This window comes from Triticum aestivum, chromosome 3B (assembly GCF_018294505.1).
Source record: "Triticum aestivum cultivar Chinese Spring chromosome 3B, IWGSC CS RefSeq v2.1, whole genome shotgun sequence".
Classification (NCBI taxonomy): Eukaryota; Viridiplantae; Streptophyta; class Magnoliopsida; order Poales; family Poaceae; genus Triticum; species Triticum aestivum.
The window spans coordinates 728173408-728245496 of NC_057801.1; the positions used below are offsets into that span (position 1 = coordinate 728173408).

The following is a 72089-nucleotide window of genomic DNA, read 5'->3' on the forward strand; positions in this document are numbered from 1 at the left end:
ACTAGGAAAAGGCCTACTAATGGCGCGCCGTTTTTGCCTACTAATGGCGCACCACCAGTGCGCCATTAGTACCACGCCACTAGTATTTTTTACTAATGGCGCAGCCATTGTATCTGGTATACTAATGGCGCACCAAGCAGTGCGCCATTAGTATGTAACACCATGCGCCATTAGTGTGCCTCCCGGGGGCCATACGTAACCATGTGCTTTGTCATACTAATGGCGCACTCTGTGATGATGCGCCATTAGTATCCTTTGGCATACTAATGGCGCACCTGGAGGTGATGCGCCATTAGTATGAATATTTGTTTTTTTTACTTTTCTGATTTTTGCACAAGTTACAAAATATATTATTGGACAGAATATAGACAGCAGCACACAGCAACATCAGATTCATCGAATACAATAGAAGATTAGTCTCCGAATACAATTCATCATATTAGTCTCCGAATTCAAAAGACCGAACAAAGATAAAACATTACAAGTCTCAAGACCGCGAGTATCGAGTTTTTCTTCACATTACAGGTCGATATCAACTACCATCACATAGAAGAGAGCTGCGGTCATCATGATGAGCATCATCGCGATCAAACTGGTCTTCATCCGGTTCCTCCAACGCTCCCTCCTCTCTCCATCTAGATAGCGGGCGTATCTAGATTCGGCCTCCGCCCTAGTGGTGTACCCTTTGTAACTGTTACCGCTGAAATGGTGAACCTGTCTCCGACACTCCTCCCAGTCGTCGTAGACTCCGGGAACCTTACCCTTGTACACGACATACGATAGCATCTCTATGCACAAGCCAAACAACACACAATACATAAGCAATATGTAAGTATGCAACAAAAGGATCGGAAGAGAAAAACAAGACATTAATAGCACGATTCATGGTCCTACTAATAAATAGCATCGATTACATCTAAGTTGAACGACTGTCCAAACCAAAGAGACATACGAATTCGTTAAAGTTTAATTACAACATGAGCCAATCAATATTTCAGGACTACACATCACTACTTTCGACTCGACTCATCGGACAGGAGCGTGGATGAAGCCGCCGTCTGTCGTGATGGTCATGAAATCGCGGTCATTGTCACCCTGCATTTGTAGCGTTCCATCTATCTCACTGTTGGACGGTTGATATCTGCGGAAGAACTGCCCCGAGGTATGAAGGACATCTTGATGGATGATGTCCGCAAACTCCGACTGGATGCGAAAGAATTCTTGTCTGAGGTCCACGTCCTGGGTTGCCGACAAGGTCGCGGCCCAATCTTTGAGACTATCTGGTAGCAGAAGGTGATGATGGCCCCTTACGATCGCCCGCATGTGATGGAGGGCGTAGTAGGCATCCTTCAGACCGCCAGGCGGCTGCTTGACGCAGCAGAACTTCGTATTGTGTGAGAAGGTGTGCTTGCCGTACTTACGAACTGCCCTGGTGAAGGTGCCTTCAGATTTGGCGTAGCCGGGGAGAACATCATCAAGAACTTTCTTGACATTTGTGTAGTCTATCTTGGAGTTAAGGTTCGGGTCGAAATACGTGGCCATGGAATATTTCGGGCTTAAGAGGATGAGTGTGCAATGTGTGTCACTGCACAGAACACGGAATGTTAGAAAAAAAGAATGATCGAAATCTAAGAAATCATATGTTACGGGGCGGTTAAGGGATGACTTACTCGGGAAAGTAAGCCACAAGGAAGTTATCCTTATCTGGGTTTGCCAGAATGACGCCTTCGATGTGTGAACTCACAACTTGGCGGTCCCCAGCGTTGCTCAAGTGCTTGGCACGCATGTAGAAGGGGTCGACTATCACGATGTCCGGGGTCTTGTCTCTAATGATCCGCATCTCCATACTCAGCGAAAACAGCCGAACGAAGGTGTAGTGCAGCAGATGAAGGTTAAACATAGCAAAGATGTCATCAAACCGCAGGACGATTGTACCCCCGATGTCGCCATCCACAAAGCCCTTGCCCTCTAGCACCTTGGCCACGAAAACCGGGTATGCCACATCATTCTCTCTGAGACGCTGCTTCTCCAAAGAAAGTACACTGTCGTGCAGACTCCGCATAGCACCGATTGCAGCATTGAGCATATTTGGCGGTAGCATCGCCCTACCCGCCACATGCACCCTCCTCGAATTATCCTTAGGTGAAGGTGGCCCATCCTGAGCACGGATCGAACTCGGGTGCCGGCTGGCTCGCACCGGCGCCCTTGTTAGTCTTTCGTTTCTGTCCCTTCTTCTTGATCTCCTGTAATGGGACCGAGTTCTGCTCACAAACCGCCTTCTTGAGCGTGTTGGGGCTGATAATATTTCGCACCTCAGCTATCTGAGGCTCGGTGAAGGCGGGAGATGGAGGCGTCTCCTGAGAACTGAATGCCAGACGACGCCTGTTGCAATTGGATTTCTCCGTCGTACCAGCTAGATCGCGGTCGTCTTGGTTGGGTTCTTGAGAAAGAGGCCCGCGAACTCGTCAGCGTACCCATGTTCGGCAAAGTACTTATCGACGTTGGTAAATGTACCATCGTCATTGTCGTTGTTGTCCGGATCCTGTGCCATAGGGATGTCCGGATCCTATGCCATAGGGATGTCCGGCATAGGGATGTCCGGCAGGTCCAGTAGCGTTGCGGCGTTCTTGCCATGGCTTGGCGCCGGCACGACTGGCGGTCTTGTCTGTGGGGTGGTGTCCCCCGCCCCCAAACGAATCTGGCTCTTCGGCCAAAGCAGGGGCCAGTTTACGCAGGAGCTGAGGGTCATCTCATATTCTTTATCGGCCCCAGCGGGTCGAATCGGAGGTAACAGCTCGTCGCAGCCTGGCAGCACCCAAACCACTTCAACCCTATACACTATGGGTGGCATCGGATTACCGTGGAACATGGGGTTGCCCGGTTGAATGATTCTGCCCTTGGCGACGTCGACCAACTCGCCGCCCACGAAGTGCAGAAGAGTGCAAGGAACATCGGCGGCGCCCTGCGAAAACATGTAGGGTGTCAGGGATGCCCAGTCAAAGGCAAGGAGATGAAGTCATCGGCCGAGAGGCTTAGTTACCGTGATGCCGTCGAGCTCGGCTAATGTCGAGGCACCGCCAACGGCGGGCGTGCAACTAACGGAGGGGGCACTTGCTGGCGAGGTGCCGGCCGGCATACACCCGGGTGCATTAAGCTCCAATGCCCGTGCCGACGCCGGAGACACGAATACCGCCTCCGCCGGAGACACCAATGGTGCCGTCGAAGACACCAATGGCGCTGCCTGCGCGCTGTGCGAGTTGCTGGCCGTGAAGCTGGGAACCAGGGGAGGCCCCTATTGGCCGCCCGCAATCCATGTCGTCAGCCCATGTATCAATGTAGGCGCCATGGCGTTGAGCTTCGTCCCCAGTTGTTGTTCCACTTGCGCTTGGACAAGCTCCGGAATCCGCGCCACTTGTGCCTTGAGTGCTTCAACCTCGCGCGTCTGGCTTTCCGAGCTGGTCTTTTTCTCCTTCCACCCACCAGCGGTATAGTATGACGACCATTTTGTGGACAAGTCTTTGTCGGCCACACGACCAGCTGACGTCGGCTTACTGAGCTTATCCTTGTTTTTCATTACGTTCAACGCCCTATTTAAAGGTGTGTCGAAAGGGGAGCTCTGAGATGACCCCGCACTACTGCTTCCAGTGTCCTGCGGAAGGAACGTGAACCATTTAGAAATATTGGGGATTAATTAGAGTGCAACCATATGGAGCTAATTACGCGGGGGTGTATTCCTTACCAGAACAAGCTCAAGCGCCCTGGTCTTCGGATCCGTGGTAAGCTCCTTTGTTATCGGGTCCTCCTTGTACCGGGCCCTGACAAAGTTTCTGGTCTGCTTGTCACCGTTGTATTTCTCGAAGCGGGGCGGTAGGCCTTGCTCGGCACGCTTCGCGTCCTCCTTGTCCCATATAGGCTCCGCCACTCTGTAACCGCCGGGACCGAGTTTGTTTTCCCCTAAGTTCAACTCCCACATTTCTTTCCCCCACTGACTTGATTCGGAGGTTGCGCTGCTCTCGCACTTGATCTTGAACTCCTTGTAGTCATCTTCGCTGATCGAAGGATTTTTCGCCTTGATCTTCTCATAACTATCACCTTTATCAATCATTCTCTTCACTGCGCTTCTCCAAGTAGACAGGGCCGTGCTCATCCTCGTGAGGGCGGCACTGTTCACTTTATTCCCTGAGAGGCGTGTGTTTTCAAATTCGGCGGGCAACTTGTATTGTTCGTGCAGCTTCGTGAAGAGGAGGTTGCGCAAATTCCCGTGGTCCTTATGCCTAAGGTTCTCGGTGTTGATTGAGACGGTGCTCCGGAGAATGCACCCGAGCTGAAGCGAGTACCCCTTGACTATATGTTTGGGCTCCGTTGGATGCATGTCGGAGTCCACCTGAGTAAATTCCTCCTTGAGGGTGCGGAGCGCATTCGGGCGCCGGTCCTTCCTTTGCTTCTTCGGTTGGCTGTCATCTGTGTGTGCGCCGCCATCATCAGTGGTGGCATCCTCGGCGGCACCATCAGTGGTGTCATCCCCGACGCCACTAGGGGTTGTGTAGTCAGGATCGGTGTCTTCCGCGGCGTCCTCATAGCGGTGAGGTTGTTCCTCCATCTCCTGGGCTCCCAGAATTGCTTGCCGCCTAAACCACCAGCCTCATCGTGGTAGGAAAACAGTTTGGTCAAAAAGTTGGTTATTGTCAAGGAACAAGATCATGGTCTCATCATTTAGGGTTTGTCGACACCGAGGCATCCTAAAAGCTAAGCTTTTATCATTTATGGTTTGTTGACGCCGAGGCACCCTAAAAGCCTAAGCGTACATCATTTAGGTTCTCATCGACACCGAGGCATCCGGGGCAGCCAAGTTAAGTTTTCATCATTTAGGGTTTATCGATGCCGAGCCACCCTAGGTTGGGCCTAATCACTTGGCTCTATTGCCACCTATGTTGGGTTTATTATCTAGGGTTTATCGATGCTAAGGAGAATTCTAAGTTGAGCCTAATCACTTGGCTCTATTGCCACCTATGGTTTAATGCAGCAAGAATGGCGGGGCAGTTGATCCTACTTAACTAAGTACTAAGATACCCCGGCCCATGCGTTAGTCGCAAGTACCCCATATGTCCTATTTTTAGCAAAGCCATGCTAAAATTCACGGAAAATTTCAGCATGACCTTTTCTGAAAATAGGACATATGCAGTACCCGAATTTGCCGGAACGGAAGTTAATCGACATTCCGGCAAACTCAACGGCCTCTCGGGGTACCTGCAAATTCATCACGACACAATGGTCGGAGACAAAACCCAGCAAACTAGCAAGATGATCATCATCTTTGCAAGACAGTAGCTCAAGTTTTTGACAGTAGCCTCTGAAGAAAAGAACATTGCAACATTCAAGTTCAGACATACACACTGAACATTTGACCAGTTACAGTTCTAAGGAAAGGGAGTTACAGTTTAACATCATCAAGTAGTGTTACATAATATAGGTGCAAATTACAAAGGCTGACAGAGCGACAGATCATAGGATTAACAAAACTCAGAGACTACCAAATTTACGCCGACCTAAAAAGCAAAAATACAAGTCCTCAGTAAGTGTAAGAGAAGTGTACTAGAGCTGTAAACAGACTTAAAACCCCCAACTACTGGACACAGTAAATCATGGTCATTTTAACTATAAAAAGAGTTCCACATGACTGTAGATGATGGAAAGAGCTCAAATACTAGTACAAAGATAAACTTGAAAGATGATCAACAACAGCCGCTGAGATACTATTGTGAAGCAAAATTTGACGAAAAGAGGAAATTCAGAACATGAGAGATAAAACTTAATTTTCATGACAGAACATGCTGAGGGCTTCAATTTGAAATACTACTGGAAGATAACTAACTAGAAATATGTGGAAGTGGAGCATTACTACTCTACATTTTTAGTAACAACAATACATATATAGCAATTGGAAGAAAACAGATGTACACATAAGATAAAAATGTAGTGCTGAAAGTTTAATGCTTACAAAAGACTTGCTGAAATAGTGAAAAATATGGAGTCACCAAGCTGGCTAAGAAACTCCCAAAGTCCACTAGCAAATCCAAGATATAATCCTGTTACACACATCATAACAATTTAAGATAATTAGGATAAGGATAGTAGGAAATGAAAAAGAAAGAGCTCAAAAAACAATCACAACGGAAAAATAATAAAAACCTAGTCCTAGAAGAAAATAAATCCTAAAGAAAAGAAATCCTAAAATCTGGAGCAAGTCCTAGCAGTAGTAGTCCAACTAGATGGCCACCACTACTACTCCTATCACTAGAGTAATTTAGGTACACCCAACAGACCTTAAACTACTACTTCATCAATGATGACTCACATGGTACAAAAGAAGTTGAGTGGACCAAGTTACAAATCCAACAAGATTCTAGGATGTGAACCAAATGATTTGCCAATAAAAGGTAACAATGATATTGCAGGAATAGACCTTCCTAAAATAGGAATGATAATCTACTGTCAATAACCATTGAATAAAACAGATTTACCAACAAAATCTAAAAGGACACCTGCCTATCAGATTCAAACAGTTTATCATTTTCTAAAGCCATAAGCACAACAATCATGATCAGAACTAACACTACTTCAGACAAATAACCAATTAAGTGCCAAAAAAAGCAAATAAACACTAATCAGCGGGCACTCTCCTGCTACAGCTAACCAAAATCTGCTAGCCAATGACACAAGACAAGATATTCACAAAATAAAGGTTGTGATGACCAAGTTGTAACTACTTGAACAATCAGTGGACAAGATATTCACAACATAAAGGTTGTGCACCTCAAATATATAAATCACATGGTATACAAATAATGCATAAAAGAAAGCTAACAATGGCATAGCATGGTTAATAAGGCCACCGATTTACCTACCAGCATCCTTTGAAGCAAGGATAAGGACCCAAATAATCAGTACTAATACATAGGACAGTAGTTCAACAATTCTATCAAGAAATCATAATAGAGCACTAATTCCTTAGTTCCTCCAGGAACACTACTGAACAATTTATAAGGACCAAAAACAATATGCAGGAGCACCAATTTGTATGACCAAATGGTAGCTACATGTATGGCAATTATGAATTTCTTGACCGGTTTTGATAGCAACATGTAGGACCAGGCAAAATAATTTTCCTAGACTTGTCTTAACAACATGTGATTTGCACGCATCTATCTATAATGGCAATTACTTATATCTCTATCTGATAAACCTTAGGAACCCTATGGTTAATTGAAGATAAGCATGGCAGGAATTGAAGGTATGGCATCAAACTGACAACAAGAAGCAGCAGCCGCGTGACGGTGGCGGCGGCAACACACGAGCACGTGGGGCCCAGCGTCCGCGCACGAGCGCACGGGAAAGGCGGCTGCAAGAAGCAGCAGCAGCGACACGATGGGGCGGCGGCGGCAAGCTCCTGCTCCTAACCCTAGGTCGCCGCCCCGTGGGGGCATGGGGATGAGCAGGGGAGAGAGGGAGGGAGGGACAGAGACTAACCGTCATCGATGAGCAGCAGCCGCGCAGGGAGGATTGCGCCACCGTCGAGGAGCGCGTCCGACGAGGCTAGCCGTTGTCGAGGGGCAGCTCCGACGCGAGAGATTTGGTGGTGGCGGGGAGGTCGCGGGCTCGAGGGGGAGGAAGGGGAGAGGGAGGCGGCGGGGGCGCGTGGGCAGCTGCGGTGCAGTGGGTCGGGGCAGCGGCGGCGGCGGCGCGGTGGAGGGAGGGATGAGGGAAGGAGCGGCACGGTGGATCGAGGGAGAGGGATCTGGCGAGGGAGAGGGAAGGGGGGATCAGGCGAAGGGGTATCCAGCTAGACACTATAGCAATGGCGCACCACCCTCTGGTGCGCCATTAGTAGTTTTTTTCTGATAGGAATGGCGCACCCTCCTCTGGTGCGCCCTTAGTAACTTTTTTTTTCTGATAGCAATGGCGCACCCACCTAGGGTGCGCCATTAGTAACTTTTTTTCATTATTTCTTGTTGCATCTAATAATTTGTTTTTTTATCAAATTTGTTATTTTCATGAGGACTAGAACAGAAGATATCATCAAATATCATCAATTTTTTTTGAAAATATCATCAAATTTTTTTAATTAAAAATATCATCAAATTTGTTATTTGAAAATATCATCAAATTTCTTATTTGAAAATATCATCAAAATTGTTATTTAAAAATATCATCAAAAAGTGGGGGAGGGTGCGGGGTGTCGGCGGCGGCGGTGGAGCAGGGGAGGGTGCGGGGTGTCAGTGGTGGCGGTGGAGCGGGGGAGGGTGCGGGGGGTCGTCGGCGGTGGTGGAGCGAGGGAGGGTGCGGGGGGTGCTCGGCGGCGAGGGGGATCTGGCGAGGGGGGTAGCTATTGAGAGGGAGGGGGATCAAGATCGAGTGTCCTCATGAATATTCAATATTTTTTCATATTGAATATGAAAAAATATCATCAAATTTGAAAAAATATTCATGAATTCAAAATGTTCCCATGAAATTTAAAAATATTCATGATATGAAAAAGTGCCCGAGAAATGAAGACTACGATTTAAATACAATCGATCTTAGTTAGCTATCTGTTCACAATCTTCTTGCCCTTCTTTTTCGCAAATAGAGTTCTTCTGTGGAACGGACGTCCTTTAGGTAGGGTGGTCCTGCTTCTTCTTGTGGTGTGTGCTGCTACTTCATCGTCGTCGTCATGTTCGATCTTCAGGTCGCCGTACTTGTCGAAGTCTTGCTCATTGGCTACTCCATCCATTCCGATGATCTTCCTTTTGCCTCTCCTCACGACAGCACGACTGGGCTTTGGCGGGTCGGTAATGAAGAAGCATTGGTCCACTTGGGAAGCCAGTACCCATGGCTCATTTTTCGCAGTGACGTTTGCGCCCGTGGTCTTGGATTTGGCTTCGGGTATAACCATGGTGGTGAAATACCGGTCTTCTTTTAGGACGCTCTTGGCCCATCTGACACGGAACATCGGGACCTTCTCTCAAGTGTAGCTCAGCTCCCAGATCTCCTCGATCCTTCCGTAGTATCTGTCCTTGTCGTTACCGGTGTAGGATTCCATCGTTACCCTGGAGTTCTGATAACCATCGCTCTTCATCTCCTTGTTCTCGGTGTAGAATGTGTAGGCGTTGATATCGTACGCCTCATAGGTCATCAGGTTGTGCTCGGCGCCCTGTGACAAGGCGAATATGAGTTGTTCTTCCGCGGAAGAATCCTCATGTAAAGGGTACGACAGAAGCTTCTGCTTGAACCAACGCGTGAAACATGAGTTGTGCTCTTTGATTATATCTCCGTCCGTCCTCTATTGGCCTCGGTCATTGTACATCTTCTCAATAAAGGTTTTGTGCTCTACCACCCAAGGATCGACCACGTCTATGTGTTGTAGCGCGACTAGGTTTGCTCTTTCAAAGTCGGCGAGTCGACCCTCAAAGTCGACATGCATTTCGCGGCGACCCTCACGGTGACCCCATCCAGCGAGCCTGCCGAGGTGCCTGTTGACGGGCAGACCAACGGGGTTCTCGATGCCTAGATAATTCGTGCAGTAGGAGATGCACTCTTCGGTCAGAAAGCCCCTGGCTATACTTCCCTCTGGACGTGACATGTTGCGAACGTATCCTTTGATGACACCATTCATCCTTTCGAACGGCATCATGCTGTGCAGGAACGTCGGCCCGAGTTGGATGATATCCTCCACGATATGGACCAGTAGATGCACCATAACGTCTAAGAATGCGAGCGGGAAGTACATCTCAAGCTCGCATAGTATCACTACGATCTCTTCCTGTAGCCTTCTGAGTTGCCTCACGCCAATCGACTTCCGAGAGATGATGTCGAAAAAGTTGCATAGTCCAAATAGCGTTTCACGGACGTGCGCGTCCATGATCCCACGGATTGCAACTGGAAGTATCTGCGTCATCAGCACGTGACAGTCGTGAGACTTCATCCCGCTGAACTTCTGCTTCGCTGGGTCTAGGTATCTGCTTATCTTCCCCGCGTAACCGTAAGGAAGTTTTACTCCTACGAGGCAGGTGAAAAACTGCTCGATCTCCTCCTGACTTAGAGTGAAGCACGCGGGAGGGTAGTCATTTCCGGTCTTCTTGGCCTTTTTGCCTTTGCCACGACTTTCTGTGTCCTGCTTCGCCTCATCATCATCATCATCATCATTAGCGTGAAGCTCCTGCCTGATGCCCATTGATTTCAAGTCTGCCCTTTCTTTTGGCCCATCTTTGGTCCTCTCTGGCATGTTGAGCAGGGTACCAAGCAGACTCTCGCACACGTTCTTCGTGATATGCATGGCATCAAGGCTGTGAGGCACACGGTGGATCTTCCAGTACGGCAAGTCCCAGAAAACAGACCTCGTTTTCCATACATTCAGCAGCTGCTCTGGCGCCTTTCGCTTCTTTCCCGGCTCTGGCGCCTTTTGCTTCTTTCCCGGCAGTGGGCAATCTTTCCAATTTTTCAACAACTCGTCTATTTCCTCGCCGCTCCTCGTACGCGGGCGTTTTCGGGGTTCGGTTTCACCATCGAACAGATCCTTGCGTTTCCTCCACGGGTCATCATCGCGAAGCCACCTTTGATGTCCCATGAACACGGTTTTCGAAGACCCGGGATCTCTATCTAGCTGGCGATATGTTGTGTCATCCATGCACCTTACGCATCCAGAAAATCTGTGGACTACCTGCCCCGCGAGATATCCGTAACCGAGATAGTCATGCACCGTCGTGAGCAGTGCGGCTCTCATAGGGAAATATTCTTTCTCTGCGGCGTCCCACGTATTGGCTGGCGTTTTCCACAGCGTGTCTAGATCCTCCTTCAGCAGCCCCAGATACAGATTGATGTCGTTCCCTGGTTGTTTCGGCCCTTCAATTAGCATACTCATGTGAATGTACTTCCTCTTCATGCACAACCAGGGGGGAAGGTTGTACATCCGCACAAACACAGGCCAGGTGCTATGTGTGCTTCTCTGGCTGCCAAACGGATTGACTCCATCGGTGCTCGCGCCCAGCACGATGTTCCTTGGATCCTTCCCAAATTCTGGGTATTCGAAGTTCAACGCTTGCCACTGGCTCGCATCCTTAGGGTGACTCAACATCTTGTCTTTTTTATTTATCTCTAGATCATTTCCGTCATCTTCCCGCTTCTTCTCCTCCCTATCCGCGTGCCAACGCAGGAGCTTTGCTACCTTAGGGTCCGCGAAATACCGTTGCAGACGAGGAGTGATCGGAAAGTACCACACCGATTTTCGAGGAGCTTTCTTCCTCTTCTTGTATCGAGTGAGGCCGCACACCGGACATATGGTAGACTCCGCGTGCTCGTCCTGATAAATGATGCAATTGTTCATGCACACATGGTATTTCACGTGCGGTAAATCCAGAGGACACACGATTTTCTTCGCCTCCTCGAAACTGGTCGGGCACTTGTTCCCCTTGGGAAGACGTTTGTGCCAGAATGACATGTTCTCGTCAAAGCATGCGTCGGTCATTTTGTGTTTTACCTTCATCTCCAGAGCCATGAGCGTTACTTTCAGGCGGGTATCCTCGGGCCTTTATCCTTCATACAATGGAGTAACCGCGTCTATCTCCAGTTGATCCAGCTTGGCTTTCTCTCGAGCGGCAGCTCTTGCGTTATCCGTCTGCTTGAGAAGCAGCTCTTGAATATGAGGGTCCTGCACCCAGCCTCCATCATCGTCTGCTCCAACATCTTCATCTTCGTGATCATGCCCTTCGTCTTGACCTTCCTCATCATCATGTACGACATCTTCTACATGATGATTGTGTACAGCATCACCGTCGTGATCATGTCCTGGAGATTCTTCGTCTTCTCGCCCGCCCTCGTCGCGGTGGTTGTCTTGTTGCCCTTCCTCATTTCTTTCCCGGCCCCCATGGACGACTTCATAGTCATCTTCATCACCTTGCCACCGATAGCCATCCATGAAACCACGCAAGAGCAGGTGGTCCTGCACCTGCCCGGAATCCAGGTCCGCAATAAGGCTCTTCAGCTTGCATCTTCGACACGGACATCTTATCTCCGTCTCGTTCTTTTGAAGCATCTCGGCCTTCGCGGAGCTCAAAAACCTATTCATGATGCCTTCGGTCATGTGCGGACCATGGTCGCCTGCGGGGTAGAGCAAAACTATATTTTAGAACCAAGAAAAAATTTGGCATGACCTTCCCTAAAAATAGGACCAAAAAAAATGCATAGTGCCAAAATTCTCGCCGAAACGGAAATGAATCAACATTCCGGCAAAATATTGGCAACTATCGCATTTCAAATACCGGTACCTGCAAACACAAACATATATGCAACACCACAAACATATGCAACACCACAAACATACATAGATCTAGCTAGGCTACAAAAAGTGCATGTGCATGTTGTTGGAGCGAGCTAGGGAGAAAAAAAGTAGATCTACAACATGAAGATAGCTTTCCCCTTACTTACCTATCAAAAAAAGGTAATTTCACCACTTAATTTTGATGAATCTATGGTGCAAATGAGGTGAGGAGGAGGAGGCAGCCGAAAGCTTGGAGAAGGAGGTGGAGGGAATGAAGTGGGGAAAGTGAGTGGGTAGGTGTGGCTGTCTAAAATATCATGTTGGGGTCCCAGGTTACTAATGGCGCACCACCTGCAAATGCGCCATTAGTAACTGATGAAGTCATGTACCTAGGGTAGGGTCATGGGCCTGTCCAGAGGACCCTTCCCAAGGACATCTTCAGAAGAAACAGCGTTCCAGTCGACCAAGAGAGATTCCACTCGACGGACTCGAAGGCATTCGACCATGAAGACTCACTCGACCACCAGGAGATTAAGAGTCACTCTATATCCAAATGGTCTGTAATTAAGTAGTCTTTATTACCATGATGACACTTTATGTAGGGCGTTACCAGTAACGCCAGTCCTTTATGTACTTTAAACCCCGCATAACTGAGGGCCGGATGGGTCTGGCAGACACTATATAAGCCACCCCCCTCCTCAGTGTAGGGGGTTCGCACCCCTGTAACTCATACGCACATAATCCAGTCGACCGCCTCTGGGCTCCGAGATGTAGGGCTGTTACTTCCTCTGAGAAAACTCGTAAATCCCTTGTGTATACAACTACTTCATAGCTAGGATCTTGCCTCTCCATACCTACCCCCCATTCTACTGTTAGACTTAGAACCACGACAGTTGGCGCCCACCGTGGGGCAGGTGTCTTAGCGACTTTTTGGAGAAGTTGCAGTTTCTCCGATTGCCTTCATCATGGTTTCTGGCGGAGTTCTGGTCGAGGGCCGCGAGATCCGTCTTGGTGCGCTCACTTTCATTGCCGACGACTCCGCTTGGCTCCAAGAGGCTCCACTCGACATCGACGCGTTCCCCGTCCGTGGTGCGACGCATTTTCGGGCGTGTGTCCGCGGCGTCCTGCTGCGGCAACCGTCGACTCCATATCGATCGACTCCTGTGCCGTCCTCCCTCCCTGTCTCCCGCCAGCGCAAGCACTCTGGTCGTTCGAGGCTTCAGCGGTGGGTGAGACACGCAGTAGCTCGCCAATCGGCCACCACCCAAGTCGCGGCAATTGAGCCCGACGAATCTCTCTATGGCCTGTTCGATCTGTCGACTGGCTCCGTAGAAACTGCATCCGAGTGCGACAACAGTGATCCAGCGGTGGAGGTCCTAATGGTCAATGGGCCTTGTAGCACTCCCGGCTTCCCCCGCACCGACTGGATAGATGGTGGAGGCGACCCCGCTCAGGCCCACGAGGAATATCAACCCGAGCCACTCACCTCTCTGCAAAGGGAAGATCTTTGCTGCCGGAACATGGATGCCCTGCATACTCCCATCGCAGGAGAAACTCCCGAGGCTCGTGCCTTGGAAGAGGCGCGTTTGGCCAACTTGGCTGAACGCACTCGACTGGAGAACCTCCAGCGAGCACTCGACGAGCGTGCGCGGCAACGAGTACCCAACTCTAGTCGACGTCAGCTCTTTCCGCAACCAACTCAGGTATATCGAACCCCGATTCAGAATTTAGTAGCTGCAGCCCGTATAGCAGAGTCAATTCAGCCCTCTCAGTCGGAGGCTGGCAGAGGCTTGATGCAGATCAGGGATTTGCTCCGAGCCGCAGGAGATCAGAATTCAGCTGTGTCACAGTCGCGCAACAGGATACAGTTGATCCGTCGCTGCGAATATAGTTCAGTCGGCTCATAGCCCAAGATTGCCTCCGCGGCGCGAGGGACGTGAAGGTCGGCGTGACCAGTATGATGACCGATTTGATCGTGATGATAGGCGTCGAGTGCCCACTCCTCCCCCAAGGGGTGGGTCTTACGCCCATCGACAGCAAGATGACAGGCGCCAGCTCTGTGTTGGGCGAAGAGCTCCGGTCGACCCCAGGGAACCAGGCTTTGATGCGAGATCCATCATCATGCAAGGTTTGGTCGATCGTAACAGAGCTCATCGAGGTGGCCATGATAGAGATGCGCCCACTAGCAGCCGAGTCCATGTTTCAGGTCCAGAATGTTTTAGCAGAGCCATCAGAGCCGCAGTGATACCCCCCAACTTCAGGTTGGCGACTGGGGTAAGTAAGTTCACCGGTGAGTCCAAGCCTGAAACCTGGCTTGAAGACTACCGAGTAGCGGTACAGATTGGCGGCGGTAATGATGAGGTGGACATGAAGCATTTACCACTCATGTTGGAGGGTTCGGTCAGGGCTTGGTTGAATCAGTTAGCTCCTAGCAGCATTTACACTTGGGAAGATCTTTCCCGAGTGTTCGTCAGGACGTTCGAGGGAACTTGCAAGCGACCGGCCGGATTGACAGAACTGCAAGTCTGCGTGCAAAAGTCGAATGAAACCCTGAGAGATTACATCCAGAGATGGAGCACTTTGCATCATACCGTGGAGAATGTGTCTGATCATCAAGCGGTATGTGCCTTCAAGGATGGTGTCAAGAACAGAGAGTTAAGTCTGAAGTTTGGTCGAACCGGGGATATGACCCTGAGTTGAATGATGGAGATTTCCACCAAATACGCTAACGGTGAAGAAGAGGACAGACTCCGGAGTGGCAAGTATAAGCCGAGTCAGTCGGAAAAAGGAAACTCCAATCGGAAGCAGAAGCGGAAAGCCGAGCCAGCTGCTCCTGGAGAGGCTCTGGCCGTGACTCAGGGCAAATTCAAAGGGAAGCCCAAAGGATCTTGGAACCCGAAGAAGATGAAGGATAAGGAAGGAAATGACGTGATGGATCTGCCGTGTCACATCCACACGAAGAAGGACGAAGATGGTAACTACATCTACCCGAAACATACCATTCGCCAGTGCAGGCTCTTAATCCAGTAGTTTCAAGGAAAACAGCCCAAGGACAAAGAAAAGGAGTCGGACAAGGCTGAGGACAAGGAGGACAGTGATGGAGGATATCCTCATGTCAATTCCACCCTGATGATTTTTGCTGATGTGGAGAGCAAAAGTCGATTGAAAGTTATCAACCGTGAGGTGAATATGGTTGCTCCTGCAACGCCCAGTTATCTGAAATGGTCTCAGACTGCCATCACATTCGACCAGTCCGATCATCCAACGCACATAGCCACCCCTGGGAGGCAAGCTTTGGTGGTCGACCCCGTCGTCGAAGGCACTCGACTGACTAAGGTACTGATGGATGGTGGCAGTGGGTTGAATATACTGTATGCGGAGACGCTAAAGGGAATGGGCATTCCGATGTCCAGACTCAGCTCCAGCAACATGAGTTTCCATGGAGTCATACCTGGGAAGAAAGCTGAGTCACTCGGCCAAATAGCCCTTGATGTGGTCTTCGGCGATTCGAAGCATTTCCGCAAAGAACGGTTAACATTTGAAGTCGTGGATTTCCAGAGCGCTTATCACGCCATTTTAGGCAGACCAGCCTACGCTCGATTCATGGCTCGACCATGTTACGTATACCTCAAGTTGAAGATGCCTGGTCCCAAAGGGGTGATCACTATCACTGGCAACCGGAAGAAGGCAGAAGAGTGTTTTCAGAAAGGCTCGAAGATTGCGGATGCCCAGATAACAGTGGTAGAGCTGGAGGGATACAAGAAAAATGCAGATCCGAGTGATTTGTTGCGGGCCAAGAAGCCCGCCACAGAGTCAGCGTTCCAATCGTCTGGTGAGACGAAGCCCGTTCATATTCACCCGACTGACCCTAGCGCAGCTCCGACCCATATTCCCACAACACTCGACTCTAAATAGGAAGAAGCGCTCATCCAGTTCCTCCGTGAGAACTGGGACATCTTTGCATGGAAGCCTGCTGACATGCCGGGTGTTCCCAGGGGGCTGGCTGAGCATCGCCTTAGAGTCGACTCAAAAGCAAAACCTGTCAAAGAACATCTTCGACGGTCCGCCGTTCAGAAGAGAAAAGCCATTGGCGAGGAGGTGGCTCGACTCCTTGCAGCAGAGTTTATCCGAGAGATATACCACTCCGAGTGGCTCGCCAATGTCGTCATGGTCCCCAAGAAGGACAAGTCACTTCGCATGTGCATCGATTTCAAACATATCAATCGGGCCTGCCCGAAAGATCATTTTCCTCTCCCTCGCATCGACCAAATTGTCGACTCGACTGCGGGATGCGAGAGATTGTCTTTTTTAGACGCCTATTCCGGGTACCATCAGATCCGTCTGTATGGACCCGACGAGATCAAAACAGCTTTCATCACTCCATTCGGGTGCTTCTGCTATGTCACCATGCCATTCGGTCTCAAGAATGCCGGAGCCACGTTCATGAGGATGATTCAGAAGTGTTTACTCACTCAAATCAGTCGGAATGTGGAAGCGTACATGGATGATATCGTGGTCAAGTCACGAAAGGGTTCCGACCTGTTGACTGACCTTGCTGAAACATTTGCCAATCTCAGGAGGTATGATATCAAGCTTAATCCATCAAAGTGCACATTCGGAGTTCCTGGCGAAAGTTACTCGGTTTTCTCGTTTCAGAACGAGGAATCGACGCTAACCCAGAGAAAGTTGGCACCATACTCCGAATGAAACGCCCTGTGCGTGTGCACGATGTCCAGAAGCTTACTGGATGCTTGGCCGCGTTAAGTCGATTCATCTCTCGCCTCGGTGAAAAGGCATTGCCTCTTTACCGACTGATGAAGAAGGCAGACAAGTTCGAGTGGACTCCAGAAGCTGATGCAGCGTTTGCCGAGCTAAAAGCTCTGCTCTCCACCCAGCCGGTGCTTGCTGCTCCAATCAGCAAAGAGCCTCTGTTGCTTTACATTGCAGCCACATGACAAGTCGTCAGTACAGTACTTACGGTCGAGCGGGAAGAAGAAGGGAAAGCCTTCAAAGTTCAGCGCCCAGTGTATTATCTCTCTGAAGTTTTGACTCCATCGAAGCAAAGATATCCTCATTATCAGAAGCTTGTATATGGGATCTACATGACCATGAAGAAGGTTGCTCATTATTTCTCTGATCATTCCATTACAGTCGTCAGCGACGCACCACTGTCAGAGATTCTGCACAACAGAGATGCAACTGGTCGAGTGGCTAAATGGGCGATTGAACTCCTTCCCCTTGATATCAAATTTGAGGCAAAGAAAGCCATTAAGTCCCAGGCGATAGCAGATTTCCTTGCCGAGTGGATTGAACAACAGCAGCCGACTCAAGTTCACTCGGAGCATTGGACCATGTTCTTTGATGGCTCTAAGATGTTAAATGGTTCCGGTGCTGGGGTGGTTTTGGTTTCCCCCCGAGGAGATAAGCTCAGATATGTGCTCCAGATCCACTTTGATTCCTCCAATAATGAAGCAGAATATGAAGCACTTTTGTATGGGTTGCGCATGGCCATTTCACTCGGCGTCCGTCGCCTTATGGTTTATGGCGACTCAGATTTGGTGGTCAATCAGGTGATGAAGGAGTGGGACGTTAGAAGCCCAGCCATGACTGGATACTGCAATGCAGTGAGGAAGCTTGAAAAGAAATTCGAAGGGTTAGAGCTCCACCATATACCCCGACTGAAGAATCAAGCGGCTGATGATTTGGCGAAGATAGGTTCCAAGAGAGAAGCCATTCCCAGTGATGTGTTCTTGGAGCATATCCATACTCCATCAGTCAAAGAAGATCCTTTTACCGAAGAAGCTCCGCAGCCTAAGAGTATCACAGATCCGACTGAAGTTGAAGTTCCAGCGGTGGTCGACCTGATCATGGAAGCATTGGTGATCACTCCTGATTGGACAGTACCGTATATCGCGTATATCTTAAGGAAAGAGCTCCCGGAGGACGAAGAAGAGGCTTGACAGATCGTCCACCGATCCAAAGCCTTTACCGTGATAAGGGGACAACTGTACAGAGAAAGCGCGACTGGAGTTGGTCAGAAATGCATAACGCCAGAAGAAGGTCGAATAATCCTTGACGACATCCACTCGGGGACCTGTGGCCATCATGCGTCCTCTCGGACCATCGTGGCCAAAGCATACCGAGCCGGATTTTACTGGCCAAGAGCGAATGAAATGGCAAAGGAGATAGTCGACAAGTGTGAGGGATGTCAATTTTACTCCAATATGTCACACAAGCCCGCCTCAGCTTTAAAGACCATACCACTCGTCTGGCCCTTCGCAGTATGGGGGTTGGATATGGTTGGCCCCTTGAGAACAGGCAGAAGCGGTTTCACCCATGTGCTGGTAGCAGTCGACAAGTTCACCAAGTGGATTGAGGCTAAACCCATCAAGAACCTTGATGCCGGTACTGCTGTCAGCTTCATCAGAGAATTAATATTCAGATATGGAGTCCTGCACAGCATCATCACTGACAACGGGTCAAACTTCGATTCCGAGAAATTCAGAGCATTATGCACATCTCAAGGCACACGAGTCGACTATGCTTCAGTCGCTCATCCTCAGTCGAATGGACAGGCAGAACGAGCCAACGGCTTGATTCTCAAAGGGTTGAAACCCCGATTAATGCGTGATCTCAAGCATGCAGCTGGTGCATGGGTTGACAAACTTCCGTCAGTACTTTGGGGGTTAAGGACCACGCCTAACCGGTCGACTGGGAGAACTCCGTTCTTCTTAGTCTACGGAGCTGAAGCGGTCTTGCCGAGTGACCTGCTTCACAACGCTCCCCGAGTCGAGCTCTACACCGAAGCTGAAGCAGAACAAGCCCGGCAGGACGCAGTCGACCTTCTAGAGGAAGAAAGGGAGATGGCTTTGATCCGATCGACCATTTACCAGCAGGACTTGCGTCGCTTCCACGCCAAAAACGTAAGGAGTCGAGCCTTCCAGGAAGGAGATCTGGTTCTCCGAGTGGATCAGCAGAAACCACACAAGCTCGCTCCTTCTTGGGAAGGTCTCTTCATCGTCACCAAGGTTCTCCACAATGGAGCATACCGTCTTTACAACGTCGAGCACCAGATCAACGAGCCCCGAGCTTGGAACGCGGAGCTTCTCCGCCCCTTTTATACTTAAGTATTCACTCGGATGGGTTGTAATAAAAGTACTTCTGTAGTTTATTTATCAAAGACAAGAGCTTTATAATTTTCCCAGTAATTGTCGTTACTTTTGTCCGCATAAAGCAATCCCCCAGTGGGTGGCTTGGCTGCGAATCCGATTCGCCTAAGTCTGTAAAAAAATCCTTACCGAGTGGTGAGCCAGCCTCCCACTCGGGGGCTTAGCTGCGAATCCGTTTCGCCTAAGTTTAAACAAAATCCTACCGAGTGGTAAGCCAGCCTTCCACTCGGAGGCTTAGCTGCAGTCCAAGTACTCGCCTAAGTTAAACAAAATCCTACCGAGTGGTAAGCCAGCCTTCCACTCGGAGGCTTAGCTGCAGTACAAGTACTCGCCTAAGTTAAACAAAATCCTACCGAGTGGTAAGCCAGCCTGCCACTCGGAGGCTTAGCTGCAGTACAAGTACTCGCCTAAGTTAAACAAAATCCTACCGAGTGGTAAGCCAGCCTTCCACTCGGAGGCTTAGCTGCAGTACAAGTACTCGCCTAAGTTAAACAAAATCCTACCGAGTGGTAAGCCAGCCTTCCACTCGGAGGCTTAGCTGCAGTACAAGTACTCGCCTAAGTTAAACAAAATCCTACCGAGTGGTAAGCCAGCCTTCCACTAGGAGGCTTAGCTGCAGTACAAGTACTTGCCTGAGTTTAAACAAAATCCTACCGAGTGGAGAGCCAACCTCCCACTCGGAGGCTTAGCTGCAGCATTACGCTCGCCTAAGTTCAAATACAACATGCGCTACGCAAAGAGGATGAGGTGCAAGTCGACTGCTACCCTCTCCTTCCGAGCTACGCCACAAATACAACATGCGCTACGCAAAGAGGATGAGGTGCAGGTCGACTGCTACCCTCTCCTTCTGAGCTAAGCCACAAATACAACGTGCACTTTGCAAGGAGGACGAGGTGCAGGTCGACTGTTACCTCCTTCTCCAGAGGTACGCCACGAAAATCATACCGAGTGGAGAGCAGACCTCCCACTCGGGGGCTTAGCTGCGGCCCAGTGCTTGCCTAAGTTTTTGAAAATCATACCAAGTGGAGAGCAGACCTCCCACTCGGGGGCTTAGCTGCGGCCCAATGCTCGCCTAAGTTTTTGAAAATCCTACCGAGTGGAGAGCAGACCTCCCACTCGGGGGCTTAGCTGCAGCCTAGTGCTCACCTAAGTTTTTGAAAATCCTACCGAGTGGAGAGCAGACCTCCCACTCGGAGGCTTAGCTGCAGCCCAGTGCTCACCTAAGTTTTTGAAAATCCTACCGAGTGGAGAGCAGACCTCCCACTCAGAGGCTTAGCTGCAGCCCAGTGCTCGCCTAAGTTTTTGAAAATCCTACCGAGTGGAGAGCAGACCTCCCACTCGGGGGCTTAGCTGCAGTCCAGTGCTTGCCTAAGCTTTTGAAAATCCTACTGAGTGATGAGCAGATCTCCCACTCGGAGGCTTAGCTGCAGCCCAGTGCTCGCCTAAGTGTGTTGAGGAACAAGTCGATTGCAACAAGCGCTTCGCCCTAGCCTGCAAAAGACACCTCAAACCAAATGCAAACATATTCAACGTTGAATCCAAGTTCAGATAATATCCAACGGAACCAAAAGTGCTCAGGCGCTAAGCCCGTTAAGGTTTATCGGTTACAAAAATCACTCGACATACCGAGGCAAATTTGAAGTATCAAGCACATAAGTTTTTTACCCCTCCTGCGGAGGGCTGGAAGGTGCAACAAATTCATCCAGGTCGATTCCATCTGCAATCCGAGTGGCAGCGGCGATGAAGGTCTCCATGAAAGATCGGAAATCATGCTTCTTGGTATTACCCACCTTAAGGGCTGCCAGCTTGTCCTCTCGCGCCTCCTTGCAGTGAACACGGGCCAGAGACAGAGCAACATTCGCGCCGCACCTGGCAGAAGACTTCTTCCATTCTTGCACTCGACTTGGAACCTCGTTCAGTCGAGTCATCAGAGACTCGAGGTCGTTCTGAAGCGTCTCTCTTGGCCAGAGTGTTGTGTCGATGCGGGAAGTTGCGACCTTCAGCCTTGCGAGATAGTCGACAACAGCAGCAATGCGAGATTCGAGTCAGAGCACATTCATGGCGACTTCATCTTTCACAGGAGAGTTGATGGGATCCAGATTTATTTCCAGTCGACCAGTCTCCTCTTCAAAGTTCTGGCAGAACTCTGCGAGCACAACCCCAGAGTCAAGACAACAGTCGGATGGAGAGATCATAGTTAAAATGTCTATTTGATACAAAAGATTACCTTCAAGCATGAGGAATAGCTTTTTGGTGAGTCCTCCCAGATAAGCCTCCAGATCATTCTTCTTTCCCACCAACTCACTGGCCTTGTCACTCAAGGCAATCTTGTCACTCTTCAGTCGACTGACCTCCTTGTTGGCCACATCAAGAGCAGCTTTCAGATTGGTATTTTCCTCTTCAAGCTTGGTGATTGAAGCCAGCTTCTCATCTGCGAGCTTGGTCTTCTCTAAAGCCGCTTTCTGCATCTCAGCCAAGTCAAGGTCTTTCTTCTTCAGAGCATCCCTCAGTTTGTCTGCAAAGTCACAGTGAGATCAGACTCTGAAACGGACAAGAGGCAAAAAGCAGTCGTCGAGGTTCTCACCAAACATACCTTTTGCTTCCTCCTTCGACTTCGTGAAGTTCTCCTGGACCAGTTTCAGATCAAGCTCGAGCTGGATTTGCTTGTTCTCCAACTCAGTGTAACGAGCCGCAAGCTCGCAAGATTTCTGCGAAGAACCAATCGACAAATGTCAAAGACAGTTCACTTCTGAGTGACTAAGGAAAAATCATATCATTTCTAAGACTACAGCCGAATATAAAAATTCGACCATAGTCTCGGGGACTACACCCAGTGGGTGCACTCAGCGTGCCCCCACTAGTTCTATCAGTTAGAGTCGATCAGTCGACCAACAAGTAGCAAAAAAAAGAGGTTATCTTCAGACTGTCGTCGACTGCCAGCAGTCGACCACAGTCTCGAGGACTACACCCAGTGGGTGCACTCAGCGTGCCCCCACCGATTTATCAATCCATTCGACCTGATCGAATAAAGAAAAAGCTTAAGACATAAAGACTATGGTCGACTGCCAGCAGTCGACCATAGCCTTGGGGACTACACCCAGTGGGTGCACTCAGCGTGCCCCCACTAATCCGGAATTCAATCAACACACCCAGTGGGTGTACGACAGATACTGAAATTTTCAGAAAGAAGGATTTTAAGATATCATATCCTAACAGAACAGGCGGTGATCGACTGACCTGAACATTGCTCTGAAGAGCTGAACTGGCGTCATAAGCCGCCTGACTGGCGTCTCGGATTGCCTTCACTTACTCCATCATGATCCCTGCCTGGCGTATTGCTTCTTTAGCAGCACTGGCTTGGTCTTCTGGGACGTGGTGGGTCGAGAAAAGTGAAGGCTGAGCAGCACTCGACAACGAAGGGCGAGCACTCGTCAGCGGCACCGCAAAAGATACGGTAGGCCGAGTGACGTTGTCCCCCTCTACGACCAACGTCTCGGGTGCTGGCACGTCCTGAGTCTCCTTGCCAGCAGACGCTTTCCTGTTCCTCCTCTGCCTCAGTGGTTCCTCGTCATCGTCGTCGGGAAGGTCAATAACGACGTTAGATGGAGCTGCAGAAAAGAGTCAAAATTAAAGACAAAGAGCCAACCGACTGAAGACAGAACTACAAAAGTCATACCAGGTTTTGAAGTGACAGCATCTTCCATCTCGTGATCTTCAGCCCTGGCCGAGGTATCAGAAGTAGCAGCACTGCAGCTCCAGAAGTCAGTCGGTCAGCTCACGAATCGGCCAAGAATAAATTCATGTGAAACGAGGAAACTCAAGTTACACTATTACCCTGAGATAGTGGGGATCACCATCTTCATCTTCGGCAAGACCTTCGTCGGCTTCGACGGCGCCACTCGAGATTGCTTCGGAGCTTTTTCAGTCGGCGCCGGAGAAGTCGTCCGAGGACGCTTGGTCGACTGCGCGACGGGCGCAACCCCCTTACCACGCTCGGCTGCAGGATCATGGACAAGCTTCGAGCGTCTTTCCGAACGAGGAGGTGCAACTTCCTCCTCCTCCTCCTCTTCCTCCTCATCAGAGTCATCGTCTTCATCGTCGTCATCAGCATCCGAATCCCACTCCTCCGGGCTTTCGCCCCCACTTCCTTCCTCCTCCTCAGTCGGCGCTTGCGCTCCATTGGGCATCGAGTACAACTCAGTGGTGGCCTGACAGACAACAAAACAAGACAAAGGTCAATCGACCAATTTGAAGTGAAGCAGAATGAATAAAGCAAGATCACAATCGGGGATAAGTGGTCATACCGTGTCCGGTGTGTAGGTATGGTCGAGTGGTGGGATCCTCCTAGCCCCTCGAGGGTTATCTTTATTCCCTGTGATGGCAGCCATCCACCTCTCCAGTGTGGCGTCATTGACCGCCTCTGGATGGACCCGAGTGGTATCTTCGGTGCCGCAGTACAGCCACATCGGGTGGCCTCGGTATTGGAGCGGTTGAATACGCCGTCGAAGGAAAACCTCCAGAAGGTCCATGCCAGTCACTCCGTCCCGAATGAGCTGGACTACACGCTCCATCAACATTTTTACCTGAGCCTTCTCCTCCGGGAGCACCTTCAGAGAAGACGGCTTGTTCACTCGGTCCATGGAGAATGAAGGGAGACCAGTCGACTGCCCCGGCGTCGACTCGTCTTGGTAGAAGAACCAGGTCGACTGCCACCCTCTAACCGACTCGGGAAGGGTCATGGCCGGAAAAGCGCTCTTACTCCTCACTTGGATTCCAAGACCCCCGCACATCTGGATTACTTTAGTCCTATCGTCATCCGGACTCGCCTTTTTCACCGTCTGAGAGCGACAAGTGAATATGTGCTTAAAGAGACCCCAATGCGGTCGACAACCCAGGAAGTTTTCGCACAGAGACACAAAGGCGGCGAGGTAGGCAATGGAATTGGGAGTGAAATGGTGGAGTTGCGCCCCAAAGAAGTTCAGAAACCCTCGGAAGAAAAGACTCGGTGGCTGGGAGAATCCACGATCTACATGAGTGGCTAGGAGAACGCACTCACCCTCCAGTGGTTGCGGTTGCCACTTGGTCCCCGGGAGCCTTGCTGACCCGTGAGAGATCAGTCCCTCATTGGCCAGGTCGTTGAGATCCGCCTGGGTGATGGTCGAGCGGATCCAATCCCCTTGGACCCAACCTTGCGGCAGGCGAGACCCCGACGAAGATCCACCCCGACTGGTTGCTCTTCCCTTCGCTTTCGCCGTCGCCGTCGCCTTCTTCGCTCGCTCCAAGGCCGCAGTCTTCTCCTTCACCATCGTCACCGGCGAAGCGCGCGAGGAGTGGATGGGCGGAGGCAAAAGCGGGCGCAGCAGGCGGGGGTGAAGAAGGCAGAAAGGGGAATGGAGAGGCACTGTTCAAAAACCCTCGCCCGACACCTTATATAGGGACGCTTCCGAGTGGCTGACAAGTAGACCCGGGCGGTCCTGTCAAATCCCGAAACAGTCGCGCGCGCGCGATACGTGGCGAAAAGGCGGCACGGAAATCAAGGCGTCTACGCCTTATCCCATCCGAGTACCGCGGTCCACCCCGCTTCGCGTGCTTCCCAAAATTCGGATCCCACAAAATCCGCTAACAGCAGATCAACTTGTCAGACGGTAGATTTCCTACGATCCGTCGCTCGGAAGTTCACCAAGTTCAAAAGTTCACTCGACAGAAGAAAAGAATGGATCAAGGCGACTGAAAGAAAAAGTTGATGCCATCATAAAAAAAGAGGGGGTCATTGATCCAGGATGAGACATACACAGAACACAAAAACAGGTCGGAAAGATTATCAACTCCTTCCTCATTCAAACCTCGATCCATTCGGGGGCTAATGATGAAGTCATGTACCTAGGGTAGGGTCATGGGCCTGTCCAGAGGACCCTCCCCAAGGACATCTTCATAAGAAACAGCGTTCCAGTCAACCAAGACGGATTCCACTCGACGGACTCGAAGGCATTCGACCACGAAGACTCACTCGACCACCAGGAGATTAAGAGTCACTTTGTATCCAAACGGTCTATAATTAAGTAGTCTTTATTACCATGATAACACTTTATGTAGGGCGTTACCAGTAACGCCAGTCCTTTATGTACTTTAAACCCCGCATAACTGAGGGCCGGAGGGGTCTGGCAGACACTATATAAGCCACCCCCCTCCTCAGTGTAGGGGGTTCGCACCCCTGTAACTCATACGCACATAATCCAGTCGACCGCCTCCGGGCTCCGAGACGTAGGGCTGTTACTTCCTCTGAGAAGGGCCTGAACTCGTAAATCCCTTGCGTATACAACTACTTCATAGCTAAGATCTTGCCTCTCCATACCTACCCCCCATTCTACTGTCAGACTTAGAACCACGACAGTAACCCTGGTTACTAATGGCGCACCTGCAGGTGGTGCACCATTAGTAGTTTTGCAAAAAAGTATAAATAAATAAATATATATACTAATGGCGCACCGAGTCACAGTGCGCCATTACTAGTTTAAACTAGTAATGGCGCACTGTGACACGGTGCGCCATTAGTAGTTTTGCAAAAAAAAAAAGAATAAAAAAAGAATACAGTACTGGCGCACTCTCTGTCTGGTGCGCCATTACTAGTGTTAGAACTAGTAATGGCGCACTTCGCTCGGATGCGCCATTAGTATGTATGGAAAAATGAAAAAAAATTATTACTAGTGGCGCACCGTTTGTCTGGTGCGCCATTAGTGTCTTCCACACTAATGGTGCATCACCAAATGGTGCGCCATTAGTATATAGTAGTGGCGCATCACCTGACAGGTGCGCCATTAGTGTCCATCCCATCTATAGCCCTTTTCCTAGTAGTGATTGACGAACGTTAGAGACCGTGCCACCAACACCTCTTCCAAATCGATGGCGCACCACACACACCTATCCTCCACAGCTCGCCGGCATCGTCGAAGACAACCACACCGGGATGGGGCGCGAAGCTGCATGATTTATTCCACTCGACAATGTCCCCGCCATCGCGGCGGCACCTGGTGACACACCAACCCCAACACCTATCTACAAACCGGAAACAGAGGACCAGGGTTCCCCAACCCTCACACCGCCGGAGCGGCGGATGGAGGGAAGGGGAACCGCCGGCCTCGTCGGCGCTCGACGGGGGAGGGAAACAAAGACCTCTGGTTTCGCCTCTCTCTAGCTGTCGCAGGGAGAGGGAGGAATCCCTATATTTGTAGGAACAATTATTTCGATTGGAAATTTATGAGGAATTTCTGCATATGTGATTGGTGGTCTAACTCCCCACCCTATAGTGCACAGTCGACAGTATAATTCCAAAAAGAAAAATGATCAGTACGAAAACGTACATGTACATCGCTGACATGCCTCCGTTGCCTTGCTAGTAGTGCAATAGTACAAGTCTCTCAGCTGCTTGCGCCTGACCAAAAACCCAAAATACTGTACACAAAGAAGTCACCTCAGGACCACTAAAAAAAAGTCACCTCAGGATCTAGGAAATGGCCCTTTGTTTTTCAATGTTCAAAAAAGAAGAACTTCACACGACCGAGATCGTTTCCCATATACTCCTACTCCTACAAAATCCAAGGCCGAAGAAAAAAAAATCCATTCTACTCAAATTTGACTCCTCTACTCCTTGGACCAAAGCTTTGACCCCCGAATCTCGAGGTCACGCATTTCCTACCGTCCTTGGAGTACAAACAAGCTTGCATGCAGTGCAAGATCTAGGTCTTGGTGAACTAAAGATATGACTTCACTGCACTACAGGAGTAAAGAAATGGCTCTTGACCAATGGTCGATCAGTGTGTGAGCATAGCTAATTAGGGGTTGGAACTTGGACCTCACATAGCTGCGTCGGCAATGACGCTAAAAAAATCCCGTTAGCCCACTAATCAACTCCCGCAGGAATACCTTTGCTAGAGGGACCACACCACAAGCACATAGCACAACGTATGAAAAAACCCTGCGGTTTCAGATGCTTTAGAATACTTCTGCCTTAGACATATTTACAGAAAAATTGTCGCCCAGTCGCGAATAAGTTATCAGTTTGTTCCCGTTCCATGAAACCTCATTTGTCGATGGCGTATAATTTAGTTTCATGGGTTGTACTTTCACCGTTGAAAACCAAAAACTATTACCGACATGTTGTTATTCCTGACGTATCTTCTTGACTATATAATAATATCACGATCATGCATAGTTTTACACACCCGTTGCTGTTTTCTATGATCCTCATGCATGCTACTCCAATTTATTAACTCACGTATATTATTAAAGCCGTGGATATAGCCCACTTGCGTATAAAACTCATCGACCGAACCTAAAAACCGTGGCTATAAATCTGTGTTTGGTTAAATCAAGCATATAAAACCCATAGATTGAACCTAAAAGCCGTGGCTATAAATCCGTGCTCGGTTAGCCCAAGCATATAGAACCGGTGGATCAAACCTGAAAACCACGGCTACAAATATGTGCGTGATTAATCCAAGCATATAAAACACATGGATATCAAACCTATAAACCCACGGCTATAAACCAGTCCTTGGTTAACCCAAGCATATAGAATCCTTGAATCGAACCTAAAAAAGGTCCACGGCTATGTCTTAGGATGTGCAAGAAGCAATAATCATGAGACTTTCGATTTTCCCCTTTTATTACGATTTGTGAACATATCATGTCAGATGAGACGAGGCAGCAAAACACCCCGCACACAGAGAGAGATAAACAAAGTACAAAACGCAGAAAAGCATCCAGCCCAGCAGCTCCTCTCTCTTTCCCTGCGGCCATGCACCCATCCCTTTCTCAGCTTTCTCTGTACGTACTTCTTTTTCCTGCGTCCGTCCGCCCGTCCATCCGTCCATCCATCCCCTACAAAAGGTGAATGAAAGGCCCTCCGGCCTCCGCCCAGTCACCCCTCCCTCCCTCACATGCCCTCCCGTCCTCTGAACCGAAGCCAAGTGAAGTGCAGCTCTCCTCCGTTCACATATCTTCCTTGGGTGGTGGTGAAAGAAGGGCCCCGTCCGTCCATCGATCCCCTAGAAAAGAGCAAACCAAAGCCCCGAACAGGCAAAAGAAACGCCACGCTAGGGGGTAGCGCCCAGCACCAAACGGAAAGGAAGGAAGGAATCCTCCTCCCTCTTTCTTCCTTCCATCTGCACTCTCTCTGCCCTCGCCACCAGCTCCTCTTCTTCCCTACCACGCTGACGCAGCAGCAGCACTCCTCGCTCGCTCGCCCTCTCTCTCTACATAGCAGGCGTACCGAAAATAACTCTGGTACTCTGGTGGCGGAGTGGTAAAACCTAAAGCGAGCGAGTGAGTGAACAGTGCAGGCGGCAGCGGCAGGGGTGGGGGTGGAGGTGGAGGTGGAGGTGAGGTGGTTCCCTCTCCGCCTGCCCGTCTCGGCAATTATTGCCACCTTTGGAGTTTGGAGTCCTCCAATAGGAGTCTCCTCCAGTGTTGTCTGCAACCACTGTCCTTCCCCCTCTCTCCCTTTGCCCATGTCCCCAACTTCCTCTCATCGGGGTTGGTGCTGCTGCTGAGGCTACCTCTCCTCTTCACTCACTCGCCACTGTTCTCTTCCTTCTCCGCCCATCCATCCGTCCTCCGTCCTCGCTTTAAAGCTTAAACCGCCCCGGCAAGCAAGCTAGCAGCAGCAGCTCACTTCCTCCTCTCCTCTCCGGCTCTCCCTGGTGGTGGTGGTGGTGGGTGGCCTGGCTACTGGGTGCTTAATTGCATGCTCCTGCTTTGATCTCTCCGTCCGTCCCGCTACCCGCATCCATCGATCGATCTCACTTTTCCCCGTCCTCCCAAGCTCTTGCTTCCAATCAACTCCTCTTGCTGGTGCGTTGCTTACTGTACTCTCTCCCTCCTCTTCTTCTTGGGCGAGGAGAGCGGTGAGCGGTTCTTGTCCGGGTACCACCAGGAGAGCCTTTTTAAGCCCCACCATTTCTTTGATCGTCCGTCGGCGGCACAAGCAAGCTCCCCGGGCCGGGCCGTGCACGCGAGGAATTCTCTGAATACAGAGATACGTGCGTGCGTGCGTACGTGTGTATTTGGCATGGATTCTTGGGAGCCCAAGATGCCTTCTTGGGACCTCGGCACGGTGGTCGCGCCCAGCAGCGGAGGAGGAGGCGGCGGCGGCGCGCTGGACCTGAAGCTCGGCGCGCCGACGAGCTGGAGGCCGGTCCCGGCGGGGGCGGCCGCTGCGGTGGTATCGGTGCAGCAGCAGCAGCCGCCTTCCGCGGCGCCGGCGAAGCGGGCCCGGGCGGGGCAGGGGCAGCAGACGGTGCCGCCGTGCTCCGTGGAGGGGTGCACGGCCGACCTGTCCCGCTGCCGCGAGTACCACCGCCGGCACAAGGTCTGCGAGGCGCACTCCAAGACGCCCGTCGTCGCCGTCGCCGGCCAGCAGCAGCGCTTCTGCCAGCAGTGCAGCAGGTACACCCGTTCCCTTATTCCATTTCTTGGCCGTGCATTCCCTGCCGATTCGTCCCCTCTGACATCCATCCGTGATCCACGCTCTCGAACTTCGTCCGTTGGCAGCAGCAACATCTTTACTACTGTTACTGTCGCACGAGACGAGAGTTGCTGTGGTTTGTTTCAACTCCGGCCAAAAGCTCGCCGTGGTTGCTGTAGCAGCAGCGGTGGCAGTGGCACAGTAGTTCGCGTTAACCAAGCAAGTAAGTACGGCGGCCGTTTAGTCCCAGCTAGCTGGATTAGTTCGTTCGGCGAGCAACAATTCGCTGTCCGGTGGAGCAGTTCCCTGTCGCTTTGGCCATCATGGCTCGCTTGGCGCTAGCGATTAATCATCCGACGTGCACCTCACCGAAAACCTCTGTTTGCTGCCCCCATCTGTTCCCCACTCACTGTAAATTTTACAGCAAAAGAAAACCCACTTTGAAAAACACACAAATCCATGTCAAAAAGTACATTCACCATGGAAAACATCTGTACTCCTACCTGAAAACAAAAGGAGAAGAGGATAATTTAACCAACCTGGAGGGAGAGTCATGAATTCCGGGCAACGTCTGGTCCCGGACTGCGTCTGAACGAGACAAGCGCACACGCGCCACCATTAAGGTGCTGTGGCGCATCCCGACCCAGCCCGTGCCCCCCCTGCCCTACAACGACTCGGCGCGCGCTCACGCTGGCTGGAACTGGACCTTTCAGGTCGTCGTTCTCATGGCTGCCGCTCAATTCGTCCTCCCCAACGGCCGCGTCCCTGTCCTCCACCGCAACCTGTCGCCGCCGCCCCTTGTCACGACGCGCCGTGCCCGCACGCTTTCCACATCCACACTGGTTTTCAAACAGAGAATTCCTCCCATATGCTTGTTCTAGAAGACAGGGATCAAGGATCTCAACGGTCAGCCATGATGTGGCCGTGTAATTAGGTTTTAGCAAGATTCTTGCGTGAAGGTTACGGGTGTAATTAAGCTCGTGTGGAGAGAAGCTTGGGAAATTGCGACGTGTATCTCCATTTCCATGTGCTTGATTTGGCCTAGATCTGTGGCATGTGGTTCGAGCATTTGACCGGATCTATGTTCTTGTTTTTCTACAACTTTGTTGATGATTTTTTTTTCATGCAAATTTTCGATCTGTATCTTGAGAAATCATTTTGACCCGAGGAAATTGTTCTTTGCAGGTTCCATTTGCTCGGGGAGTTCGACGAGGTGAAGAGGAGCTGCAGGAAGCGCCTCGACGGCCACAACCGCCGCCGCCGGAAGCCGCAGCCGGATCCCCTCAACCCTGCCGGCTTGTTCGCTAATCACCATGGTACTCCATCAATCCCTAATACTCCTACAAATAGTAACACGTGGAGATTAAGCATGCGGCCTAGGTAACAAAATGTAAGACGATTGTTGAAACCAAAAATCGTCTTACATTTTGGTACAAAATGAGTAGATTGTACTAAGATCTAACAGCTGCAATGAGCAAGAAAGTTGAGATTTTTAGCACTCCCATTTTGTCGGAAACGAGTGGAAAATGTGATGGAGTTGATCCATCATGCGCTCCTAGTTAATTTTAATTTTCTTCAGAACTCTATCCCCTTTCTGTTTATTTAGACTGTTTAGTGTTTCCCCTTTCAGTTGACTGCTAGCACTATCCAGAAAAACGCTTCACACGTGCTTGCTGAGTAGCAGCACAAAGTTTTCTTCTTTCCGAAAAGGATGGGAACAGGAGGTTTGACTATCAGTATGAACATCTTGCTGGTGTAGCAGACCCGAGATAGGTTTTCAGTCTTTGGCTGGCATTTCCAGGAACTTCCTGTAGGATCCAAAGCAAGAGAACAACTAGGCCTGAAGTTTCTTCTGAACTTTCTGCCCTGATACAGCCGTATCCATGTGAAAGCCAGTTAATGATGTCACAGTGAATTGAACACCTATGACATGATGAAACCACTAGCAGGCTACTAGTAGCACTCCTATACCTGTGAAGATTTTTACCTTTTACCATGTTACAGTTCAGTAGCAGGGTGGATGCACATGGCATTTACAGCTTGTCTTTGTAATTTTGGTCTCTTGTTTTTTATCAGTTGGTCGACATGGCTATTGTCATAGGTTTGCAACGCTGACGGCCGAACTAACTGTTAGCTCCCCATCATTGTTTGTGAACAGGAGTGACAAGATTCGCGTCGTACCCGCAAATCTTCTCCCCGACGTCCATGGCGGAGCCCAAGTGGCCCGGCGGCATCGCCGTGAAGACGGAGGCCGACGCGTTCCACGAGCAGTACTACTCCTTCAGCGGCGCCGCCTCCCTCTTCCACCACGGCAAGCCGGAGAGGAAGCACTTCCCCTTCCTGACGGACGGCGGCGGCGAGGCCACGTTCGGCTGCCAGCCGCCGGCGTTCACCATCACGCCTTCCTCGGAGAGCAGCAGCAACAGCAGCCGGCACAGCAACGGCAAGACCACCATGTTCGCCCACGACGGGGGCCCGGACCACAACTGTGCTCTCTCTCTTCTGTCAGACAACCCGGCGTCGGCGCACATCATGGTCCCCGCGGAGGCGCATCATCTCGGCGGCGGCGGCGTGACGATACAGTACGGCGGTGGCGGCGGCGGCGGCGGTAAGGTGGCGCGGCTGTCCAGCAACGGCGACGTCTCGCTCACCGGGCTGTCTTACGTGAGCCTGGGAGACAAGGGCGCGCCCATGTTGCACGCGTCTAACAGATCGCAGCACGCCGCTGCTACCGCTGCCACTGCCGTTGCTACCAGCACAGCGGCGGCTCCGGCGGCATCCCAGCTCCAGCAGCAGTACCATGGATACTACCACCACCAACACCAAGTGAGCGCTGATCAGGGGAGCCACCCGGATGCAGGTGGGATGCATGCCCTACCCTTCTCGTCATGGTAGTTGTCTCATCAGTCAGACTCAGATCCTAGGCTGTTGGTGTTGGTTATCAATCATCAAATGTGTCACCTGATAGTGTTAGCCCTGATGATCCTCAAGAAATCACCCAAGATATGTCCATTTTGCAACTTCTCTTGATACTCCTAACTTATGGAAAATCACCATCTACTTATGATTCAGAATTGGGTTACGATGATTCTATTTGTATCGGTTGGTTTGTTCATTTTGGCCATCGTGCACTTGGCTTGGTAGGGTTACATCAGCAGAAAGTACACAGGGGGCTTGAACTGTAGTTGATTATTCTAATCATGCGTCTGCCTGTTTCTCACATGTTGTGCTTCAGAAGAGATATTGTTCAGGAACAGTAATTAGATTATCCAGGATGCAGGATCACTTGCATAACTTCCGTTCTACTCTCTCCGTTCCTAAATACTTGTCTTTCTAGGCATTTCAACAAGTGACTACATACGGAGCAAAATGAATAAATCTACACTTTAAAATATGTCTACATACATCCATATGTAGTAGTCATTTGAAATGTCTAGAAAGACAAATATTTAGGAACGGAGGGAGTAGCTAGGATCATATGTTGGGAATTCAGATAGCTACACTCTATCTTATGGAACTGTGCTTGTTTGCAAGTACTCTTTGTCAAAAAATACACAGTAAAGAAAGTGTTGAATATGTGGCAAATGGAAGTCCACATATTTCGTTTGAAGTCCATGTTTAAGGGAGGCAGGATGCCAAGTAACCAAAAAGGCCAAAGGTGGAGTGTCTGGTAAATAAAGCTGTAGTTTTACCATGCCGTGGCAATAATATAATAAAGATGGTTGTATGCATTGCTTGATACAGAGGCCAGGCGTTATCCTCCTTCTCGAAAAAAAAGTTCAAAATCTGGAGCTTAACGGATCATATTCGTGTAAGCTTATGCTCTATTGCAAAAATTGTTGTAAATGCAAAAATTGTTGTGGTAACATTTATTCAAGGTGCTTGAACCACGCCGACGGAGGTTAATGCCAACCAAACGACTGTTTATTTACAGTCTGAAGAAAGACAAGATAAAATTGTTCCAAAAAAAATGTTATTATTGTTACTTTGAAACAGCACTTGTAAATAAGTTCTTGACATCCAGAAAGAAAGCAAAATGAAAAAAAGAGAGATTGTAAGATGCTCCCAGTTATTATGGACCGTTCATTATTTTCCATCCAATGGCCTAGATTAAATGTCGTGACCTATTACCTTCCATGGATTAATAGATCACCCATGAGAGGTACTAGGCCGTATTTGATAAATGTTAGATTTTTTTGTAAAAGCATTACTACCATATAGGGAGCAATCGAGTAAAGGAAAATATGTCATTCATATATGTGACTGAAGCTATTAAATGTTGTCGTTTATACATGAAAAATATTGTGAGCTTGTATAAAATAGGAATTGTTTTATTTTTCCCATAATATACTAACTTTTTTAAAATAAAAACTTATATGGTTATGTACAATTGTGAACTTCATTAAATAAAGAGCATGTAAAAAAATACACTTATCAGTTTGCAAATTTCTTCTATTTGTATTTGATGTGATTTATGCTTAAATTGTTTTTAAAATTCAGTAACTTCTTTAAGAATTCATGATACTTAGTAAAATGAACATGAACTTGAAGATCATGATTAAGAAAATCTGGTTCTTAGAGGTGCATAAATGTGAGGATGAGTTATTCTCTAAATATTAAAAGTAATTTTTCTATGGTTCTGCCACAGCCAATTAGTTTGCACATGTTTGGGCCTACTACTTAACGGAATCAATGACTCAAATCTTTTATGTGCTCTTACCTTTCGTGAGGTAAAAGGGACCATATTGAAACTGCTCATAATATATAAAAAAACCTTTGAGCGGTAGAGATGAAGTGCACGCTGGGCTAACAAGAATGGACGGTGGAGATCACCCATGATATGTTTGCAACTTTTCATGACATTCCTAATAACTTATGGAAAATCCCCCTGATTACAATTGAGAACTGAATTACAATTTAGTTTGTAATGGTTGGTTCGTTAATTTTTGCCGCGCATTATTAGACATAACCATTTACGACTAGCTCTTTGTCACCTCCATAAACGAGAAACATACCCTTAGTCCTTTTCAGGTATTTTAGGATGTTCTTGACCGCTGTCCAATGATCAGGTCTGGTACACAACATTGCATACATGATAGAGCCTATGGCTGAAGCATAGGGAACATCTTTCATTTTCTCTCTATCTTCTGCTGTGGTCGGGCATTGAGTCTGACTCAACTTCACACCTTGCAATACAGGCAAGAACCCTTTCTTTGCCTGATCCATTTTGAACTTTTTCAAAACTTTATCAAGCTATGTGCTTTGTGAAAGTCCAATTAAGCGTCTTGATCTATCTCTATAGATCTTGATGCCCAATATGTAAGCAGCTTCACCGAGGTCCTTCATTGAAAAACTTTTATTCAAGTATCCCTTTATGCTATCCAGAAATTCTATATCATTTCCAATTAACAATATATCATCTACATATAATATCAGAAATGCTACAGAGCTCCCACTCACTTTCTTGTAAATACAAGCTTCTCCAAAAGTCTGCATAAAACCATATGCTTTGATCACACTATCAAAGCGTTTATTCCAACTCCGAGATGCTTGCACCAGTCCATAAATGGATCGCTGGAGCTTGCACACTTTGTTAGCACCTTTTGGATCGACAAAACCTTCCGGTTGCATCATATACAACTCTTCTTCCAGAAAACCATTCAGGAATGCAGTTTTTACATCCATTTGCCAAATTTCATAATCATAAAATGCGGCAGATGCTAACATGATTCGGACAGACTTAAGCATCGCTATGGGTGAGAAAGTCTCATCGTAGTCAACCCCTTGAACTTGTCGAAAACCTTTTGCAACAAGTCGAGCTTTGTAGACAGTTATATTACCATTAGCGTCAATCTTCTTCTTGAAGATCCATTTATTCTCAATGGCCTGCCGATCATCGGGCAAGTCAACCAAAGTGCATACTTTGTTCTCATACATGGATCCTATCTCAGATTTCATGGCTTCAAGCCATTTTTTGGAATCTGGACTCATCATTGCTTCCTCATAGTTCGTAGGTTTGTCATGGTCAAGCAACATGACTTCTAGAATAGGATTACCATACCACTCTGGTGTGGATCTTACTCTGGTAGACCTACGAGGTTCAGTAGAAACTTGATCTGAAGTTTCATGATCAATATCATTAGCTTCCTCACTAATTGGTGTAGTTGTCACAGGAACCGGTTCTTGTGATGAACTACTTTCCAATAAGGGAGAAGGTACAGTTACCTCATCAAGTTCTACTTTCCTCCTACTCACTTCTTTCGAGAGAAACTCCTTCTCTAGAAAGGATCCAAATTTAGCAACAAAAATCTTGCCCTCAGATCTGTGATAGAAGGTGTACCCAATAGTCTCTTTTGGGTATCCTATGAAGACACATTTCTCTGATTTGGGTTCGAGCTTATCTGGTTGAAGTTTCTTCACATAAGCATCGCAGCCCCAAACTTTAAGAAACGACAACTTTGGTTTCTTGCCAAACCACAGTTTATAAGGCGTCGTCTCAACGGATTTTGATGGTGCCCTATTTAACGTGAATGCGGCCGTCTCTAAAGCATAACCCCAAAACGATAGCGGTAAATCAGTAAGAGACATCATAGATCGCACCATATCCAATAAAGTACGATTACGACGTTCAGACACACCATTCCGTTGTGGTGTTCCGGGTGGCGTGAGTTGCGAAACTATTCCGCATTGTTTCAAATGTAAACCAAACTCGTAACTCAAATATTCTCCTCCACGATCAGATCGTAGAAATTTAATTTTCTTGTTATGATGATTTTCCACTTCACTCTGAAATTCTTTGAACTTTTCAAATGTTTCAGACTTGTGTTTCATCAAGTAGATACACCCATATCTGCTCAAATCATCTGTGAAGGTGAGAAAATAACGATACTCGCCGCGAGCCTCAATATTCATTGGACCACATACATCAGTATGTATGATTTCCAACAAACTAGTTGCTCGCTCCATAGTTTCGGAGAACAACGTTTTAGTCATCTTGCCCATGAGGCACGGTTCGCAAGTACCAAGTGATTCATAATCAAGTGATTCCAAAAGTCCATCAGTATGGAGTTTCTTCATGCGCTTTACACCGATATGACCTAAACGGCAGTGCCACAAATAAGTTGCACTATCATTATCAACTCTCCATCTTTTGGCTTCAACATTATGAATATGTGTATCACTACTATCGAGATTTAATAAAAATAGACCACTCTGTAAGTGTGCATGACCATAAAAGATATTACTCATATAAATAGAACAACCATTATTCTCTGATTTAAATGAATAACCATCTCGCATCAAACAAGATCTAGATATAATGTTCATGCTCAACGCTGGCACTCAATAACAATTATTCAGGTCTAAAACTAATCCCGTTGGTAGATATAGAGGTAGCGTGCCGACCGTGATCACATCGACTTTGGAACCATTTCCCACACGCATGGTCACCTCGTCCTTAGCCAATCTTCGCCTAATCCGTAGTCCCTGTTTCGAGTTGCAAATATTAGCAACAGAACCAGTATCAAATACCCAGGTGCTACTGCGAGCATTAGTAAGGTACACATCAATAACATGTATATCACATATACCTTTGTTCACTTTGCCATCCTTCTTATCCGCCAAATACTTGGGGCAGTTCCGCTTCCAGTGTCCAGTCTGCTAGCAGTAGAAGCACTCAGTCTCAGGCTTAGGTCCAGACTTGGGTTTCTTCTCTTGAGCAGCAACTTGTTTGCTGTTCTTCTTGAAGTTCCCCTTCTTCTTCCCTTTGCCCTTTTTCTTGAAACTGGTGGTCTTATTGACCATCAACACTTGATGCTCCTTCTTGATTTCTACCTCCGCAGCCTTTAGCATTGCGAAGAGCTCGGGAATAGTCTTGTCCATCCCTTGCATATTATAGTTCATCACGAAGCTCTTGTAGCTTGGTGGCAGTGATTGAAGAATTCTGTCAATGACACTATCATCAGGAAGATTAACTCCCAGTTGGATCAAGTGATTATTATACCCATACATTTTGAGTATGTGTTCACTGACAGAACTATTCTCCTCCATCTTACAGCTATAGAACTTACTGGAGACTTCATATCTCTCAATCCGGGCATTTGCTTGAAATATTAACTTCAACTCCTGGAACATCTCATATGCTCCATGATGTTCAAAACATCGTTGAAGACCCGGTTCTAAGCCGTAAAGCATGGCACACTGAACTATCGAGTAGTCATCAGCTTTGCTCTGCCAGACGTTCTTAACATCGTCAGTTGCATCTGCAGCAGGCCTGGCACCCAGCGGTGCTTCCAGGACGTAATTCTTCTGTGCAGCAATGAGGATAATCCTTAGGTTACGGACCCAGTCTGTGTAATTTCTACCATCATCTTTCAACTTAGCTTTCTCAAGGAACGCATTAAAATTCAAGGGAACAACATCACGAGCCATCTATCTACAACAAACATAGACAAGCAAAATACTATCAGGTACTAAGTTCATGATAAATTTAAGTTCAATTAATCATATTACTTAAGAACTCCCACTTAGACAGACATCTCTCTAGTCATCTAAGTGATGACGTGATCCAAATCAACTAAACCATGTCCGATCATCACGTGAGATGGAGTAGTTTCAATGGTGAACATCACTATGTTGATCATATCTACTATATGATTCACGTTCGACCTTTCGGTCTCCGTGTTCCGAGGCCATATCTGTATATGCTAGGCTTGTCAAGTTTAACCTGAGTATTCCGCGTGTGCAACTGTTTTGCACCCGTTGTATTTGAACGTAGAGCCTATCACACCCGATCATCACGTGGTCTCTCAGCACGAAGAACTTTCGCAACGGTGCATACTCAGGGAGAACACTTCTTGATAATTTAGTGAGAGATCATCTTAAAATGCCACCGTCAATCAAAGCAAGATAAGATGCATAAAGGATAAACATCACATGCAATCAATATAAGTGATATGATATGGCCATCATCATCTTGTGCTTGTGATCTCCATCTCCGAAGCACCGTCGTGATCACCATCGTCACCGGCGCGACACCTTGATCTCCATCGTAGCATCATTGTTGTTACGCCATCTATTGCTTCTACGACTATCGCTACCGCTTAGTGATAAAGTAAAGAAATTACAGGGCGTTTGCATTTCATATAATAAAGCGCAACCATATGGCTCCAGCCAGTTGCCGATAACTTCGGTTACAAAACATGATCATCTCATACAATAAAATATAGCATCACGTCTTGACCATATCACATCACAACATGCCCTGCAAAAACAAGTTAGATGTCCTCTACTTTGTTGTTGCAAATTTTACGTGGCTGCTACGGGCTGAGCAAGAATCGTTCTTACCTACACATCAAAACCACAACGATAGTTTGTCAAGTTAGTGCTGTTTTAACCTTCGCAAGGACCGGGCGTAGCCACACTCAGTTCAACTAAAGTTGGAGAAACAGACACCCGCTAGTCACCTGTGTGCAAAGCACGGCGGTAAAACCAGTCTCGCGTAAGCGTATGTGTAATGTCGGTCCGGGCCGCTTCATCCAACAATACCACCGAACCAAAGTATGACATGCTGGTAAGTAGTATGACTTGTATCTCCCACAACTCACTTGTGTTCTACTCGTGCATATAACATCAACGCATAAAATCTAGGCTCGGATGCCACTGTTGGGGAACGTAGTAATTTCAAAAAAATTCCTACGCACACGCAATATCATGGTGATGCATAGCAACGAGAGGGGAGAGTGTGTCCACGTACCCTCGTAGACCGAAAGCGGAAGCGTTATGACAACGCGGTTGATGTAGTCGTACATCTTCACGATCCGACCGATCCAAGCACCGGACGTACGGCACCTCCGAGTTCAGCACACGTTCAGCTCGATGACGATCCCCGGACTTTGATGCAGCAGGGTGTCGGGGATGAGTTCCGTCAGCACGACGGCGTGGTGACGATGATGATGTTCTACCGACGCAGGGCTTCGCCTAAGCACCGCAACGATATGACCGAGGTGGAATATGGTGGAGGGGGGCACCGCACACGGCTAAGGAACGATCACGAAGATCAACTTGTGTGTCTTGGTGTGCCCCCCCGCCCCCGTATATAAAGGAGCAAGGGGGGAGGCCGGCCGGCCCTAGGGGGCGCGCCAAGGAGGGGGAAATCCTCCTCCTAGTGGGAGTAGGATTCCCCTTTCCTAGTCCCACTAGGAAGGAGGAAGGGGGAAGGAAAGAGAGGGAGAGGGAGAGGGAAAGAGGGGCCGCTTCCCCCTCCCTAGTCCAATTCGGACTCCCCATGGGGGGGGGGCGCCACCTCCTAGGCTGCTGCGCTCTCTCTCCCCTCAGGCCCACTAAGGCCCAATACTTCCCCGGGGGGTTCCGGTAACCCCTCTGGCACTCCGGTTTTCTCTGAAATTACCCGGAACAATTCCGGTGTCCGAATATAGTCGTCCAATATATCAATCTTTATGTCTCGACCATTTCGAGACTCCTCGTCATGTCTATGATCACATCCGGGACTCCGAACAACCTTTGGTACCTCAAAGCTTATAAACTCATAATAAAACTATCATCGTAACATTAAGCGTGCGGACCCTACGGGTTCGAGAACTATGCAGACATGACCTAGAACTGTTTCCGGTCAATAACCAATAGCGGAACCTGGATGCTCATATTGGCTCCTACATATTCTACGAAGATCTTTATCGGTCAAACCGCATAACAACATACATTGTTCCCTTTGTCATCGGTATGTTACTTGCCCGAGATTTGATCGTCGGTATCCAATACCTAGTTCAATCTCGTTACCGGCAAGTCTCTTTACTCGTTACGTAATGCATTATTCCGTAACCAACTCATTGGCCACATTGCTTGCAAGGCTTATAGTGATGTGCATTACCGAGAGGGCCCAGAGATACCTCTTCGACAATCGGAGTGACAAAACCTAATCTCGAAATACGCCAACTCAACATCTACCTTTGGAGACACCTGTAGAGCTCCTTTATAATCACCCAGTTACGTTGTGACGTTTGTTAGCACACAAAGTGTTCGTCCGGTAAACGGGAGTTGCATAATCTCATAGTTGTAGGAACTTTGTATAAGTCATGAAGAAAGCAATAGCAACATACTAAATGATCAAGTGCTAGGCTAACGGAATGGGTCAAGTAAATCACATCATTCTCCTAATGATGTGATCTCTTTAATCAAATGACAACACATGTCTATGGTTAGGAAACATAACCATCTTTGATTAATGAGCTAGTCAAGTAGAGGCATACTAGTGACATTAAGTTTGTCTATGTATTCACACATGTATCATGTTTCCGATTAATACAATTCTAGCATGAATAATAAACATTTATCATGATATGAGGAAATAAATAATAACTTTATTATTGCCTCTAGGGCATATTTCCTTCAACTAGTGCAGAACCGGCCTTTAGTGCCGGTTCGTGACGGCCTTTAGTGCCGGTTCGCCAACCGGCACTAAAGAGTGGGGACTAAAGGTCCCCCCCTTTAGTACCAGTTCGTCATGAACCGGCGCTAAAGGGCAAACACGTGGCATGAGCCAGGCCTGGGTGCGCGTAGGGCTTTAGTACCGGTTGGTAACACCAACCGGTACTAAATGTTAGGGTGTTTTTTGAGTTTTTCCTTTAGTTGTGTGTTTTCAATTTAATTTAGTGATTGTTTTACATTATAATGAGTTGTTAAATCATTAGGTGAAAGTACCGCGGATTAGTTTCGACTGAAGGATCTAGCTATATAAGTGATCAAGTATATGCCATATCGATATTATACTTGACCACCCAATTAATTAGGTGATCAGGTATAATATATATGGATATGGCATATATATACTTGATCACTTAGGTATAGGAATCATCCAGCTGAAACTAATCTATGGTTTCTTTCATTTAAATGATATAATAACTCATCATCATCATCATATTAATATAAAAACTCTTGCATCATATCATCAACATGAGTATATGTATACTCTAGCTAGCTAGCTAAAAATCATCATAGTCGTCATTATCACTATTTAATCATCATAGTCATTACTGCTATCTAATCACCATACCAACAGTAGCTTAAAGAAGAAACATTCACTTGTACCAGAAGCAAAAATATCATCGAGTTCAACATTATTGTATGATACACGACAAAAGCAAATCACTATTTGAGATTAAGTTTAGAACGAAGAACACGGACATGAAAGGACAAGTACTAAGAGCAGCATGAACTAGCTAAATCACTCCTGCTAGCTACTCTCTCTCTGGTAAAATAGCATATAACATGTATAGCTCTCCTGATTCATCATACTGGAGCATGCAGATGAACCTGTGTCCTAATCATGGGCTGCGCTTGTCATTGCTGCCCCCTAATACTTCTCTGCGATCGTTAACAATTTTCCTCCAATCTTTCACTATTAAGCATTCATCGCTTCTAGAAATCCTGAATGCATTCATGTGCAATGTAGGATATCTTGGCCGTAAGCTAACAATTGACATGCGACCTTTAGTCTCGATCCCCTGAGGCACAACTGTCATCGGGAGTCCCTGTTGAAGAACATCGTATAGTATTTAATTAATATACTTAGCAATGAAAGTTTAGCAAAAAAATATGTATGCATAAGATGCACTGAGGACAAATAGTAAAAATCTTACCATCATTCCTAAATAGATGTGACCGTAGTTCAATACCATCACTATTGGTCGCACGTTTTGAGTACTAACATTTCTAAGTGCAGGAAGAAAATTTGTCTTGACAGTATGAAGATCCTCAAGCCATGAAACATAATGACTTATCTCCTCGCAGTTTAGTGCAACTCCGGGACAGTAGTAGGTCATGTCCACCAAGTGCCGGACATGTTTGCTTGAATGGAAATAAGCTGTCAATAGAAATTAGTTATCAATTATTTTTGAATAAGCAATATCAAATACAAAAATATAGTTGAGAAGAACTCACATAGTGGTAGAACTGGAGGCGTCTGCACATCGACCCATATGTCTCTATTACTTTCAATATCATCTCCCGGACGAATATCAAAGGTAATAACCATACCAGGCTCAAATGCATAAGCCTTGCATAGTGCTTGCCAAGTTTTTCATTCAAAATAGGTGTACGTGTGTGCATTGTATACTTTGACCTTGAAAGTATAACCATGCTCAGTTTTCAGGTAAACTCTCTTTACCTCCATAGTTTCCATATCCTTGAAACCTATCTTATCCAAGACAAAAATTCTTGCATGGCAGGGGATGCGCTAGTAGAATAGTGAAAATTAAAAATTATAAGTCAGGCAAATGAAGCATATATATATAAGTCATGCTTAATTACGAAAACAGACTTGTCGTTGTGACTTACTGTATCGAATTCGAATGTCTCATCCAGCTTGATGCCGAATCGCCTATCATCAACAAAGAAATTTCTGTCGCACTGGCCGCTCTGGTCTTCACAGTATTCGCACATAATGAAATTTTTTCCGTCGTCAGACGACATTTCCTATGTTCATATTAGGCGAAACATTAAGCATTTACTAAAAATAAACTAGTTCTATTATAATTCAACTAGTTCAACTAAGCATTTACTAAAAATAAACTAGTTCTATTAATTCAACTAGTTCAACTAAACATTTACTAAAAATAAACAAGTTATATTAATTCAATTAGTTCAAGTGAGCATTTACTAAAAATAAACTAGTTCTATTAATTCAACTAGTTCAACTAAGCATTTACTAAAAATAAACTAGTTATATTAATTCAATTAGTTCAACTAGACATTTATTAAAAATAAACTAGTTATATTAATTCAATTAGTTCAACTAAGCATTTACTAAAAATAAACTAGTTTCTTTTAATTCAACTAGTTTAACTAAACATTTACTAAAAATAAACTAGTTATATTAATTCAATTAGTTCAACTAAGCATTTATTAAAAATAAACTAGTTCTATTAATTCAACTAGTTCAACTAAACATTTCTAAAAATAAACTAGTTATATTAATTCAATTAGTTCAACTAAGCATTTACTAAAAATAAACTAGTTCTATTATAATTCAACTAGTTCAACTAGTGTGTGTGTATGTGTGTGCGTGTAGTGTGTGTGTGTGTGTGTGTGTGTGTGTGTGTGTGTGTGTGTAGTGTGTGTGTGTGTAGTGTGTGTATAGAGCGGGCGCGTACAGGCGGCGGTGGCGGCGACGACGGGCGGCGAGGGCGGCGGCCGGGGACGGCGACGAGACGGGTGGCGAGGATGGCGATGAGACGACCGGGGGCGCGGCGACGACGACGGGCGGCGGGGGCGTGCGGCGACGACGGGGACGACGACGACGGGCGGCGGGGGCGGCGGGGACGGCGACGACGTGCGGCAGGGGCGGCGATCGAGGGCGGCGGGGGCGATGGCGCGGTGGCGCGTCGGCGTCGGCGTCGGCGATAGATCGATGTCACGCGAGAAGTGGAGAAGTGGTCGACGATGGAACTGTTTTTTCATAAGTGTAGTATATATAGGAGGGGTCTTTACTACCGGTTGGAGCCTCCAACCAGTACTAAAGGCCAATTTTGGCCAGCCCAAGCGGCGGGAAACGAGGGCCTTTAGCACCGGTTGGTGGGTCCAACCAGTACTAAAGGGCAACACATTAGTACCGGTTGGGGCCACCAACGGGTACTAAAGGCCGTGCGCTGCCATGCCGCGGTGCGCTATTTTTAGTCCCACCTCACCGAGCGAAGGGCAGCCACACTGGTTTATAAACCCAGCCGCGGCTGCCCTTTTGAACTCCTCTATATAGTAGGCTTCTGGGGCTAACTAGGGCGCGCTGCCCTGTGAGTCTGCTGGCCCTTTTGGGCCTGTATTTGCAGACCCTAGGTCTGGCAGGCCCACCGGACAACGCCCCAACATTTTTTTATATAATTTTTTTTCGAGTAGTTTTTTTGCTGTATTTAGTTTCTTTGTGAATATTTTTGCTTTATATATTTTTTTCATTCCTGTATTATTTATTTTCTTCTATTTATTTTTGAGTAATTTTTTATATAGTTTTTTATTTTCTACTTTATTTTTTCTTCTATTTATTTCTGAGTAGTTTTTTTTTGCAGTATTTAGTTTCTTTGTGAATATTTTTGCTTTATATAATTTTTTTCTTTTCTGCATTATTTTTTTTCTTCTATTTATTTTTAAGTAATTTTTTTATATAGTTTTGTCTTTTCTGCTTTATTTTTTTCTTCTATTTATTTTTGAGTAGTTTTTTTTTGCTGTATTTAGTTTCTTTGTGAATATTTTTGCTTTATATAATTTTTTTTCTTTCCTGCATTATTTATTTTCTTCTATTTATTTTTGAGTAGTTTTTTATATAGGTTTTTCTTTTCAGCTTTTTCAGAGTTTGTTTTACTGTGATTTACTGTTTCACTGTCATTTCTCTTCCTCTTCTTCTTCTTCAGAGTTTGTTTTGCTGTGATTTACTGTTTCACGGTCATTTCTCTTCCTCTTCTTCTTCTTCTTCTTCTTCTCCTTCTTCCTCTTATTCCTCCTCCTCTTCTTCTTCTTGTCTTCTTCCTCTTCTTCTTCTTCTTCTTCTTCTTCTTCTTCTTCTCTTCCTCCTTCCTCTTATTCCTCTTCTTCTTCCTCTTCTTCTTCTTCTTCCTCTCTTCTGCTTCTTCTTCTTCTTCTTCTTCTTCTTCTTCTTCTTCTTCTTCTTCTTCTTCTTCTTCTTCTTCTTCTTCTTCTTCTTCTTCTTCTTCTTCTTCTTCTTCTTCTTCTTCTTCTTCTTCTTCTTCTTCTTCTTCTTCTTCTTCTTCTTCTTCTTCTTCTTCTTCTTCTTCTTCTTCTTCTTCTTCTTCTTCTTCTTCTTCTTCTTCTTCTTCTTCTTCTTCTTCTTCTTCTTCTTCTTCTTCTTCTTCTTCTTCTTCTTCTTCTTCTTCTTCTTCTTCTTCTTCTTCTTCTTCTTCTTCTTCTTCTTCTTCTTCTTCTTCTTCTTCTTCTTCTTCTTCTTCTTCTTCTTCTTCTTCTTCTTCTTCTTCTTCTTCTTCTTCTTCTTCTTCTTCTTCTTCTTCTTCTTCTTCTTCTTCTTCTTCTTCTTCTTCTTCTTCTTCTTCTTCTTCCTTTTTATATAGTTTGAGAAGTAACACAGAAAAATACATTGATCAGTACCGCCTTTCAGCCAAAACGCGCTACTGCTACAGAGAAGTACATAAAAAATACATTGATCATCAATGATCTTTTTGTATAGAATCTAAATTGTCAATAGGAATCTACCACCGATTTAAGAACCGGCGAAGACTCCTATTGCACCCTCAGATCCTACACATAGAGTTCAATGAAGACCAAATGCTTGTGATAGTTTGAGAAGTAACATATTTAAGGTGGTCAAATTCTTGCTAAGGGAGCGAGGTGGGACTAAAAATAGCCCCTGCCACAACCTCTTTAGTACTGGTTCGTGCCACGAACCGGTACTAAAAATGCTGGTACCCGGCCAGCATATTTAGTACCGGTTCGTGGCACGAACCGGTACTAAAGATTCGCAATGCACCGGTATTAAAGGTCTCCTCCCGCCTAGTCATTTGAACCGACACTAATGGACACATTAGTGCTGGCTCATATGCAAACCGGTACTAATGTTACTCATATTTGACCCTTTTTCTACTAGTGGCAAGAGATGCTACCTGCTGGTCCTCCTGAGGAAGATCCAATTCCAGTGGATGGGAACCCTCACCTCCCCCTCATAACCCCAATTTCCACTCAAATCAGTTGCATCACTTCCTAGGGCATGTGCCTAAACATCAAGCCAAAGATGCTGAATTTCATGCTAATTTTCATCACCAGGCACATGAGGATGATCTCATGGCAGATAATGATGAGCTTATGGAAGAGGATGATGAAGATCTACCTGGTTGGGGGCATTAGGCTATGCCTAATGAGATTGATCATGAGCTGGAAGATGGAGAATTTCTGGAGTTGGCTGATTTAATGCAACCCCTTGATGACCAACCTCCTCTCCCAGATATGGACAATAATAGTGAGCTAACTTTATCTATGGGATCAAATGAAGTTGCTCCTATTGCTGCTCAGCTTGAGGCACCAAGTATCCCTTTGGAGGGAAACTTTGATTTGAATTTTGTTCCTCGGGCTCAATAGTTGGCCCCTGGAATTCCTGATCTCAATTTGGGACTGGGCCCTCTTCAAGCCCACCAGCCCATACTTTTTGAGGAACCTGCTCCCCATCTGGATAATGTTGTTGATGAGATGCATCTCCAGGACTTGGGCTTTGTTCCCTTGGCTCCAACTATTGCCCACTCACCTGCTCCACCCACTTATGAGCTAGTCAGATTTGACCTCAATCAGTCTCAGCCAATCTGTTTTGTCAGTAATGAGCTCTCTTTTGTTGAGAAGGATTTTGATCACACTGTTTTGGAGAAGGTTCTAGCTGAGAAAAATGACACTCTGCTTCTTGATTCTATGCAAGAGGATTTGGTACTAGAGGATTTTTCTGAGGATCCAGTGATCCAGCTTGCTCACCCTGCTGAGCTGCCAGTTAACATGTTGCATGATCCTCAGTATAGCACCTCAGTGGATGAAGAAATTGAAATTGACAAACCTGACATGGAGGTCTCCTCTCTGCCTCCTGAAAGCAATGAGGCTGTGAGCTCTTCAGAAAGTTCTGCACCTCCAGGGTTTAGTGTCAAAGGCAAGTTTTTGCCTGCTAATCTTGAAATCTCTTCTCCTAAAGCTGTTTCTGAAAATCATTTTTCAGATGCAGATTCTTCTAATGAGGAAGAATTCCTGGCCTGGAGAAAATTCTTTACTGATCCAATTGAGGAGTCCTCTATTTTCAAAATACCTAAGGAATGGGTAATGTTTATTTCCTCATTTATTCTTTCCCCTGACAAATTTGAGTGGGCAAGAAGCTTCTTAAAATCTTTATGTGGAATATTATTGCTGAGGGGTCTGATAGCAGAGCACGCTTTATCTTCCATGTCCCTGAATCTTGCCCTGTTTCTGGTTCTCCTTGTTGGCTTCAGGAGAAGTTAAGTGTGGCCCCTTTCTCCACTCCCCAGGAGAAGAAGAACACTGAGATCAATGTGCAAGTTACCTCCTCCACCAGTACATTGCACATCCAGGGAAAGAGAAAGAACACAACTCCTATTGTTGAATCTGAGGTAAGGAGAAGCTCCAGGCTGCTTCATGCAAATAATGGTTTTAAGAGAAAAGAATGTTCAGATAGAAATTGCATGGCTTGTCATGCTAAGCCACCTTCCATTAGTAGCAAGATTGTTAAGAATCTTAATGCTTATTATTGCAAGATGGATGCAAAGGATGCTGCTGAAGAAATTCTGCTGAAGAAGAGGACCAAGAAGGGAGGGAAGCCTCCCAAGCCAATAGGACAAAAAGATGGACAAGAAGCTGAAATCTAAGTGCGAGCCTGGCAATAAAAGCAGAAACTTAGTTGTCTTTTGTTTCTGGCTTAATGATCCTCTTTGGTTCCAGAACTTTGTATTGACACTTTTGTATGGTTTGTCTCTGAGACTCTATGCTGTAATGGGCAAAACTTTCCCACTGCATTATCCTCCAGACCTAGTTGTTTTCCTCTTATATGACATTAATGAATGGTCCATCAGTTAATAGAGCTTGGAAAGTGCTCAATTGGAATATCAGAGGGATTAATTCCAGTAATAAGTGGCTTGCTTTGGGTAATAAGATTGAAGAATCAGGATGTTCTATACTTTGTCTCCAAGAAACAAAACAAGAATAATTTGATAGCTCCTATATAAAGAATTTTTGCCCAAGAAGATTTAATAAATTTGATTATTCCCCCTCTATGGGTGCATCTGGTGGACTTTTGGTAGTTTGGAATGAAAATATGTTCCACGGGGAATGTCTCTTCAAAAATAGATATTCAATCTCAATCAAATTTACTTCCACTCATTCAGGGACCTCCTGGGTCCTAACCAATATCTATGGCCCTTGTGATGCAGTAGAGAAAGAGACCTTATTACAATGGTTCCAAAACATCCAAATGCTTGATGATACAAACTGGCTTGTTCTTGGAGATTTCAATTATATTAGATATCCCAGTAATAGGAACAATGGCTCTGGGGATTTCAATAACATGTTGAAGTTTAATGAAGCCATAAGTGAATTGGCTTTAGTTAAAATTCCACTAAAAGGTAGACAGTACACTTGGAGTAACATGCAAGAGGCACCTCTTCTAGAAAAAATAGACTGGGTTTTCACATCAGAAAGTTGGACCACCAGTTACCCAAGTACAATTGCCTTGCCCCTATCCAAACCAGTGTCTGATCACACTCCTTGCTGCATCTCCATTGGCACCCACATTCCAAAATCTTCCATATTTAGGTTTGAGAACTTTTGGTTGGAAATCCCTAGTTTTTATGAGACTGTAGAAAGTATCTGGAATCAGTCTACTCAGGAATAAGATAGTGCCAAAATCATCATTGCTAAGTTCAAGAGGCTAAGAAAAGGATTAAAGATTTGGGTAAAGAATATATCTAACCTTTCTGGAATCATCAAGGCAACCGATGAGGTGATTTTACTTTGGGATGCATTTGAGGAAATGAGGACACTTTCTGACTTAGAGCTGAATGGCAGAGATTTGCTTAAAGAACATCTTCTGAAAAGCCTTTCTTTCCAAAGAATTTATTGGAATAGAGATCCACCATCAGATGGGTCAAATTTGGAGATGAAAGTTCAAAATTTTTAAGGCAAAAGCCACAATCAAGCATAGAGCAATTATATTGCTAACCTCTTGGATGATTTTGGAGCTGAGGCTTATGATCATGAGGCAAAAGCTGCCATTCTTTGGAAATATTTTAAAGAGAGGTTGGGTACTACTTCTCAAACTTGCAATCCCCTCAACTTTGAATCACTCATAAGCAAGTGGGATAATTTAGCAGATCTAGAATTTACCTTCACCCAAAAGGAAATTGATGATGTTGTCAAGAATCTGCCAACTGACAAGGCTCTAGGCCTTGATGGATTTAATGGGGCTTTTATAAAAGCTTGCTGGACGATCATCTCAGGTGATTTTTACAAGTTAATTCAGGACTTCCACAAGGGACAAGTGAACCTAGAGAGCATTAAGCTTCATTCATCACTCTTATTCCAAAGAAAGACACTCCCATAATTGCAAATGATTTCAGACCTATTTCCCTCTTGAATTGCTCAATTAAAATCATCACCAAGCTCCTGGAAAATAGATTGCATTTTTTTTCTCAATTTAGTTCATGTGAACCAATATGGATTTATCAAGAGCATAACCATCCAAGATTGCACTGCCAGGGCATATGAATTCCTGCACCAATGTCAACAATCAAGATTACCCATTGCAGTCCTGAAGCTTGATTTTGAAAAAGCATTTGACTTGATAGAGCACAACACAATTCTGGATATTCTCAAAGCTAGGGGCTTTGGTGAAAAATGGATCTCATGGATTAGCATGATCCTAAAATCTGGCACATCTTCAGTTCTCTTAAATGGAGTCCTTGGAAAAGTTTTTCACTGTTTGGGAGGAGTCAGGCAAGGAGATCCTTTTTCTCCCCTTCTCTTTGTGCTAGCAGCTGACCTTTTGCAGTTTATCCTCAATGAAGCAATGAGGCAAGATTTGATTCAGGCACCTCTAACCAGGAGTTCATGTCCAGATTTCCCTGTCATCCAGTATGCTAATGATACTATCTTGATGCTTCTAGCTATCCCAGCTCAGCTTTGCCAAATCAAAAATCTATTGCTGCACTATGCAAACTATAATGGCCTTAAAGTCAATTATGGCAAATCATTCCTGGTGCCATTGAGTATTCAAGAGGAAACCTTGGTTGAGCTGCTCAATGTCTTGGGATGTCAATAGGGTAATCTTCCCTTTACATACCTTGGCCTCCCAATCGGTACTTCTCAGCCAAAAATTGAGGATTTCTCTCCCATGATGCAAAGAGTTGAAAGAAGGCTTTCTGGATGTTCCACCCTCATTTCAAATGATGGGAAACTGCTTCTGATAAAATCATTTTTCTCTGCCTTACCCATCTTCTTCATGTGCTCATTAGCTCTGCCTATGGGAGTCATCAATCAGCTTCAAAAATACTTGAGAAATTTTCTTTGGAAGAAGTTTGGCTCATATGATACTGGTTTAGCATTAGTTTCCTGGGACAAAATATGCAAACCAAAAGAAAATGGGGGTCTAGGGATTTTGGACATCAGCACTCACAATAAAGCTCTATTGATGAAACATGTTCATAACTTCCTCAACCATGTTGATACCCCCTGGGTAAAGCTAATTTGGGATACATACTATTCTGTGGATCTACCTTGGACAAGAGAGAAGGCTCTTTTTGGTGGAAAGCTATCTTGAATCTGATCCCCACTTACAAACAGATAGCAACTCGTTCACCTGGTATGGAGCTTCAATCTCATTTTGGCAGGATAAATGGAAAACCTAGTCCCTGGACCATCTCTACCAAGAGGTTCATTCATTCACTAAAAAAGATAAAATATCTCTCAAGCACTTTATGGATCAAGAGGACTGGTCTTCCAATTCCCATCTGCCATTATCAATACAAGCTCATGAGCAATTCTTAACTTTGCCTGACCTCTGCCCGGATCTCCCTGATGAGGCAAATGATAGATGGACTTATTTGGGTCAAACCAAGAAATTCTCTTCAATGGCAGTATACAAGCAGCTTCTAGGAAAGAATGAGGATCAGGCTTTCTTCAACCAAATTTGGAAGTCAAACAGTAGGCTCAAGCATAAATTTTTTCTATGGCTAATTGCTCACAACAGCATTCCTACAGGATCTTTACTCATTAGAAGAGGTATGCACCTTCAGGATCCCCACTGCCCAGTTTGTGACCAGCAGGCTAAAGAAACCGTTTACCATCTGCTTTGGGATTGCATCATTGCGCAACAATGTAGGGATTCTCTTATTCCACGGAGAAATAGAGGCACTTCAGTCTTTGAAGATATTCAGCTGGCCTCAAAGCAGATACATACCCACACAACCATAGCGATAATCATGATAGGTTGCTGGAGCATCTGGATTCAAAGAAATGGTAAGGTTTTCCGGGGCATAAACCCCATAGTTTTTAACTGGAGGCATACAATGAAGTTGGAACTCAAGAACCTGCAATTTAAGATCAAGGATAAGAATTTGGAAGAGTTCAAAAAGTTCCTCGTAGATAATTTCTTGTAAATTGATGAGTTCGTTTGAGAGAACTGAGTAGGTTGATCCTTGTTTCTTTCTTTGGAGCTTAGTCTCCCCATGTACTTTATTAGATTAATATAATTTTACCGTAGACCGATTGTTCTACGATGTGCGGGTAAAAAAACAAATAATTCTTGGCTTGCAACAAATCCCCGTTGGTTGCAACAAAACCAATTAAAATTGGTCACAACACTCATAATGTGGAAGACAAACGCATGCAATATACCAATGAAAACTGCATCCGTGACATAAAATTCAACCTTAGGGTAGACTATGATAGCTTATTAGCAGATTGTCTATGCATGGGTAATAAAGAACACACACACACACACACACACACACACACACACACACACACACACACACACACTTGTGGTGGCATAATGATTAACCTCTAGCAAGTGGTGGCATAATGAAGGCTGGTTTGATTGTGGCTTTGGCAAGAATATTAAGGCCATAGGGTGTGGTAATCTCGCATTAGTTTATAGTCTTTTTTGTGTATGTCAGTTTAATTGCCCTATTATTCCGTCCTATCTAATGTTCTCTTGTTCTAAATAAGCTAGATTTGTTTTTAAAATTTCTGGAATGTGTCACCTTCTTGCCCCCTTCATCCCTCCTTTTTATGGTGGAACGGATGGAAACCTCGCCCATTACCACAACCACCTCCCCTATTCTTCTCTTCTTGACACCAGTACATGGCACCATCAAGCAAAAAGCCCACGCAATGTCAGAGGCGGTGGGGTCGTATTCTTGTGCGGCACGTGGTGACGCGGTGTGGACGACCTGGTGGCTTAGCATCATGGCCCCCCTAGGTGATCGTCGAATCTCCTTCTAACTGCAGGGTTAGACTCGATTCGCCTCAATTTCGATTTGGCCTCGCTTATCTCTTGTAGGGGAGGTTGCATCGTGGGCAACGATGGGCGTGGCCGGTGGTAGACTACTCACGACTGATGTAGGGGTCGCTTCTGGACTCGGTGGTGGCCGAGGAGGGGCTGATTGTGTTCAATGTCTTTGTGTTGTCAGTGTGGCGAGGTCAGTGGTGGTCGGCATCTCCCTTCTTCCTCGAGGACAAGATGCGAGTCTGCTCTCTATGGCTGTCCTAGAGAGGGACCTACTTCCCCATATCTGGTATACCCCTTCTTTAGTGGTCTTTGGGGGTTGCCGCTCCTGGGTTGGGGCGATGTTGGCTAATGTCTTTGTTGTCGTCTTCTCCTTGGAGGTGTTGTCATGGCCCTGAGCAATCCTTCCCTTCCACGAGCACCATGGGAATCCCCAGGTCCCGGTTCAGTGGCCCAGGAGAAAGTGGCGTCACCGATGTAGTCTCGATGTTGAATCTAGGGACATTGGCCTCGCCAGTCTCATCGACGGGAGGCTTGGTGAAGGTTGCAATGGTGTTGTCCACGGCTCGAGGCATGAACCTCTAGGGCACAATGTACACTATCATCGGCACTTTCTAGACGACACCTTCCTCAGCCCGATTTAGGTTGTGTCGTCCACTTACCGACGCCTCCTTGTGATGCGACCCTGATGCTCTACGTGCCACCCCCTCACCACTAATTGTTCTAGTTTGGACAAGGCGACTCCATTTTCATTGCATTCGTAGTTGTAGTGCTGGAAGGTGTTATAACAACCGATTGGGTCTTCTATTGCACGAAAATGATACTCCATTTTTTCCATTGTGTGTTCCAAATAGCAGTGTCATAAAAATCCTTAAAATTACTAAGCTATCTAGAAATAGAGGCCTGGGAGAGCTTAAAAAAAATCCTCGAAGTGTACACCGCAGTGAGGGCTTGGTCAGATCCCGATCTACTAACAGGAGAAATGGGCTCCACATGCCCGTATCAGAACTGATATTCTATTAAAACACTTTTCGAAACATAAAAACATTCAAGATTTTTTTGTGTGAATTTTCAAATTGTTCAAAAAATTTATAAAACATTCATGAATTTGAACAATGTTCGTAAATTTATAAATTCTTCACGAATATGAAAAACAATTCTTGAATTCTAGAAAATGTTCATGAGTTTTACAATCGTTCACGGTTTCTGTAAAATTGTTCATGAAATTTAAAAACATATTCATAAATTTAAAAAATGTTCACAAATATGTAAAAATGTTCACAATTTTGAAGAAAATATTTATGAATTCAAAAAATGTTCAGGAATTTAAATTATATTCCTAAATTTTAAAAATATTCATAAATTAAAAAGGAAAAAGAAAAATATATAAAAAACAAGAAAATGAAGCATATAAAGCTGGTAAAGAAAAAGAAAAAAAACGAACGGAACTTTTCCAAAACCGGAAGGACCAGCCACATGGCCAACCTAATAGTGCCCGTGGGATCCGCCTTTGCTCAACTATTTCGACGGTTTACATGGAATGTGAATTGCCATAACAACTCTTAGCATAAAAATAGAATTAATTACAAACCGAAAAACGGTGCGGCAAAGCGCGTGTTACCCTCCGGCATCAAAATATCAACCAAAAAAGAGATGCACCAGTTGGACGCACAATCACATACAAAGAAGGAAGAACATCCAGTAGATGTCTCCTGAAATCGACGATAGAGCTAGAGACATTGACGGCCACTAGCAGCAGCAAGTGCATGTTTGCAGTAGCCGATGGGAACTGAAACTCTATTCTTCAATTGAAGATGAGAATCAAAGCAGCAGCTTCGTGGAATATACTATCTGACCTCGAGCATTATCTTGGAAGAATCTCGGGGCGCTTTACGACGTGCTGAAAGCCCCCGCGCGCGCACGCACACATGGGGCACGGAGACACATTATCTTCACCCACTGACCGTGAGTCACCAACCCCCCCTTTTCTGTCTTTGAAACGATCGCGACGACTTGACGGGCGAGGGGGCGTCTACGGAGGGCGCACCGTACATGGAAAAATGGTGTAAACATGTATGTTTAGCTTTTGATCGATACAAGGTGGGCTAGTATATTCTCAACAATCAGGCATAGGCCACGTTTTCCATTCATCCCTCGCGGCTGGAACCCTAGCCGCCGCGCAGAGAGGCTAAACTTCCAGCCCATCCTCCAGCGGCTCCCCTCTGCCGGCGACCTCGGTCGTCGGTAGTGAGAGGGATCGTTGGATCCACGCGCGTGCATCGTTTTTAGGCCTTCGTAGTCTAGGTTTTTAGGATGTTCATTATCTTGGCTTCGGTGGCGGCGACGGCAGCGCTGAATAAACATTCTTTGGATCCTTCCCTGACGAGGTCTTCGGTCCTATGGTTGGGGATGGATTTGAAAACCAGTTTGTTCAAGTAACGATGGCGTGGCGGAGGTGGCATCCTCGTGCTGGACATGTGTCCTGGTGCTCCGCCGTTGCAGCACGTTTGCTTCAGCGCCGGTGCGGGGCTTGGGAGGTAGTCTATGAGCGGATGCAGATTGTGGTCTGCATCGATGACATCTGAAAGATTGTGGATCGTGTGCTGGGTTCGTGATTCGTAGGTGGCAGGTATGGTTTCCTCCTTCGACACTTAGTCGGGCGGGGGTGACAGATCTGGAGTTCAATGGCATATCTGGGGTGTTGCACTGATTCGTTCAACGACAATGGTTTCACCTTTGGCGAGCCACCTTTGAGGTGCGCAAAGCTGCATATCAGCAATGGAGCCGTGTTGAGCTCGGGTGAGGAGGTGACACGTCATTTTTTTCCTTCGGTGGCTGCTATGGTGGCGCCGGAGGCAGATGAAGGGTGTTGGTGTCAAGTTCAGTGGATTCTTCGGTTTTGATTGTATTTTTCTTTCTTGGCTGGTGTTCCTTTGCACAAAGATTAGCATTTTGCTGTCTTTTCATTTTTGACAGGTCGATGTGTATGTTACGTGTTCTATGACCTTATATGATATAAATAAAAAACATATTACCTAAAAAGGAATCTTTTGATCGATACTCACCGGATGACTGACCCATTAGGGGAAGAGTAGAAATCGTAAAGGGAAACACTTTCTATTTATAGTCTGATAAACTTCCAACGCCAGACCAATCCAACACCGTTGATTCAAGTGAAATCTAACGTCTCAGAAATTGTGCTTCTTTTGTTAGAAAAAAACATAGGTAGGACCCCGCAACCCACGGATGTAAACCTCCCCCTAATATCGCCCCTAATCTGTCCTGATTCCAGTCGCAGCGACACCGGCCCGATCTCCTCCTCGCCCAGATCCCCTTCTCCCCGAGCATCATAGCCACCCCACCAGCCAGCTCGCCGATGTCCATCTACACGACGCTCGGCCTGGTAGTCGCTAGAGCTCGCGGCAAAATCCTGGAAGAGTTCATGACCCTTCTTGGCGCCTCATCCCCCGCCAAGGTCGCTGGGTTCGTGAGCAGCCTCGCCCCCGACCCATCATGCCTACACGCACACCGCCGCAGTCCTGCATGGCGGAGATACGTACAGTCGACTCGCTGAGGTCTGCGCTTTCATCTTTCCTTGTTGCCGCCGGTGTTTGGTCTGATGTTATAATGATTTCGTCCATGCAGAGGGTGCTTCTAATATACAATACAACTGTTTTGCGTCACATGATAGTTTGCTTCCATAGTTTTTCTTTTGAAACGGAGCTTAAGTTGGACATACCAGGCAAGTAATACTCCTGTTCGGCCATCCTCATCCGTTGATGTTGTCGCAGCTACAACACACACTTTGCCTCCCTCGTCGCCGACCGCTCCTGCGTCGTGGCCACTGCAGCAATCCTATTCGGCGCCAACGACATGTCCAAGATCGACCGAGAGTGTGAATCAGCACGCCCCGTCGATGAGCAGGTACTCTCGCTATCTCATTGCCTCACTTGTGTCATCATCCCGTCCCTGTTGTTCTGTCATATTCTATTTGTCGTGATTGTTTCCATGCAAGGGAAAATAGTTCATCAACATGAGAATATGTTTCTACTCCATGTAAATAATGCTTCCATCACGTGAGCAAGTGCTTCCTAACTTTGCTCTATAATGCTTCTTTAGTACTTTGCTAGTACATACTCCTATAGTGCTTCTGTAGTAATGCTAAGATATTTTGGTTATCACTACAATGTGTTCCTTATTTTCTTCTGGTGCAAATTCTAACATCTTCAGGATGAGGAACAGCTGCGGGATACTTTGCCGTGGCAGATCGAGACGTTCCCGTGCAAATACTTGGGACTGCAGCTAAGCATCAAAGGCCTCACGAGATCGGACTGGCAACCAATCGTAGATGCGGCCCTATGGATCCTACCAGGTTGGCAAAGGGGGATGGTGACGCGGCCAGGGAGGCTCATTCTAATTAATCAAGTCATGCGAGCATGACCACACTAGTAGAAAAACCCCAATTCGTCCCGGTTCGTGAGGGCCATTTGTCCCGGTTCGGTACTAAAGCCCTACACCTTTAGTCCCAGTTCGCCCAGGAATCGGGACAGATGGGGCTCCACGTGGCCTCTGCCGCTTGCCCAGGCAGGGGACCTTTTGTCCCGGTTGGTGCCACCAACCGGGACCAAAAGGTTTTCACACGTCAGCAGTTCAGCTAGCTAATAGAGAGAAGTGTCCTCTCTTATCTCCGTGCTTGGTCGACGCTACGTATAGAGAGGACTCGGCACGCTAGCTAGCTAATAAGCAAATGAAAGAAACTATTATGTACAGAAGATCTTCATGAACATATACAGAGAGAAGTGATCGACCTCTCCTTCTCCGAGAGATTGGTCGAACAACAAGTTTTTGTATATCTTACCGACGCTACTGGCTACATATATATATAGAATGTGTAGGATCTCTTACAATACCCTAACATATGAATTCAACTTCCACATGCATGGTGGTATACTCCGGCTTTATTGATGACGTGGTCAAGAAAGAATCCAGCCAATTCCTCTTGAATTGCTCGCATGCGATCTTGTGGTAGGAGTTCATCCCGCATCTGCCACATCTAATTTCAAGAAGGGGGTCAATACATATATATGAATGAAACTGCACATAAATGATGGTAATAAAATAAACTTGTGACTATTTTTACTTATGCACTTCATATTGTCTTTTAGAGTAGCCCCGCCTATTCTTGGCCGTCGCGTTGTAGATGAACTCGCAGACGTAGTATCCACAGTAATTATTCCCGGGTTCCTGCCACAAGCACTCTATGAGAAATAGAGGTCAATCAAACTGATAATGAAGCAATATAAATGACATTGATGAAAGTAGCTAGAATCAACGGGAGATGCGCGGAACAAGCTAGCTAGTAGTACTTACTTTCGGGTATTTCCATCATAGATCCCGCGGCAATCCCGAAACTTGTTCGGTGAATACTTTCCAAACCTTGTGAGACAAAGAAAACAATTACTTGATATCATGAAATGAACAAAGTTGCCGATATGGTGCGATAATGATTGATTCAACTTACTTCTCCAGCATTTTAGACATGCCTGCATATTCCCCGGGATCTTTTCGTCTCGAGTCTAAGACATTTACTAGTCCCTACTCAAGCTTAATCTCTAGAAGAATATAATTGGAAACTGCGCATGCATGCATAACTCATCAATTACATTAATTACTATAACCTCGAGTAATAATTAAGGGAAACCGAATATGCACAAGACAGTAACACTCACTTGAAGTTGTAAGGAAATAGTATTGTATCTTTGTTTTGATTTGTTACCGACGATCGTAGCAAGTTGTCCTCGGTTTCTTTGGGATGAAATGTAACCATAAATTGATCTATGAGATTTGTGTTAATGAACCCAATATCATACATTTCAGCTTTTCTGCATTCGACGATCTTCAATCTGCATAATATAGTGAGGATAATTATATATACATGCAATGAAAGAGCTGAGCTATAAATAGAGACTTAATAACAGAAGTAGTACTTGCAGACAGTAGCAAGTGACCGTTAATTTATCAAAGGCATTTTAATTGAAAAACTGGAAGAACTACTCAAATGGAACAGACAACTCAATTCCAACAATGTCGTGCTGATCCTCTTTAACTTTTAGTGTAAAAGTATCGATTTTCTTCGCAGACTTTCTGCAGCTTTCCATGTACCAATCGTGGAATTTTCGCATCATCGTTGTTAGAGTAGTTCCATCTTTGAAGAAAGGCTTCCCATACTCGTATTTGAATACATACACCTTCATTATCTCAAAATGTGCATCGTCGTCGTGCATGTAATCTGCAGGATTGGTATCGGGCAAGATCCCCGGATGATTAGCGACGATATCACTAGACACCTTGAGCGGGGGGGGGGGGAGGGGCACGATTGGTTTGCTTGTTCGCCGAGCTGGGGATTTTTTTCCCACTTCTTGGTTCTTGTAATGTTTTGTCACTTCAAGTACTTCCCGACCGCTCGCTTCCTTATATGTCCTTTCAGTAATGCGCTCATAGTTGGTTTGCGGCAGAGACGGTGGTGGTCACTGTAGGGCATCCAAAGTGCGCTTCGCTTTCACCGGATCTATCTTCTACTCCGGAGGTGGATGTCTCTTAGCTCTTTGCGTTTTGAAGTAGTCCTTCACTTGGGCTTGACAGATATCCGCGTTTTCCTGTTTGGTCATCTCGTATGGTAACTTCTCTGGAGTTTTGAGAGATGGACCGTATTTGTAATGCCTCCCGCCTCTGGCTATACTGCTAGACGTCGGAGCAGGCGAGCGGCTGCGGATGTCTTCTTTTGTTGCGTACAAGGCGGAGGAGAAGGACTACGACACGCCGGAGCAGTCGAAGCGGCGACGGGTCTCTTCTGCCCTTGCTGACGAGGCGGAGAAGGAGGAGGCTGGCTGGTCGGGCGCACCGGCGCAGGAGGAGAAGGAGGCGGAGTGCCGCCATGCGCCAGAGAAGGAGGCAGTGTGCCCTAATCACTCGGCGGAGGAGCAGGCGGAGGAGGAGGTGGATTGCCCTGACTCACCGGAGGAGGAGGAGGAGGAGGAGGTGGAGGCGTCCAATTTGGAAGGTTGATGAGCTCCTTCGGCCATAGGCATGGAGTCTTCAGAGCAGAACCTAGCCGAGTGTCCCCTTCACCGGTAGGGTGGTCAAGCACGAGCTCCTCAAATCCCTCCGTTATTTTGTCCACCATCACCCTACCATATCCTTCTGGAATTACGGCAGTGAAAAGTTGCACCAGGATCAGGAGGTCGAACAGAGCCGACAGTTGCCTTGACTTTGTAGTTCTGCCATTGCGTCATAAGGTGGCAATGTTGAGACTCCATGATAGCATCCACGGGGTAGCTAGCAGGAGCCGTGAAGACAGGCTCCAGCTGAAGCAGCCCGGTGCAAGCCACACTGCTTCTCTGCTGAGAAGGTGGGGTAGCTTCAGGGGTAGCTTCGGCAGGTCGCTTGCTTCGAACTGCTTCTCGATCCTCTAGCTTCAGTACCCTTGCGTGCAGCTCCTACAGTTCACTCTGCTCCACTTTCCTCCTCCTCTCTTGGCATTTGTAACCGCCTGCATCCGGAAACCCAGCCTTCCACGGAACAGAGCCTGGTGTGCCTCATGTCCGTCCAGGGTGCTCAGGATTCCCGAGGGCCATTGTGAGCTCGTCCTTCTGTCTATCTGGAAAGAACCTCCCTTCCTGCCCTGCAGCGATATAGTCCCGAAGTTTCATGACAGGTATTCGCAGTTGCTCGCTCGTCCAAACGCACTTCCCTATTACAGGGTCCAAGGTTCCGCCAATCCCGAAGAACCAAGTCCTTGAATGGTCTGTCCAGTTCAATGTCTCTTGTTCAACCCCTTTATCAAGCAGGTCATTCTCAGCCTTGGCCCACAACGGTCGGGCTTTGAGGTAGCCACCTGACCCCATGCGATGGTGATGCACCTTCTTCGCAACATTTATCTTGTTTGTCGCCGACATCTTCTTACTCCTCTACGATGTCTTGTTGGCCACAAATGCGTCCCATTGATCTCTGAGCTTCTCATACCAGCCGATGAATTCTGGTGTCTTTTTTTGGTCGACAAACCTTGCTTTCAGCTCATTCTTCCACCTCCTGAATAGATCTGCCATCTTCTTGAGAGTACAAGACTTGATCAATGGCTCTATAACTGGATTCTCCGAATCCTCCTCTTCCGGTAGGGTGAAATTTACCTTCAGCGCTTTCCAAAGATCCTCTTTCTGTCTATCTTTGACAAAAGAAACTTGAAACTCTTCCTTCTTAGGCTGATTCCATAGCTCGATGCCGATCAGGATCATGTCCCTAACAAGAACCCTGCACAGAGCAATAAATGCGTACTTGGTCCGGAGGGGTTCAATCGGTTGGCCATCGCGCGTGATTGCTGTGATCATGAACCTTTCATCCGAGCGCAACTTTTTCTTTGGGCCTCATCTCTTTACCGAAGTTGTGCTCGATCCGGAGGGCTAGAAAAAAGAAGAAAGATGAGAGTTAATATGTGTAGATACCAAAACAATGAATGCATCAATTAGCTAGTCAGCACAGGCTTAATTAATATATATATCTGGCCGGACTCTGTTCGGTCACCGGAGCCGTCATCACGGTCTCCTTCTTGCACCGGCATTCGATCACCGGAGCCATCATAATCATGTCCTTCCTCCTCTGTTGTTCGATAACCGTAGCCTGCTTCACCCTCTCCTTCCAGACCATCTGTTTCGTTGAGATAGACATGACATCACCTCCGGCTGCGATTATGTCCCCAACACCTGTTCTGCTTCCTCGTCTTGGCCGTGCTCCATAGTTTCTGCAAATATTACAACATGGCAATTATTATACAAACATGACAAATGGATATATTAGTGGCAAACGTAGACCTAGCTATAGCTAATCACAACAAGGAATTATATTAATTAATGGCCTCGACGCTTCTCTAGGGTTTGGGGTGGCCTCGGCAACGCTTCAAGGGTTCGGGGTGGCCTCGACGACAACACTCGTTTAACTTGGTAAATTTGGGTGGCCTTGGCAGCGCTTCTAGGGTCTAGTGTCAAAGGATTCAACAAAACCATGTCTTCATCATTAGGCGAAAGTAACAGGCGCATGATGGTACGAAGTTCTCCAAAGTTATTCTGCAACAGAATCCCAGATAGGATAATTCGCTTTTTGGTACAAAGTACAAAAAGAGCCTTCCGAATATCGCTATTTGGGAGGCCTTTGCTGAAATTTGTACCAAAAGGCGGATTATCCTATCCGGGACTCCGTTCCAGAATAACATTGGAGAACTTCGTACCATCATGCCCCAGTTACTTCCGGCTAACGATGAAGCCATGGATTTCTTCAATACTTTGACACTAGGCAACATCTCGACCCCTCGGCGATCCTCGACCCCTCGACCAGCGAACCCTCGGTCCCTCGATGACCCTCGAACCCTCAAACCTAGAACCCTTGAACCTCGACCCCTCGACGACCCTCGACCCTCGAACCCTCCGCCCCTCAACAACCCTCGAACCCTCGACCCTAGAACCCTTGAACCCTCGACCCTAGAACTCTCGAACCCTCGACCCTAGAACCCTCGAACCCTCGACCCCTCGACCCCTAGAACCGACCCCTCGACCCCCTCCCCCCTCCTCATGTCGAAGTTATCAGGGAGGGGGTATATCGACCCCCCCCTCATGTCGAAGTTATTAGTGAGGTGGTGTATCGACAACGACATACCCAATAAAAAAGAAGAAGAGGAAGAAGAAAAAAAGAGGAGAAGAAGAAAGGAATAGAGGAGAAGATCAAAGAAAAAAAATAAGGAAAAAAGAGGAGAAAAAGAAAGGAATAGAGTTGAATGTCGGTGTCAAAACCGGCAGATCTCGGGTAGGGGCTCCCGAACTATGCGTCTAAGTCTAATGGTAACAGGAGGCGGGGGACACGATGTTTACCCAGGTTCGGGCCCTCTCAATGGAGGTAATACCCTACTTCCTGCTTGATTGATCTTGATGATATGAGTATTACAAGAGTTGATCTACCATGAGATCGTAGAGGCTAACCCTAGAAGCTAGCCTATGATTATGATTGTTCTTGTCCTATGGACTAAACCCTCCGGTTTATATAGACACTAGAGGGGGTTAGGGTTACATTAGGTCGGTTACAGAGAAGGGAATCTACATATCCGAATCGCCAAGCTTTCCTTCCATGGAAAGGAGAGTCCCACCCGGACACGGCACGAAGTCTTCAATCTTGTATCTTCATAGTCCAACAGTCTGGCATAAGCATATAGTCCAGCTGTCCAAGGACCCCCTAATCCAGGACTCCCTCAGTAGCCCTTGAACCAGGCTTCAATGACGAGGAGTCCGGCGCGCAGATTGTCTTCAGCATTGCAAGGCGGGTTCCTTCTCCGAATACTCCAAAATAGATCTTGAACACAAGAATCGTGTCCGACTCTGCAAAAAAAATTCCACACACTACCGTAGAGGGTACAATATTCCACAAGTCTAATCTGCTAACAATTTTTCATAGCGTGACATCACGCCGCGGCCCGGTCATTATTCAAACCGTTTTTCTCAACCTGCTACTGCACATATTGCGAGGTGGTCTAATTGGCACGTCTTGTTGAAGCAGAGATCGTGTCCCCTTATCACGGGATTCTCATCAATACGGGTGTGGGTAACCCAACCACGCCATCAACACGGCGCTTGGGGATTAAGCGAGTTTCCAGGACAAGTGGGGAGGCGCATGATCTGCTGCCTTTATAAGGAGATAAGGACTCCCCTTTTTCACCCACGCCTTCCTCTTTCTCCGCTCATCCATTCTCGAGCTCCAGAGCCCAATCTCTCACCTTCTCCGCAAAATCATTCCAAACATGTCTAGAGCGGGAGGCAAGTGGATGGCCTCCTCCGTCATGAAGGAGGACATCAAGAAGCTTCGGGGGGCCGGATACTTGTCCGCAGGCATTGCGCACCGGCTTCCGACCGAAGGGCAGATCATCCCTTCCCCGAAGCCCCAGGAAAGGGTAGTATTCCTCTCCCATTTTGTCCGCGAGTTGTGTTTCCCCCTTCACCCGTTCGTTCGCGGACTAATGTTCTACTATGGGCTGGACTTCCATGATTTGGCCCCCAACTCCATTCTCAACATCTCGGCGTTTATCGTCGTGTGCGAGGCCTTTCTCTGCATCACACCTCACTTCGGCCTATGGCTGAAGACCTTTGATGTCTACTACACAACCTTCTTCTTGTAGACGTTGTTGGGCCTACAAGTGCATAGGTTTTTAGGACAGTAGCAAGTTTCCCTCAAGTAGATGACCTAAGGTTTATCAATCTGTGGGAGGCGTAGGATGAAGATGGTCCCTCTCAAACAACCCTGCAACCAAATAACAAAGAGTCTCATGTGTCCCCAACGCACCCAATACAATGGTAAATTGTATAGGTGCACTAGTTCGGAGAAGAGATGGTGATACAAGTGCAATATGGATGGTAGATATAGGTTTTTGTAATCTGAAATTATAAAAACGGCAAGGTAACTAATGATAAAAGTGAGTGTAAACGATATTGCAATGCTAGGAAACAAGGCATATGGTTCATACTTTCACTAGTGCAAGTTCTCTCAACAATAATAACATAATTGGATCATATAACTATCCCTCAACATGCAACAAAGAGTCACTCCAAAGCCACTAATAGCGGAGAACAAACAAAGAGATTATGGTAGGGTACGAAACCACCTCAAAGTTATTCTTTCGGATCAGTCAATTCAAGAGTTCGTACTAGAATAACACCTTAAGACACAAATCAACCAAAACCCTAATGTCACCTAGATACTCCATTGTCACCTCAAGTATCCGTGGGCATGATTATACGATATGCATCACACAATCTCAGATTCATCTATTCAACCAACACAAAGTACTTCAAAGAGTGCCCCAAAGTTTCTACCGGAGAGTCAAGACGAAAACATGTGCCAACCCCTATGAATAGGTTCATGGGCGGAACCCGCAAGTTGATCAACAAAACATACATCAAGTGGATCACGTGAATATCCCATTGTCACCATAGATAAGCACGGCAGAACATACATCAAGTGTTCTCAAATCCTCAAAGACTCAGTCCGATAAGATAACTTCAAAGGGAAAACTCAATCCATTACAAGAGAGTAGAGGGGGAGAAACATCATAAGATCCAACTATAATAGCAAAGCTCGTGATACATCAAGACCGTGCCATAGAGAGAACACGAGAGAGAGAGAGATCAAACACATAGTTACTGGTACATACCCTCAGCCTCGAGGGTGAACTATTCCCTCCTCATCATGGAGAGCGCCGGGATGATGAAGATGGCCACCGGTGAGGGATCCCCCTCCGACAGGGTGCCGGAACAGGCTCCTGAGAGGTTTTTGGTGGCTACAGAGGCTTGCGGCGGCGAAACTCCCGATCTATCTTCCTCTCTGATGTTTTTAGGGTACGTGGACTTATATAGGCGAAAGAAGTAGGTCGGGGGAGCCTCGAGGGGCCCAGGAGACAGGGTGGGTGGGCGCGCCCTCCTATCTCCTGGCTTCCTCGAACCTTCCCTGGCTTGAACTCCAAGTCTCCTGGATCATATCCTTTCCAAAAATCACGCTCCCGAAGGTTTCATTCCGTTTGGACTCCGTTTGATATTCCTTTTCTTCGAAATACTGAAACAGGCAATAAAACAGCAATACGGGCTGGGCCTCCGGTTAATAGGTTAGTCCCAGAAGTAATATAAAAGTGTACAATAAAGCCTGTAATCATTCAAAACAGATAATAAAATAGCATGAATGCTTCATAAATTATAGATACGTTGGAGACGTATCAGCATCCCCAAGCTTAATTCCTACTTGTCCTCGAGTAGGTAAATGATAAAGAAAGAATTTATGAAGTGTGAATGCTAGCAGGTGCACAAGTTTGATCAATGATAATTTCAATCACCTTTTCTAGCATGATTATATGTCATAACAGTAGTCCATCTCATAAAAATCTTCACGATCAAGTAACAAGCTATTCACATGTTAAAGCATAGACCATAAACTTTCTTGAAAACTAGCAAACTTCATTCTTAGTCATCAAACAATTGCAATTCATCTTATTTATAGGAGGGTCTATGTCAGAGGTTTGATTTAGCAAACTTCACATACTCAACTATCATATAGTCTTCTACAATTGCTAACACTCACGCAATACTTGTGGTTATGAAGTCTTAATCGAACACTGAGAAATATAGGGGCTTATAGTGTTGCCTCCCAGCGTATTTTCTCCGCACTAATAAGTCATGCATATTTAGAGAGCAATTTTTATTGCTTGCACCGATGACACTTACTTGAAGGATCTTACTCAATCCATAGGTAGGTATGGTGGACTCTCATGGCAAAAACTGGGTTTAAGGATATTTGGAAGCACAAGTAGTATCTCTACTTGGTGCAAGGAATTTTGGCTAGCATGAGGGGGAAAGGCAAGCTCAACATGTTTGAATGATCCATGATAATATACTTTAACTGAGATGTGAGAAAACATAACCCATTACGTTGTCTTCCTTGTCCAACATCAACTCTTTAGCATGTCATACTTAATGAGTGCTCACAATTATAAAAGATGTCTAAGATAGTATATTTATATGTGAAATCTCTCTTCCTTCAATATTGTTTCATGAATTGTTCAAATGACCAATACAATGCTTGCTAACCTTCAATAAATTTACAACCTCTACTTCTTAGATGTGAAGTCATTACTCCCCATGGGATAAGCAAATGAAACATATATAATTTCAGATTTATGACATTCAACTCATTCAACCATTTACTCATAGGGTATGAGTGAAGCACACAAGTAAATGATAAACTACTCCAAAAATATAAGTGAAGATCAATGAGTAGCTAAATAATTATGTAACTATGTGAAGACTCTCTCTCATTTAACAATTTCAGATCTTGGTATTTTATTCAAACAACAAACAAAACAAAATAAAACGACATTGCAAGGATAGCACAACTCATATGAAGAAGCAAAAACTTAGGCTCAACCGAAACTAACCGATAGTTGTTGAACAAGAGAGGTGAGATGCCTAACGGGGCATCCCCAAGCTTAGATGCTTGAGACTTCTTGAAATATTATCTTGGGGTGCCTTGGGCATCCCCAAGCTTGAACTTTTGTGTCTCCTTAATTCCTCTCATATCATGGTTTCTCTTTCTATCAAAAGCTTCATCCACACCAAACTCAACAAGAACTTGTGAGATAGGTTAGTATAAACCAATGCAAAACCTTATCATTTTCTACTGTAACAAATCACTAAGATTATTATTAAACATTTCATACTAAATGCCTCTGCATATTTAACACTCCTATCCTTAAATAGAATCATTAAACAAGCAAACATATGCCAACAATGCAAACATAACAGCAATCTGCCAAAATAGTACAGTCTGTAAAGAATGCAAGATTCATCATACTTCACTAACTCCAAAAATTATGAGAAAAATACTATGCTGTAGAAGATTTATCATATCTCAATATGCAAAAAGTTTCAACATTATATCATTCTCTGACTTTTCTCGGGAATTTTTGCAACAGCGGTAAACTTTCTGTTTTCAAACAGCAACATGTATACTAGCAAAATAAGCATGGTAAAGGCTATCCTTGACATTTTTATTGAAAATATAGATGCAAAACATTATTCTAAATAACAGAAAGCAAATACTAATAAAATAAAATGACGCTCCAAGCAAAACACATATCATGTGGTGAATAAAAATATAGCTCCAAGTAAAGTCACCGATGAACGAAGACGAAAGAGGGGATGCCTTCCGGGGCATCCCCAAGCTAAGTTGCTTGGTTGTCCTTGAATATTACCTTGGGGTGCCTTGGGAATACCCAAGCTTATGCTCTTGCCACTCCTTATTCAATAGCCCATCGAATCTTTACCCAAAACTTGAAAACTTCAACCACACCAAACTTAACAGAAAACTCGTAAGCTCCGTTAGTAAAAGAAAACAAACCACCACTTTAATGTACTGTAATTAACTCATTATAAATTCATATTGGTGTTAAACCTACTGTATTCCAACTTCTCTATGGTTCACACCCTCCGATGCTACTCATAGATTCATCAAAATAAGCAAACAACACATAGAAAACAGAATCTGTCAAAAACAGAACAGTCTGTAGTAATCTGTATCAAACGTATACTTCTGGAAGCCCAAAAATTCTGAAATAATTTTTTAGACCTGAGAAATTTGTCTATTAACCATATTAAAAAAGAATCAACCTAAAATCACTCTCCAGTAAAAAATGGCAGCTAATATCATGAGCGCTAAAGTTTCTGTTTTTTACAGCAAGATCATAAAGACTTCACCCAAGTCTTCCCAAAGGTTCTACTTGGCACAAACACTAATTAAAACATAAAAACACATCTAACCAGAGGCTAGATGAATTATTTATTACTAAACAGGAACAAAAAGCAAGGAACAAAAATAAGGTCGGGTTGCCTCCCAACAAGCGCTTTTCTTTAATGCCTTTCTAGCTAGGCATGATGATGGCAATGATGCTCACATAAAAGATAAGAATTGAAACATAAGGAGAGCATCATGAAGAATATGAATAGCACATTTAAGTCTAACACACTTCCTATGCATAGGGATTTTGTGAGCAAATAACCTATGGGAACAATAATCAACTAGCATAGGAAGGTAAAACAAGCATAGCTTCAAAATTTTCAACACATAGAGAGGGAACTTGACATTATTGCAACTCACAAGCATATGTTCCTCCCTCATAATAATTTTCAGTAGCACCATGAATGAATTCAACAATATAACCAGCACCTAAAGCATTCTTTTCATGATCTACAAGCATAGAAAATTTCCTACTCTCCACATAAGCAAAATTCTTCTCATTCGGAATGGTGGGAGTATCATAAGAGACTCGAATTGATACGACCAGTTTCGCCTATAGTCGGACAAACGACAACGACGACGTACAAGATACCCACCAGGAGGATCTATGTCAGAGGTTTGATTTAGCAAACTCCACATAGTTATTATTGCTCCATTAGTTACTGTTAATGATGTATATGTGCCAAACTATACTAGCGTTGATAAAAAATACACGGAAAAGATTGCAAAATTAGTTGAAGTTACATGCATGCATACTATGGTATTGGCGGAGATGCACTCGCTTAAGAAAGAGGAAAAATAAGATGTTGGACGTGCATGCATTACGTGGGGAGAGATACATGTGTGTACATGGAAAGAAGGATTACACTAGCATGTTTGATCAAGGTGTGCATCAATCTGGTTATTTTTTTTGGTTGCTACATCCGAAACATGTCCAAGTTATATATGTCCAGGAGATTTGTTTTCTTGAGATTAATCACGGAATCATAAGCTGCTATTATTTCTCACGATTAAGGCCGGCGGAGCTAGAGGTGCAGGTCAGCAGGTTTAAATGGTGGAGATTATTTTCCTTGTGCGATCAGGGTTGGGGTCCACCAGACCGGCAGTTCACGTATGGCACGGAGATGGCGCACAATATGAGTCGTTTGTTAGTTTTAGAAATAAAAGAAAACTGCCGAGATGTAAAAGGCTATTACGTTTATATTTTAGGAGAGTCCAAATTTTATTTGAGTTAGAGATAGAAGGTCGGTTTGCTTTTCAAGGTAAGTTAGATGGTCGGCTACTATATAAATCCATGATGTGTTCAACTTAAGGAGGTTATTTTTGGATAAAATAGACACGATGTGTTTTTAAGGATAGACACCCGTATCAAGTTTTAGAGGGATCTTTAAAAAACCTCTGTGTTGCGATTTCTTTGTAGAAATTGTTTTTGAGCGTGAGTACCTTCATCGAGATTGGTTTTCTCGTGTTGGGCCGCAAGGTTCAAACCTTCTACTTCGTGTACATCGCGTGCACGGGCGAGAGGTTGCTATTGGTGGTGGTGGAGTGTCGTGAAAGATCGGGCCGCAACAACCGATCGGATCTCACTACGAGGTTCGGTCGACATCAGGTGGTATTCAGAGTATCAAGTTGTTCACGACACTATGGAGTAAGGAAGTTAAGCTATGGATTTGAGTTAGAGGAGGAAGGCCGCTGGACCGGACTTTTTCATACTCGTGTTGTGGTGAGAGAAAGATCATGTGCCATGACGATCGACCACATGAGTTTGATGAACGCTGCAAGCATTGAGATGGTGGAGAAGTTGGAGCTACGGACAACACCACTACCACGTCCATACTTATTGCGCTGGGGTGATGGAGATCTCGCTGTCACTCAACAAACGAAGGTACCGTTTTTGTTGGGAATTTTTTTTGTGACGTTTTGTGTGACGTGATACCCGTGTCGATGATTTCGTGTCACTTGCTATTGGGAGAGCCATGGTACAAGGAATATCGTGCTACATATGACCATCTCACATACATGTATCATATCATTGGGGGTAAAAAGTGTGATCTTGTGTGTATGCCGCAACAGTTTTTTATTGCCTGGAGGAAAGATCACCTGGAGAGGTTAAAAGAAAAGGAAGAAATAACGGAAAAGCAGGTCGAAGCTACTGAACTTTGAACCTCAAAAATCAAGATAGATGTAATTGCTCAAGATGAGGACCCGAAACCGAGGACGGTATTGTTTCAAGGCGGAGAGGAAGATACGACCAGTTTCGCCTGTAGTCGGACAAACGACAACAACGACGTACAAGCTTCCCACCAGGATCAAGTTATTATTGCTCCATTAGTTACTGTTAATGATGTATATGTGCCAAACTATACTAGCGTTGATAAAAAATACACGGAAAAGGTTGCAAAATTAGTTGAAGTTACATGCATGCATACTATGGTATTGGCGGAGATGCACTCGCTTAAGAAAAAGGAAAATAAGATGTTGGACGTGCATGCATTACGTGGGGAGAGATACATGTGTGTACATGGAAAGAAGGATTACACTAGCATGTTTGATCAAGGTGTGCATCAATCTGGTTATTTCTTTTGGTTGCTACATCCGAAACATGTCCACGTTATATACGTCCAGGAGATTTGTTTTCTTGAGATTAATCACGGAATCATAAGCTGCTATTATTTCTCACGATTAAGGCCGGCGGAGCTAGAGGTGCAGGTCAGCAGGTTTAAATGGTGGAGATTATTTTCCTTGTGCGATCAGGGTTGGGGTCCACCAGACCGGCAGTTCACGTATGGCACGGAGATGGCGCACAGTATGAGCCGTTTGTTAGTTTTAGGAATAAAAGGAAACTGCCGAGATGTAAAAGGCTATTACGTTTATATTTTAGGAGAGTCCAAATTTTAATTGAGTTAGAGATAGAAGGTCGGTTTGCTTTTCAAGGTAAGTTAGATGGTCGGCTACTATATAAAGCCATGATGCGTTCAATGTAAGGAGGTTATTCTTGGATAAAATAGACACGATGTGTTTTTAAGGGTAGACACCCGTATCAAGTTTTAGAGGGATCTTTAGAAAACCTCTGTGTTGCGATTTGTTTGTAGAAATTGTTTTTGCGCGTGAGTACCTTCGTCGAGATTGGTTTTCTCGTGCTGGGCCGCAAGGTTCAAACCCTCTACTTCGTGTACATCGCGTGCACGGGCGAGAGGTTGCTATTGGTGGTGGTGGAGTGTCGTGAAAGATCGGGCCGCAACAACCGATCGGATCTCACTACGAGGTTCGGTCGACATCAGGTGGTATTCAGAGCATCAAGTTGTTCACGACACTATGGAGAAGATGGCGAACACGCCGTCATTAAGGAAGTTAAGCTATGGATTTGAGTTAGAGGAGGAAGGCCGCTGGACCGGAGTTTTTCATACTCGTGTTGTGGTGAGAGAAAGATCATGTGCCATGACGATCGACCACATGAGTTTGATGAACGCTGCAAGCATTGAGATGATGGAGAAGTTGGAGCTACGGACAACACCACTACCACGTCCATACTTATTGCGCTGGGGTGATGGAGATCTCGCTGTCACTCAACAAACGAAGGTACCGTTTTTGTTGGGAATTTTTTTTGTGACGTTTTGTGTGACATGATACCCGTGTCGATGATTTCATGTCACTTGCTATTGGGAGAGCCATGGTACAAGGAATATCGTGCTACATATGACCATCTCACATACATGTATCATATCATTGGGGGTAAAAAGTGTGATCTTGTGTGTATGCCGCAACAGTTTTTTATTG

General features: G+C 46.0%; 1 protein-coding gene across 1 annotated transcript; it reads left to right on the top strand.

The window, feature by feature from the left end:
- The first annotated feature begins 28370 nt into the window (after positions 1 to 28370).
- Positions 28371 to 33014, top strand: LOC123072037 (squamosa promoter-binding-like protein 2). The gene is made up of 3 exons (XM_044495597.1): positions 28371 to 29904; positions 31109 to 31239; positions 32082 to 33014. Exons 1-3 carry the CDS (start codon positions 29528 to 29530, stop codon positions 32816 to 32818), a joined length of 1245 nt encoding a protein of 414 aa, XP_044351532.1. The 5' UTR covers positions 28371 to 29527; the 3' UTR covers positions 32819 to 33014.
- Positions 33015 to 72089: the final 39075 nt, after the last annotated feature.

Coding starts and splice junctions, on each gene's coding strand:
- LOC123072037 (XM_044495597.1), top strand. CDS start 29,528: ATGGATTCTTGGGAGCCCAAGATGCCTTCTTGGGACCTCGGCACGGTG. Junction 29,905..31,108: donor TTCTGCCAGCAGTGCAGCAG/GTACACCCGTTC, acceptor TGTTCTTTGCAG/GTTCCATTTGCTCGGGGAGT. Junction 31,240..32,081: donor CTTGTTCGCTAATCACCATG/GTACTCCATCAA, acceptor GTTTGTGAACAG/GAGTGACAAGATTCGCGTCG.